Source organism: Felis catus, chromosome E1 (genome assembly GCF_018350175.1).
Source record: "Felis catus isolate Fca126 chromosome E1, F.catus_Fca126_mat1.0, whole genome shotgun sequence".
In the NCBI taxonomy this organism is placed as follows: domain Eukaryota; kingdom Metazoa; phylum Chordata; class Mammalia; order Carnivora; family Felidae; genus Felis; species Felis catus.
Window position 1 is genome coordinate 23250533 of NC_058381.1, and position 70240 is coordinate 23320772.

At 44.1% G+C, this 70240-nt stretch overlaps 3 protein-coding genes, 1 long non-coding RNA gene and 1 pseudogene across 5 annotated transcripts; 1 reads left to right on the plus strand and 4 right to left on the minus strand.

Annotated features, from left to right (window-relative positions):
* Nucleotides 1-1389: 1389 nt before the first annotated feature.
* Nucleotides 1390-4919, minus strand: CCL16 (C-C motif chemokine ligand 16). Of its 2 annotated transcripts, XM_045044719.1 has the most exons (4): nt 4756-4919; nt 2871-2970; nt 2344-2464; nt 1390-1690 (listed from the first exon to the last, which is right to left on the minus strand). In XM_045044719.1, the coding sequence occupies exons 2-4, from the start codon at nt 2914-2916 to the stop codon at nt 1558-1560; spliced, it is 300 nt and encodes a 99-aa protein (XP_044900654.1). In that variant the 5' UTR covers nt 2917-2970; nt 4756-4919; the 3' UTR covers nt 1390-1557. The 2 variants fall into 2 exon arrangements, with proteins under 2 accessions (XP_044900654.1, XP_006940160.1); XM_006940098.4 differs by lacking the exon at nt 2871-2970 and having other exon boundaries at nt 4756-4914.
* Nucleotides 4920-7065: 2146 nt separating this feature from the next.
* Nucleotides 7066-9757, minus strand: CCL14 (C-C motif chemokine ligand 14). The gene is made up of 3 exons (XM_003996596.6): nt 9560-9757; nt 7691-7805; nt 7066-7256 (listed from the first exon to the last, which is right to left on the minus strand). Exons 1-3 carry the CDS (start codon nt 9642-9644, stop codon nt 7169-7171), a joined length of 288 nt encoding a protein of 95 aa, XP_003996645.2. The 5' UTR covers nt 9645-9757; the 3' UTR covers nt 7066-7168.
* Nucleotides 7805-11415, plus strand: LOC123381951. The gene is made up of 2 exons (XR_006589605.1): nt 7805-8751; nt 9523-11415. It is a non-coding gene; the product is annotated as an uncharacterized LOC123381951 (long non-coding RNA).
* A 2203-nt stretch (nt 11416-13618) lies between these two features.
* Nucleotides 13619-14875, minus strand: LOC101086267 (annotated as a pseudogene).
* Nucleotides 14876-19718: 4843 nt separating this feature from the next.
* Nucleotides 19719-23821, minus strand: LOC101086516 (C-C motif chemokine 23). The gene is made up of 4 exons (XM_003996597.6): nt 23663-23821; nt 20998-21045; nt 20402-20513; nt 19719-19998 (listed from the first exon to the last, which is right to left on the minus strand). The coding sequence occupies exons 1-4, from the start codon at nt 23736-23738 to the stop codon at nt 19911-19913; spliced, it is 324 nt and encodes a 107-aa protein (XP_003996646.2). The 5' UTR covers nt 23739-23821; the 3' UTR covers nt 19719-19910.
* Between the last annotated feature and the right edge of the window lie 46419 nt (nt 23822-70240).

Genomic DNA, 70240 nt, shown 5'->3' on the forward strand with positions numbered 1-70240 from the left:
CTTGAAAAGATGAGGAATAGCCCTCTTTGAAAACAACTGAATGTACCTAAGAAAAGTATGTCCAGTTCTGAACTGTTAGGAGTTTCTGGCAAGCTTTGTATTATGTGCTGGGGTGGGAATTTGACTTTGTATATAGATTTTCAATTAGGCTTTTAGACTGACATCTCAACTCTGAACTGTGATGGATCAAAAAAAAAAAAAAACCAAGAAAAAAAGAAAAAGAAAAAAGAAGAGAGAGAGACAGAGACAGAGACAGAGAGACACACACAGAGAAACAACAAACAACATTTCCTTTCTGGCTTGCCAGGATCCTGGCCCTGGCCTGTACTTCCTGTTTTCAGCTCCATCCTGTCCTTTAGGCTTGTGAACTCTGGTTCCCTGGTTTTTGACCCTGGTGCTGGCTAAGGACTTTGAAACTTCCTGCTGCTTTGGGTGTACATGCTGAATTTGTTCTGGTTCCTGTGTCAATCCAAGCCCTGACATCTCTCCATGTCCACTTTGGCCTCTGCAAGCAAAGATCTGGGCCTGACTATGTTGTATTTGTTAGTGATTCTGTTGTCCCTGGTTTGTGAGCTACTAGAGGGAGAAATCTGATCATGTTCAGTTGTAATGCCTCAGCTCTGATAGCAAGGAGGGTGAAGAGAAATTTCCGGGTCAAGGAGCAGGAACCTCCAGGCCAGGAGGTTCTAAACCATGTACCACTTCCTCGCTGTGGAGGGACAAGGGCAGGAAGCCTGTGGGTCAGAGTCTTGGACCCTTACCTGTCTCTGAGGCCCTGGCTGGTGACTGATGGGCCATTGTATAAGTTAAAGTGCTTTTGGCACCAGTAATGGAAACCAAGATCCGCTAAGTCTAGCTAATGTCAAGAAAAGGGGGTATGGATCCTCAGATGTCCACAATGGATGAATGGATACACAAAATGTGGTACATACACACAATGAAACATTATTCAGCCTTAAAAAGGAATGAAGCCCTGATGGGGCTGCAGCATGAGTAAACTGGAGATACTGAGATCTATACTTCTCTTTTGTGTTGGGGATCTAACAAAACCTCTGCAACAGGGACAAAAATTATTAGCATGTGAATATTCCCACTCTGGTTGCTAAAAAAGAAACGTTTTAAGAGAAAAGAAGAAGAAAAAGAAATCTAGTAAAGGGATAAGCATGGACAGGAAAAGTCAGGAGTTCTATCAGGCATTTCATGAGTAAGGGGCCAGAGATGTGGCAGGTTGGAAGCTGGCCATAATTATTTAGGATGGCTGGTGTGCAGGTGGGAGGGGAGGCCCCAAAGGCAGAGCCAAGAGAAAGATGTGAAATACATATTTCTATGTATTGAGAATGTATTTATCCCCACCTCCCTTAACTTTGGCATTTCCTTTGGAGATTGAGAAAGTGTTTGAAATACTTTTAATTACTTTTTGCATCAGGGGCCAGCTTCTCTCAATACCACTGTCATCCAGACCACATGGCCACCTGCATTTTCACAGGGTTGCATTTTTCTTTCCGGAACCTGGACTCCCACCGAGGCTTCAGAGCTTCAGAGCTGGGGTTGGCCTTCCTATGTTCTAATACTTTTAACCTGGGCCAAGTTCCTGGGAGGCAGCAAAGGTAGATTGGGATCCTTGATGTACTCTTGGACCCATTTGTTGTTGGGGTTGGCGCAGACCTCTCGATTCTTTTTGGTGACAAAACTGTGGAGGCAGAGTTAGAATGTCAGCGAGCATGGAGTAGGGTGGGGGTCCAGTCCACACTCCCCCATTTTTAGCTCACTGGGGGCTCACCTCATACTCTTTACTGCATCCCTAGGCCTCCCCCATCTGAATTCCCTCAGTAGGCCTCCCTCTCTGGCTTCTAGACCTGGCTTCATTGTCCCTGTTTCAACCTGTTCCCTGCTCAACCAAGATACTTAGGCATGGGTACCATTATGGCTGTCATTTATCAGTCCACAAAACTATAAGTGGAAACATCAAGAATTAAACTCAGGCCTGGGGCTCATGCGTGGTTCAGTACGTTAAGCGTCCAACTTTGGCTCAGGTCATGACCTTGTGTGGTTCATGAGTTCGAGCCCCACATCAGGCTCACTACTGTCAGCGCAGAGCCCACTTCAGATCCTCTGTCTCCCTCTCTTTCTGTCCTCTCCCACTCTATCCCTCTTCCTCTCTCTCCCAAAAATAAGTAAGTATTAAAAAAATAAACAACCGAGGACTTCCCTGCGAGATTCAAAGCCCAAACCCTTAAGCACGACTCTCCTGCTTCTAGCATGGAGACTTCTTGGTTCTGTGCATCTCATTCTGGCCCCAGTTCCCCTTCCCCCTCCACAGAAATGTCTGCAGGGGATGCTTACATGATTGCTGGCAGGTAACAGTTGAGGGCCTTTCTGTATCCCACCACCAATTTCTTTGGCAATACTTTCTCATGATACTTCAGGCAGCAGGTGGGAGAATGGTTCACCGACTCAGGAATTTCTGAGAGAATCACATTGAAAGCTGAACCAGGTAGGCATAGAGGGAGCCCGTGGTTGCCTACCTTCATCTCCCACCCATTGCATTCCATGCTTCTGATGGCAAAACCATCTGTTAGCAGGGACTGATGATAGCTTTATGGGCAACAGAGGACATGAAAAAAGGAAGGGGGGGTGGTGGACATACATCTAGAACCTTCAGCTTCTGAACTGAGTTTCAGCAAATGCAAGTGACTTGGTTATTCATGTTTGCTGGTGAGCCAGGGCTTGATTTGGCCAACACATATTGAGCTCTAAGGGGGCAAAACCCTGAGGAAGACACCGTCATTACTCTGGAGCGTCTCACTGTCTAGTCAGAGTGAAAAGGGAAAGTGAAATGAATTGTGGAAAACAGAATGAGGGGTACCTACCCCAGCCTGGGTGGCTGAGGAAGAAGTCCCACAGCATGTAGTGCATGGCTTGCTTCTTGAAAGATGAGTGGGATTGAAGCAGATGAAAAGGTTGTGGGATCTGGAAAAGAGAAAGGCATGAAGGCATGGGGGAAGCCGAGTGTCTGGGGAATGCTGAGCCGCTACAGATGGCAGCAATGCAATGTGAGAAGAAAGAAGAGGAGACAGAATTGGAGAGGGAAGGGGAGACTAGCACACCTTCTGAGCTGTGGACTCTATCCTAGCAGCATTAGAGGGGCTGAAGTCAGAGAGGAGGGTGAGATGAGTAGTGAGCCAGAGAAGTTAGGGTGGGAAGAAAAGTGTTCTGTTTAGGCTTCGGGTCAGACATCTGGAATCGGTATCTTGACCAAATGATTTGAAGTATGGGCAAATTAAAAAAATCTCTCTAGGTCTCATCCATTAAATTAGGGTAAAAATATGCTTATATGTCCTAGGATCATCGTGAGGGTTAGTTGAGAAAATGCTGGTAAAACCCTTAATTCAGAACATAGTAAGGCTCAGTCAGTGCTTGTTACAATTAAGAGTAGATGGTAGTAATTGACCATTTTTCTTGCCTGGAAATGCCACTTCCCCCCCTCTCTTTGATGCTGTCAGAATGCTGGCCTTGGTTGGTTGTTAGTGCTGTGTTTCTCTTGAGCTCCCCTGACTACTCATCAGTTGGGACATCAAACAAGAGGGCAGGTAGAGACCTCTCCCAGCCCCCAAAACTGCAGACTGCAGATCCCTTTGCCACCTGACCCTTTCCTTCCAGCTGGTGGCCAAGATTGGAATATCTCAAGAGTACCATTTGGCTGATCCATGCTTTGGGCGGGCCATTTTCTGAAACCTTTTTGAAGACTGAAACCATCGTAGTGGTCTCTTTGACCTTCCCTAAGGGCAATGTTACCTCCTACCACCCACCAGATGCAGCTCTGCACATAGTGACGTCCATGACCCTGGTTCTCAAAGCAAAGATGACAAAGTCCAGGGGGCATCTTGAGAGCATGTGGGCAGAATATGTGGTGTGTGTGACCGTTGTTCCCCTGAGAGTTTATATGCCAGAGTCCGACCAGACCACATGCTAAAGGTAGCCTTAGGGAGAAAAAAAGGGGCTGGGGCACATGGAAGTTGGTATGTGGAAAGTCTGAGTGGCTTGGTCTCTTTCTTGTTGCCAGTTCCTCACACATGATGGTTGAGGCAGGGATAGAGAGTCGGAAAAACAAACCTTGTTCTCCATAGGTCCCAAGCATCCTGTGGCTCCCAAAACCTTTCATCCCCTTTCTCTTTTCTATAGCCTTTATTTAAACCCAGGCTAGGGAATGGGGACAGAGGCCATGAAATCCTGCACTGCACACCTGGGCATCCCATTGGGCCTTCCTTTGGCTGCCATGATAGTCCCAGAAATCTGTGCCAGACACTACAAGGAAGAGTATCTAGGTTCAGACTCCCCACCCCTGGGCTTGGCCCCAAACATCACTTCAGCCCCCTTCCCAGTACCTTTTGTCCTGCTCTCTCAGAGCACCTGTAGCTTTTCTTATCCAGCTATCTTCCTCTCCTCCTTTTGTTGCTCACGTTTATTCTCGTATCTCCTATTACTTCCTTGGCTCCTCCTAAATGATCGCTCACTATTCTCCATCTTTGGGATTCCTGACATGACCTTGACCCAGCTTCCTGGAACTGCCTGATGATCCCAGAAGGGATCTAGATACCGGCCCAGCTCTCCTTGCAAAGGAGAGAGTTTGAGGAGTGTGCCTGCAGGAGGGGAGAGGGCCCACGGCTGATGACGGAGACCTGACAGGACTCTTGATGTCACCTCACTGCCAGCTGCCCTTTCTCATTCCAGCCCTGCAGGGACAGGTGGACTCACTTGACTGGCCGTACAAAGCCGGAGTGGTGATGAGGATGAGGAGAAAGAGGGCAGCCACAGAGAACTTCATCCTCTCCGGGGGACCTTTAGCTTCAGGGGAGGCTGGTTGTCCACTCTGACTTCACAGCTGCTCTCTGTACTCTGACCACTTCAGAGTGGGTGGAGGAGAGAAGAGGTGCCTCCCTCTGTTTGCCAAAAGGAAGGGTGGGGCTTGGCGCAGAGTTGAATTAATAAGTTGTTTTTTAATGTTTATCTATTTTTGAGAGAGAGAGAGAGAGAGAGAGAGAGAGAGCAGGGGAGGAGTGGAGAGAGGAGGGGGCAGAGAATCCCAAAAAGGCTCTGCACTGATAGCCGTGAGCCCAATGGGGGGGGGGGGGGAGCTCAAATTCATGAATCATGAGATTATGATCTGAACAAAAGTCAGACCTTCAACCAATCTGAGCCACCCAGGTGCCCTGAATTAATAAGATTTAAATTCACCAGGAGAGGAGTAGAGGAAGGGAACATGTGGTTCACGTGTGCTGTGTGTCAGCCACCTTATATAGGCGCTGTTTGACTTAATTCTCACCATAGTGAAGCGGAGATTATTATTCCATTTTATAAATGAGGCCACTTGAAGCTTAGAGAGGTTAAATTCTCCCAGGTCACAGAGATGAGAGGCAGTTCTGCAAACCGGATCTGTGTGATTTCATCACATTACCTGCCACCATCTCTATTTTGGGGAAAGGGGGAGGAAAGCGGGTGGAACCACCCCAGTACCCTCAGGTGATCGGTCTTTGGGAGGGTGAAAATAAAGCAGGATTAGAGAGATCACAGACTGGAGCGAGGATAGGGTTTAGGCCTCTGAAAAGGATGCCTCCCATCCCCAGTCTAAGGACACATGGCTCAACTCACACCTTTTCCCGTCACAGATTGTGTTAGTAATACTGAGAAAAAACAATGTGCGATCCTTGAGTCCTCATTTATTGCTGAGGTCTTTGGCTTATTCGTTAATGTTCTTTTATCTCTTTGGACCTTGGACTCTGAACCACCTTTAGATCTAGTTGGCCAGCCCTCCTGCTTGCCCGCGATATGGGTTTATCCAACCGGCTACCGCGGCCAATCACGGCAAGCAGAGGGCGCTCCAACCCCACGCACGTGATAATCTCTTCGGTGTTTCTGAGCTTCTCGGCCAGGGGCCTTGACTAGGGCTGACCTGCCCCTCCGCGTCTTCTCTCTTCAGACTGCCTCAGGACCCCATTCCAGGGATTGAAGGTAGAATTCAGAGAAGACATGGAAGATATAGGGGATTTTGGCAGGCGCTTTAGAGGCATAGTGGGGTGCATTTCAGTAAATGAAAGTAGACTGAGGCAGGGGCATATGAAGATCCTTATGGGGCTTGCTGTTTTGCATGACTGCTCATGAATAGGGAAAAACTATATAATGCATTTCGTCCTGGTGGGTTCAAGGCAGTGGTGGTGACACTATGGCTTTTTAGGACGGTAGTATGTATGTATTTGGGTACCCCCTTGACCATTGTTTTTGGAGGTGAGGAGGTCTGAGGAAGCCTTGGTTGTACCTTTAGCATATAAGTATCTTCTTGGCCCTGGTGTGTGGAAGATGGTGGCCTGGGAAGGGTGGGCACTGTACCTACACTGGCCATGCTCTTACTCTGAGGAAGAGGATCTTCTCCTTGAACCCCGAAGATGGGTCTGAGAGCTTTTGGGGGCAGCTGGGTATTATTCATGGAGCATAGCATCCTCTTGATTCCTGTATCTTTCTATCCAGCCATCAGTCCATCCATTTCCTGAGTACCTGGTATGGGCCAGGCTTTCTGTTAGGCCTTGGTGGAGGACACAAAAATGGGCATAACAATATAGTACAACCTGATGTATGCAAGTGGAGGGGGAAGGGTTGGATAAAATCATTCTTATCCCAGATAGCTGGGAACAAGGGCCTTGGGAGCAGCACAGAACAAAGGACTTTGAAATTTGGCTGCTACGAAGACTTTATGAAGATTTACCTGCAAAATCAGGTGATAATTCTTAGCATTACACTTGTGTAGCTTATATAAATAAGATAATACACTCAGACTGTTTAGCAGACTGCTTGAAAGGTAGAAAGTGGTAAGGCAATGGTATCTGTTGTCATCATGATGATTATTATGTAAAGGTGGCCTTAGCTTCCCGCCACCCCCATCACAGGCCTGACCTGTTTTTTTGCATCTAGGGCTGACCACATTTCTGTAGAGCAAAGCCTGATGCCAAGAGTACCACCCAGCTGGGCTCCAAAGAGTAGATCTGGTAGAAATGAATGAGGACAGGGAGGGCATAAATTCTAGGTCTTTAATTCAAGGCAGGACAGCTCCCAGAAGGTGTTGGGCTGAGCATTGGGACTGAGAGGGGGGCCTTGGCCTCTTCTTCAGATGGCCAGCTCATTTCTCCTCCAGGTCCTTGATGTAGTCCTGGACCCAGACGTCACTGGGGTTGGCACATATGGAATGGCCCTTTTTGGTGATGAACCTATGGAGCGAAAGGGAGAAGGGTTACAGACTCAGGCATCAAGCAGTGAAGTGTGAGCCGGTCAGCCTCCCAGATTCCTCACCCATCTAGGTTGTTTCTCCTTTCTTTGTCAGAGGCAGCTCAAGACCAGTCTCCTCTCTGAGACATGCTCTCCAGCCCCTCGGGGACCCTGGACCCATCTCCATGCTTCTCCTGCCCCTGGAAGTGCCCTCCTGCCTTCCCTTCCCCTCCCCTGATGCCTCCCCATGCATGGGCTCAGCTTCCTCCTGGTTCCCCAGAGGCTCAGCCAGGCCAGAAAGCCCCCAGGTTTCCCCTCGGCTGCCTGTCGCTGCACCTGAGAAGTGCTCTGGGGAGTCCCCACTCCAGTTCCTCCCTATCCCCCAGGGCTTGCAGGCTTCCTGTCCCCTGGTATATGGTGTGTGGGTGCCACCTACACCACTCCGGGCCTGGAGCACTGGCTGCTGGTCTCATAATAACCCGTGATCCGATGACGCGCGATTGCCTGGGCAATGTAGTTGAAGCAGCACTCGGCCGGGTGGTAAGGTCCTCCTGAGGAGAGAGCAGGGAGGGAAGTAGACACTGGGTTCTTTGCTAAAGGCCAGAGCTGCTGGCTGCTTCTGCACTATAGAGGGTGGAAGAGGGAAAGGAGGAGGAGGTGGCCTCACAGAATTTGGAGGGAGGGTTGTGCAGACACTCGGTCCTCCGGCTCCTCTTTCCCTCCTCCTGCATCCACAATCACCCTCCTTCCTGTTCTTCAACCTCTCCTAGAAAGACTGGCTGATGACCTTCAACTCCAGATTGAAGATTAGCAAAGCCCAAATCTTCTCAGTGAGTACACACCATCCCTGTGGGGCAGGCTCGACAAGGTATTCCAAAGAGGAGAGATATTCAGAAGAAATGCCAATAGAGACAGGGACACACACCAGCTGGGAGTGCAGACCCAGCCCTTCCCAATCTGGGAGATTGGGAAAATGGGGTTTTGCCTGTGTCCCAATTAAACCCCTGTCCTGCAAAGAAGGAAGCCAACACCAAGGCCCAAGGACACCAAGGGAGTCAGGATACCCAGGACCCAACCTCTCTTGCCTTTGCTGGCCATATGCCCATGGTAACTTTGTTCCCCTCTCTGTTTCCTCCTCTGTCAATGAGCCTGTTGGACTGGATTGGTGGTTTTTACACTGAGTTTCTGGGGGTCTTGGGGCTTTGGGGACTATTTCAGAGGTACTGATGCATTTGGGAGTAGAGTTTTAGAGATAGTATCCCATTCAGCCCTTTTTTGCTGTGTCTGAGTAAGCTTTTGCTGGAAGAAAGGTTCCCTGGTCTAAAAAATGTTAGACATCACTGGATTAGGTGAACTTTTCAGTTACTTTCTGATTTCTAAAATTTCATGGCTCTTATAGCAGGTGCAAGAGAGTGACTGGAAATAATCCGTTCCTTCAAGCTTCAATTATGGAGGTAGCAGGAAGGTTGCTTCAGAACGAGGGCCCTGGAGAAACAAGTAGGCACTGCAGTCATGGAGTGGAGTGTTGGGGGTGTGCATGTTATGTGCTCAGCCTGGACAGAACCCTGCGTGTGTTGGCAGTGGCCTCTGAGGTTGCAGAGGGGCAGCTGGATGCTTGGGTGGGAAGGGAACAGCTGGGTCTTTTATCCAGTTCCATTCCAGGTAGCATCCTCTGTCTCCAAAGAATGGAATAAGGGATCCACTGGTTCCTGAGACCAGTCTCAACCTATTCCTCTGAGAGGAATCTTCTCAGAGAGGCAAGTCGAACTGTCCAGATTACCACTAACTTTAGACTGGCTTTATTTCAACAACCCCCTCTGTTTCCTCCCAGTTTCTGAGAAGAAGCTGAGGTAAAGATGAAGGGTGAGGCATGGTTTTGGTTGTGTGTAAAGGCAGCTAATCCTAAGAAATAAGCTGGAAAAAGGTGACTGAGGTGAGACCCCCACTGTTGTGGTCCTCAGCCCATACCTAAGCAAGGCCACACCTTTGGGTAGGGCTGACCCTGGAAGCCGGCAGCCCCAATCTCAGAGGGCAAGCAGACAAATGGCTCCTCTGTATCCCTGGGGATAATGTCCCCCAAATGAGGTGGGCTACTCTTACTTAATGGTAAAGAGAGATGAACTGAGGGAGTGGAGAGGCAGGTTCACTCCATGGCCTTGGCAGGAGGGGGGACTAGTCCCGGGAGGGTGAGGACAAAACCAATTTCAGAAGATCCCAGACCTCCTCCTTGTCTCTCCAGCAACTTTACTCCTGCTTCTTTCCTCACAGGGTCAAGGATGGAAGGAAGACAAGGTATTGCACTCACGTGAGGAGGATTTAGCCGTGGACACCAGGGCACCGGTGATGAGGAGGAGGAGGAAGAGGGAGATGGCAGCCATGGAGACTTTCATCCTCCTGGGTTGAGGGAGCTGCTGCAGGAGGAGAACTTGCCTGGGAGGGGCTTCTGAAGCTCCTGGGCTGAGGTGGTGGTGAGAAATGACCTTCAAGGCAAAGTATTTCTTAAAATAAGGGAACCAAGATTACAAAGGGAAGTAGGAAGCAGTGATGCCTCAGCAATTTCATATCCTGAACATTTGTTGAGGGTGGAGTGAGGGAAGCATGGAGAGCCAAGATTTCAGGGAGGAAATTGCCTTCTATTCCCAGTGGCAATACATTTAACTCCTTTGATATAAGCCCTTCCTTTGGTATAGGCTACAACACAGGGCCTGGGGGTACTGTTGCACCCTTAGTTCAAGATCTAAAGGCTGGGATGTGGCCTGTGACCATTTGGGGAGGTTCAGAATCTGTTTGTCTGGAGATCAGAGGTGATTTAGGGTACCAGGATGAGGTCAGGAGCTCCCCATGTCCAGTCTCACTCATCTGGACTAGGAACTCCTCACTTAAACATTTAACCAGAACCTCCAGCTCCCAGACTCATTGCTACCCTCTCACCATACCCTGGGGTGAGGAAACACTGTGATGCTCAGTAGATAATTTATTTAACAAACATTACATAACAGCTACACACACCAGCCACTGTCCCAAATGTTTTATGAATAATAGCCCATTTTATCTTAAATAAGCAATGGAGGAAACTGAGGCACAGAGAGCATAAGTAACTTGCCCAAGCTTTGACAGTTGATAAGTGGAATCTGGGTTCAGACCCAGGTAGTCTGGTTCCCAAGTCTGTGTTCTTAACCACTATGCTGTGGAGAAACCTGGGGACCCCAACTGAGCTGTCTCTGAAAGTGACCTGGCTTTTCTACAAAGCCTCTAGTCTTAGCTCTTTCTGATCTCGGGTGTATCCCTTTAGGACCTTCTCCTGGCTTCTGACTTTTGTCACAGAGAAGCTTGATGAGTACCTAGAAAATGCTGTGTTCAGGGATGGCCAGTAGGCTTCACTGATTAGCAGTGGGCTGGAGTTCTGTGTTGCATAGTATTCCAAGGCCATGTCCACACACCTCAGAAGAAGTGCTGTGACTAACACATGCAGCTCACGTGCTATGTATTTGTCATCCTTAGATTGGTCTAAACTGGCCATTTACTGAGGAGGAATTCAGGCTCAAGAAAGGGCCAGGGACTTGCTCATATTTATAGGATGAGCGGGGTGCAGAATAGATCCACCTCTGCAGACTCAGTCCAATGGCCTTTACCATGTTCAGCTTAGGGGCCATTTTGCTTACTGTTGCATTTAGAAGGCTGTTTACATCTCCTCTCCTCTCCTGGACTCATCAGGGCAGGGAACATCTGTTATTTATCTTTGCCCATTCATAAAGAGCCTAACACAATTTGTAAATACATGTTTTAGAAGAACCATGAATAAAGTACTTGAGCTGGTCTAAGTATGTGCATCTCACAGGAAATGGCTGAATTCTCATGCTGAGGTGCCAAGACAGCCATTTATTAGACATGTTCTGTATTTGTTATCATCAATAACAAAACTATTTAAACTCTTCAAATCAAACAATCTAAGGAAATAAGTTGTTTCTGGGGAGAATATGAGTTGGAAGGAAACAGTGTTTACTTTGTTTTCATGGTGACTTAGCCCACTTGCCAAGTTGTTGCTAGGAACCTTACAGGAAATCTCTTGATTTTTCAAGCAGTTATTAAGTTCCTACCTACATTAGTCTGTATATACTAATTGCTAATAAATAACCCCTAAATCTCAGGGGATTAATTAAATGAAGGTTTATTTCTTGCTCATGTCACAGTCCAATGTGTGTGAGCAGTGGAATGAGGGTGTGTGTGTTGGAGAAAGCTGTTTCTATTTATGCATGTATTCAGGGACTAAGGCTTCTTCTGTCTGTAATTTCCCCAAGTTTCAACAATAGGTCTCTAATTTTGCCACCATAGTGGAAAGCAGAAGAATTGGGAGGTTTTTATGTAACAGTTGTGGGAATGATATAAATTGCTTTCACTTATACTCCATGGCCAGAGTGAAGTCACCTGGCTCCAATTTAATGACAAAAGTATGGAAAAAATATATCATCTGTGTGTCCAGGAGGACAGTGGGGTGGGTTTCATGACTGCATCACTTCTTTGCCACAATATCAAATTCTAGGTACTGGGCTATACTTGCAGTGTGGGAATGAAGATGACCCTGACCTCAGAGGAGTCATAGCTTAAAGAGGGACTCAAAAAAGTAAATGAAAACTGAAATGCAGTGGGATGAATGTAACTTGGTAGCAACATAGAGGTCTTAAATGTTCTGTTGCCCACTGGTAAGTATGCAGTACCTGTTTAAAAAATATTGAAAATAGTTCCCAAAGCAAGACATATACATTGATTTAAAAAATCAAATAATCCAGAAAGGTGTGTGGAACATAAATTCTCTGAGTTCTTGCTTGTCTGAAGAAGTCATTATTCATCCCTCATACTTGATTGATATTTTTTGCTGGGTATAGAATTCTACACTGAGAGTATGAGAATTTTTTCTGGAGTGGAACTTTATTTGTGGTGACCTGATTTTTCCTCTCTCTAGATTTTTTTTTAGGTTAATAGTCTTTTTACTGGAAAAAAAAAAGACTAGCATTTATAATTTGGAATGGACGTAAATTGTAATTTCTTGAACAGCAGTGATGATGATTGTGCTGAAGTCTATAGCCACAGCCCACTTTGCTGGCTCCAAGTCATGGTTCAAAAGATTTCAAAAACAGAGTCCAAAGGTGCTTCCCTGGTAAAGGTTTCTTTTAAAAATTTGTGTGAATGGTGACAGCCTGACACCCATTTTGCTCTAGCACAATGTGATCAATACTAAAGCAACACATGCAGCATGTCACCAGGATGTGTTTCATCATCACCATGGGTCAGGGCCCATGGAAGTACAAGAGGGCCATCCTACTAAGTGGGGCTATGTCTAGACAGTTTATCCTTCACCCATATTTCTGCACAGCATCCTGAAGTGAACCAATTTTAAATGTTTGTTTTCAGTGAACCAGCTATGACAATTTATACTAACATATTGAACTAGAACCTATTTGAATAGATTTATAAGTTTTCCTTCCTTCCTTCCTTCCTTCCTTCCTTCCTTCCTTCCTTCCTTCCTCCCTCCCTCCCTCCCTCCCTCCCTCCCACTCTCCTTTCCCTTAACTTAGGCTTCCTGTTCAGCATGGAGCCCAATTCAGGGCTTGAACTCATGGCCCTAAGATCAGGACCTGAGCTGAGATCCAGAGTTGGATGCTTAATCGACTGAACCACCCAGACACCCTCATTTTTCATTTTTAACACAAATGCCTGACTCTGCTCAGTTGTCAAGCAGCATGTATGAAAAACTGGCCAACCCAATGTATTAATCATTAACAAATGGAACTGCAAGGGCTCCTCCAAGTACTTTCATAATGTTAAGGTAGTACAAGTATTTATATTGTAAAACTGATGGGTAGATTGATCTTCAAAGGACAGGACCACCAACCAATACATGCAGATTTTGTGTGTGTGGACAGAAGGTACCTTTGATATTCAGTTTTGCTGTATGGAAACAGAACAAATAAATTAATTTTTTTTTTGGCAAGAGGTAAGTAAAAGATTCATTTTCTTCTAGAGGGGGAAAAGAAGTTGAAAGTAGATCTTCATTTGCAGTCCTCATCTGTATAAATTATTTATTTATTTATATATTTTTAATGTTTATTCTTGAGAGAGAGTGCAAGTAGGGGAGGGGCAGAGAAGGGAACAGAGGATCAGATACTGGGTTCTGTGCTGAAAGCAGAGTCCAGTACAGAGCTTGAACCCACGAACTGTGAGATTGTGACCTGAGGCGAAGTTGGATGCTTAACCGACTGAGCCACCCAGGCACCCTTTTTATTTTTTTATTTTATAGAGAGGGTGCAAGTGGGGGAGAGAGGCAGAGGGAGAGAATCTTAAGCAGGCTCCATACTTAGCATGGAGCCCAACTCGGGGCTTAATCCCAAGACTCTGGGATCATGACCTGAGCCAAAAACAAAGTCAGATGCTCAACCAACTGAGCCGCCCAGGTGCCCTGTACAAAATCTTCATAGTTGTTTGTCCATCTCCATTAGTATCTGGCTCTCTGATCATTTCACTGAATTCTTCATCTGTTAGTGTTTCTCTTAAGTTTGTCATGACATGACATAGTTCTGCCACACTGCTGTAACTATTGGCATCCTTGTCAAAGACTCGGAATACCTCATGAATTTCTTCTTTACTGTATGTATCTTTCATTTCTAACCATCAGAGTAAAAAATCCTGGGAAGCCAAGGGTGCTGTTACCATCAGCATCCATCTCATTGATCATATCCTGCAATTTGGGTTCTGTTGGGCTCTGACCCAATGACCTCATGGTGGTTCTAAGTTCCTTTGTTGTGATGGTGCCATCACCGTCTTTGTCAAATAGGGAGAAAGCTTCCTTGAACTCAGCAATCTGTTCTTTGATCAGCTGATCAACCATGGTGAGAGCGGAGGGTGGAAGAGCAGAGGGAGCCAGGGTGGCTGCCCCAGTGCAGGGGCTCTGACAGCAGGGGACGCCCCACTGCTGCTGCTAAGGTGTGGTGTGCACTCAGTACTGAGTAAACCGGCTGTGCCTATGAGGCTGCCAGCACCACTGCCCCTCTCTCTAGGAGATTTTAGGATTTCTTATTTATCCTTTTTTAAAAAATTTTATTACTTTTTGGCACAAGAAGATGATCCAGGCTCATCTTATACTTTGCCCTAGCTCTGGGAACCTGCCATTTCTCCAATGAGCCCTGGATCCCATTAGTGAAGGATGGTTTTGAAAACCCAGGATCTGGGTGCTTACGGTGCTCATTGCTGTGGGAAGGGCATTACTTTTAGGTCTGAGCTCTTAGTGGACAAACTAGGAAATATATTGAAGTATGTATGTGTAAATGTGTGTATAAACTTGTATCTATTTCTATTATGTCAATTTCACACATTTGTAGCAATTTCTACGTCATTGGTCTAGGTAAATGAAAAGCCAAAAATTTATACCAATACATTCAATTCCAAGTCAACACATAGGGTTTATTTTAATCTTCCCTTTTTAAGTTTCTCTCCCTACTTTAGTAGTGAGAAATCTGGCTCCCATTAACCTCACTATGTTTACTTTGAACTGTCCCCTGTATGTAACAAATCTTCTGGCCATACTGGCTGTGTCTTTTGTCCTGGTCATATTGGCCTCAAGCATGTGGGTCATGCCCTCTGCCCCTGCCCTAGCTGAGTCCTCAGGTGAGCCCCCTAGTTCACACTAAGAGAATGAATACATGAAGAAAAAAAAAGAGAGAGAGAAAAAGGAATGAGCTGTATATTACTTCTAAAATTTACACTGTGGTTCTAAAAGTAAAATAGTAAAAATATAGATGTTTCCATTTGCTATTTTATGCCTTGATGATTTCTATGCAGCTTTATTAAGTTTTTTTCAACTTTTAAGCACATTTTTTCTAGCTGCTATGCACAACTCCTAAGGTTTTTACTTTAAAAAATTCAACATTGGCTGTCAGACTTTAAACTTTCCCCACTTGTATATTTCTTAAAAAAAATTTTTTTAGAGGCGCCTGGGTGGCTCAGGCGGTTAAGTGTCTGACTTCAGCTCAGGTTATGATCTCGCGGCTTGTGAGTTCCAGCCCTGCATCAGGCTCTGTGCTGACAGCTCAGAGCCTGGAGCCTGCTTCAGATTCTGTGTCTCCTCCTCTCTCTGCCCCTCCCATGATCATGCTCTGTCTCTGTCTCTCAGTAATAAATAAATGTTAAAAAAAATTAAAAAAAATTTAACGTTTATATTTTAGAGAGACAGAGCACCAGTGGCAGGTGGAGGGGCAGAGCAAGAGGGAGACACAGAACATGAAGCAGGCTCCAAGCTCTTAGCACAGAGCCTGATGTGGGGCTCGAACTCACAGACCGCAAGATCATGACCAGAGCCAAAGTTGGATGCTTAACTGACTGAGCCACCCAGGTGCCCCTACTTGTTTTATAATTAGACAGCTCTGATGAGTTTCATCATAAAAAAAAAAAAATCAAATATCGACACAAGAACTGGCCCATTTTGTTGTTTGTTCTTTTTTTTTTAAAGCTTATTTATTTATTTTGAGAGGGAGAGGCAGATAGGGAGAGAGAATTCCAAGCAGGCTCCAAGAAGTCAGCACAAAGCCTGATGCGGGGCTCGATCTCATGAAACCGTGAGATCATGACCTGAGTGGAAATCATCAGTTGGACGCTTAACTGACTGAGCCACCCAGGTGTCCCTGTTGTTAGGTCTTGAGAAGACCATAAAGATTTATTTTTTCAACTCTTTGAAATTATTTTTTGGTTACTAACAAAACATGTACTTTTTATAAAAGTTGCAAACAGTGCTCAAGTGACAAAGTCAGAAGTGAGAATTCTTCTTCAAATTCCCATTCCTCCCTGTAGCATCAGGATTACCTGGGAACTTGTTAGAAACACTGATTTGGGGGTGGGGCATTCCATCCTCCTGAATTAGAATTTCTGGGAATAGGATGAGGAAACTGTTTTAACAAGCCCTCCAGATTATTATTTTGCATGCTAAAGTTTCAGAAGGCCTGATGTGTAGTATAGCTTTGTAACTGGTGTGCTTATACAGTTGACCCTTGAACAACGTGAATTTGAACTGTGCAGATCTACTTACATGTGGGTTTTTTTCGGTACTGTACATATTATACATTAAATACGGTTCCGGTACTGCACATATTTTCTATTTCTTATGATTTTTTTAAACAACATTTTCTCTAGCTTACTTTATTATAAGAATACAGTATATGATACATATAACAAACAAAATATGTGTGAATCAACAGTTTATGTTCTCAGTCAGGCTTCAGGTCAGCAGTAGGCTATTGGTAGGAAAGTTTTGTCGAGTCAGAAGTTATACTTGGATGTTTGACTGCATGGAGGTCAGTGTCTTAAGACCTGCATTGTTCAAAGCGTCAGCCTTTGGGCTGCCTGTATGGGGCCTGAGGAGGTCTGAGCCCCAGGCTCGTTGCTCCCAATATCAACAGCCTCATCATTTTAATCCAGTGTTGCATAAAGCTCGGAGATTTAGTGATGATGAATTATATATATGATTCTTGCACACAGATGTCATTGTTTATTCTTATTTTCAATCTTCTCTATATACTGAAATATTTTTGAAGGGCAGGAATCTAGCTTGTTTTGTTCTCGTGGTTTTCCTGATGACTACCACAACGTCGAACGTGAAGTAGCCACTCAGTCATTGTTTGAGTGACAATAAACATCTGTTTCAGGAATCCAGAGAAAAGGAGATGGGTGCTCTGGCTGGGATAGTGAGGGAGGGTTTTATGGTGACATCTACACTGAACCTTGCAGGCTGCACTGAGTTTAGCTGGGAAGAGTTGAGAGAAGGGGCAGAGGTGCCACAAGAAAGCAAGGAAGCAAAAAAGGAACATGCTTTTTTTGAGGACTTGTGAAAATAGAGTATGCAAGTTTTATGTAATTGGCCTAGACATAGCATGCCATCGTCCCCTCCAAGATCCCAAAGGCCAGAATGACCAGATGCTCGGTTAGAAAGGAACATCTCAGTGTCTATCCCTCATTTCTGTTCAACTGCCATTGTCATGACCCAAAGCCTTGACTAGGAGACACTTGGTCCTCTGCCATCTGTACTGCTCTGTGGGTCTATGCTCTCCATTTCATTCTACTGAGCTAACGACTTGGCCAGCTAGAGAACCCGATGACATCACACACACACTCCTCCTGGGTGTAGCACAGTTTCAACCCAACAACTTTTTGAGATTTTTCAATGAGGATTCACTGAAGCCAAAAAGTTGCTGTTGTGATCATTCAGTCATTGATTCTAGGGCTCAGTGGGCTGGTGTTAACTCAAAGGTGCTGAATCCAAACAGAATACAGTGAAGTGAAGAGAGCAACAGGAGAGATCATAAATGAGTCAAAATATAAGCTGGAACCCTGAGCATCTGTGTTTGCCTCTTCCACCTCCCCAAGTCCCATGGAAATGGCAGAAGAAATATGAAAATGAAAATAAGTTTGTAGTAGCAGAGGAAATCAGAAAAGGTAACATCAGCTGACCGTAAGATGAGACATTTCTGTTCTATATAAAGGACATGTGTCAGCTTGATGGCAAAATAAGGAGGCTGGAAAACTTGTTTCATCATACAGGTGAAGGAGATCATTGACAGAACATCTTCTCAGTGGCACCCGAGGTAACACAAAGGGCAGAGTCAGTGGATGTTGGGAAAAGAAACTACGACTTTGCCAGTCCCCATTTCAGGACAGATGGGTGTGGGATTTGCCCCAGGATAAAGCTACAAGTACAGTTCTCTAAGTAAAGAAGGATATCTGCTTTGGGAGTCTTCCGGAGAGGACGATGGGCCCAAGAGAGAACTGGGCAGTACCCAGGACAACCTCTGGTCAAAGACAAGAAAGAAGTCCCACTGCCCCACCCCCTAGAAACAAAGCTCTCTGACAACCTCAGTGAAAGCCTGACCAGTCCCACTTCCTCCTCACCCACCCAAGCCAAGGCCCCCCATCATTGGAATCTGCATTAACAACCAGGGAACTAGGGATTTCCACTTAGGTTGAGAAAAGAGAAAGGCATCCCTGAAGGTGTGAAATTTACCAAGGCACAGGTCCACCAACTAACCTGCCTACCTTTCTTCCTGCAGCTCCTAAAATGGTACCTTGAAGTGAGGTCCTTCCTAGGACCACCTGCATAAGAATCACCTGGAATGCTTGGTTAAATTGGGTACATCTATGCCCTACCTCTTATTCTCCAGTCATCTTCTGTCCACCCCTACTCCCAAATGATGGAGTAAAAGAAACTTTTCTACACTGAAGTCAAACCTTTAAAATGAGCTATTTTAGCAGAGAGGATAAGGAAAGACATAGTGTGAATGTGTATTTGATTGCTTTAGAGTGATAATAACTCCCAGCTTTAATCATTATCTCAGGGGCACCTGGGTGGCTCAGTCAGTTAAGCATCTGACTCTTGGTTTCAGCTCAGGTCATGATCTCATAGTTCATCAGTACGAGTCCCGCATCGGGCTCTGCAGCAACAGTGTGGAGGCTGCTTGGAATTCTCTGTCTTCCTCTCTCTCTGCCCTTCACATGCTTGCTCTCTCTCTCTCTCTCAGAAAAATAAATAAACTTAAAAAAATCATTGTCTCAGGTTTCTTCTTCTAATAGTGTTTATTATTACAAAGGATATTTGGTTATCGATTCGTTTTTTTTCCCTGTAGCTTTTTATGGCAAATCACCCAAAAAGTAAGCATAGGTTTTAAACTTTTTTGGAATCAAAAACTGTTTTGTTGTTGTTTAGAATTCAGTGTTTTCTTCTGAATTTTGAGACAGTTGACCTAGATTTACTAATTACAAATATAAACATATATGCTTTAATGGATATGAATGTAAAATTGATATTCACTCCAACTTTGAATGTTTGTCTTAATGTCCTTTACCTTTAAAGAGGAAATCTTTTAGGAAGTTATATCTACTGAGAGAAAACATCCAAAATGTAGAAATAAGGCAGGAAAAGGATGACTGCAGACAGCTCCTCCAATGTCACTTGGAACATTGTCCAAAAGGCCCACCCCAGGGTTCCTAAATCTGCAGGGTGAATGTTCTCTTGAGTGATGTTCTACTTACTATTGACGGGGCCCCAGACTTTGTGAAATTACATTAACATGCAAATATTTAGCACAGATGTAAATGATTTTTGTCTAGTAGATAAGATAATCCCCCAAATCACAGTTGTATTGTCTTACAGGATATTACCCTGTTTTTCCCTGACTTAACATTTTAGAATGCCATCCCCAGTTAATGATATAAGTCTCTGTTCCACAGATGACCTTTGGCTCCATTTTATGGTTCCCTCATTAAATAGGTTAAGTACATTTTGGACACATATTCAATCTATGTTTGAATGAGTTTGAATGTTTTTAGCTTTTAAAAAATTCTCTTATGTTTCATTTCAAAAAAGAACGCAGAATCCAGTTTTCAGCAATTCCTATAGTTTGTTTTTCCTCTTAAAGTTCAAGGAAAGCTACATTGGATACTCTTTATTAATGCATTGCTTTTTATAACCAGAGCAGAAAGAACAGTAATGGTTGCTTTTTAAAAAAATAGGCCAAGAAAATCCCAGGAGGTAGTTGGGACAGGAGAAGTGGAAATAGGGGTGGCTGGCACCTAGTATCCCTTCTCCTCAAGCAAGCTTCCTTTTTCTCAGGTCTGTATCATTAGTTCGACTTCAGGGACCTCACGCAATTCTGAACTCCCAAATCAAAGGGGTTGGCACAGACACGCTGCCCCTTCTTGGTGAGGAAGCTGGGGAGCAAGGTGGAGAAAAATTACAAACTAAGGGGGGTTCAGCAAATAGGGATGGGGAGCCCCATCCTCCCTGGCCCTGGGATCCCTCACTCAGCCCAGCCTGTCCTTTTCTTTCTCTGCTGCAGGGGCTCAGGGCACTTCCTCTCTGAGACCCTGCGTCAGAGACTGAGGTGCCTTAGTGACTCATGGGAGTCTCCTTGGGCAGCCTTTCTTCTGTTCTCTCCTTCTGTCTCCAGCCTCCCTCTTCAGGAACATCTCATACCTGATGCCCTGCAGGATCCTAATTAGGACACGTGCCTATCATGACCTGGCAGGATCCATAGGGTGGGTGGGACTTTTCTAGATACCTGTCCATCAGGCCCTCCCCTCCCAAGACATGGCTGGTGAGCTTGGTGCTTACATGACACCTGGCTGGGAGCACCCGCTGCTTGTTTCATAGTAATCTTCCATGAGTCCACATCGGATTTTCCGTGGAGTGTAGCGGGTGCAGCAGTCAGAGGGACGGTGAAAGCCTGCAGCAAGGGGAAAGGGTCATTTAGGGACTGGGTCTCTTTTTGAGGAAGACTAGATCCTTTTCCCCTTTCCTCCAAAGTCCTGAGGAGGGTGAGAAGGCACAGGACTTCAAAGGGAACCTTCTCTTCCTCGGCCAGCACTTGCTTCCCTCTCCTCGGGGCTGAGCTATGTGTCTGGGGGCACCCAGGCAGGGCCACAGCAGGGCCATGATCATTTCTGAAAGAAGAGGAAACTTCTGATGCCTGCAGGAGGCATTAGAGAGCACATGCTGTCCCAGGGGATCCAACTCAGGAGACAGCTGGGCGGAATAGAGGTCACCCCTAAAATTCTATCCCGATCTTCCTTGGGATGTTCGCCACCTTCAGGATCTTTCCCCCCTTTCCCCCAACCCCCACCTCATAAATGAGGTGTTTTGAAGCCACCGGGCAGACCTGTGCAGCTGCTGCTTTTAAACATAAGCTATAATATAACATATACTTTTACCTTGCAGATGTATCGAGGTTTCATGCGGACGTATTGCCACCATGGGTTCTATTTGGGAGAAACAAGGGAAGAGAAGTCACAGAGGCAGCATTGCCTCAGTATCTCCACCAGTCTCATTCCTCAGCCCCATCCCCTGGTAGGGAGGTGATGATGCTGGACCACTGGACACTGTCTGGGTTCTAGGTCTGCCTCAGGGCCCATTGTCTCTCTTAGGGCCCTGAGATGTTTCAGGAAACTCTTGAAATTGTTTGGGATGTGAAATCATCCTGTTGACTTTGAAATACAAAAAGCAAACCGAGGGGCGCCTGGGTGGCTCAGTCGGTTAAGCGGCCGACTTCGGCTCAGGTCATGATCTCGCGGTCTGTGAGTTCGAGCCCCGCGTTGGGCTCTGTGCTGACAGCTCAGAGCCTGGAGCCTGCTTCAGATTCTGTGTCTCCCTCTCTCTGACCCTCCCCCGTTCATGCTCTGTCTCTCTCTGTCTCAAAAATAAATAAACGTTAAAAAAAATTTCAAAAAGCAAACCGTAAATCCCAAATGAATAAATCAGTTGAATTAGCTACATAATGTGATACAGCCCACAATATTTTCTGTACATTTCCAGAATCCACAGGGCTCAGGAAACAGAAACATTTTTTATTAACTGATTTGGTGGCACAGTGCCACCCAGGGTGAAGAGAAGCTATTTATAATCTTTATTTATCCATTAGCATAAATATTTGTATGTGTTTGCTGCAAAAGTACTACTATGTTTGAAGTACACTTCCCCAGCTCTGCCAGGGATGTTAAGTAATGTCCAGGTATATGTTGCCTTTTAAAAAATGATACTTATTGCATTGCAAATGTGAAATATACATAATAAACATTTATAATTTTAAGCATTTTTAAAAGTGCACAGTTCAGTGGCATTAAGCATATTCACATATTGTGCAACCATGACCGCAATCCATCCACAGAATGGTTTTCATCTTGCAAAACTGAAACTCCTTACTATGAAGCAATAACTCCCATTTTTCCTCCCCCTGAGCCCCAGGCCACTACCATTCTTTCTGTTCCTGAATTTGACTACTTTGAGTACCTCGTATGAGTGGAGTCATACAATATTTGTCCTTTTGTGACTGGTATATCTCACTTAACATAATGTCTTCAATGTTCATCCATTTTTTAGCCTTTATAAGGCTGAATAATGTTTCGTTGTATGTATATACCCCATTAAAAAAATCTCTTCATTTGTTGACAGACACTTGGGCTGCTCTTACCTTTTGACTGTAATGAATAATGCTGTTATTAGCATGGGTTTACACATATCTCTTCATGTACCTGCTTCCAGTTCTTTTGGGTATAATTTCAGAGTGGGATTGCTACATCATATTCTATTACTACTTAATTTATTTTTATTTTAAAAGTTTATTTTGAGTAGAGAGCATGTGAGCAGGGAGGTGGAGAGAGAGAGAGAGAGAGAGAGAGAGAGAGAGAGAGAGAAAGAGAGAGAGGGGGAGAGAAAGAGAGAGGGAGAGAAAGACCGAGAAAGAGAGAGAGAGACAGACAGACAATCCCAAGCAAGTTTCATGCTGTCAGTGCAGAGCCCGACTGGGGGCTCAATCTCATGAAACGTGAGATCATGACCTGAGCCAAAACCAACAATTGGATAGCCAACCAACTGAGCCACCCAGGTGCCCCTATATTACCTTCTTAAAAATGGAATAATTCTGCATTCCAAAACACATCCAGCGCCAAAGTTTTTGATTAGGGATTGTGGACCTGCATTTTGCTAACTAGTCAAACCCAACCACACTTTTAGCTTATTTCTTATATAGTTACATATGAATTCTATTTAAGGAGGCATGCACTGAGGCATGCATGAATTCTATTTAAGGAGGTATACTTGATATGTTTGCTATGAGGTGTGTGGTGCTTGCAAAATAAAATCTTCAGTGGCCTTGTCTTTCCATAGCAGCCTCCTAACTAGCTCAGACCCTCATTCTACCACTTAATAGTTGTGTAATCTTGAGCAAGTTGTCTAAATGCCTTATGCCTCAGTTTTCTCAACTGTAAAATCAGAATGATGATAATAATATATGTAAAACTATACAAGTTGTCGATAGTCTACCCCACAGGGTTGTTAGGGGGATCTAATGTATTAAGTCCATAAGACACTTAGAACAGTGCCTGCTTGCATATAGGAAGCACTAGATAGTTATTTGTTAAATACATAGAATGGTTAGGTGACTTGGGTGAGTCACTTTCCTGGCTTGTCCCATTTCCTCTTCAAAATGATAGTTTTACATTAGATGGTATGTAATCCTTCTAACATTGTAGAATTCTATGCTTCTTTCTACAAATTTACAATTTTACTACACTTCTTTTGATTTAGCACTTAACCACCCTAGTTCAGCTAAGAGAAGGTATCAAATAATTCTGGTCATGAAAAGGGAGAGGATTATTTCCCTTAGGGGGACCAGTCATTTGTACAGTTTTTCCCAGAGACCAAAGGCTGCAGAGGGAGGTCCACACCCTACTGCTGCTGCTTTTAAACAAGTGGCAAATTCACATCTGCGTCTGGGACAGGGAGCAGTCACAGGAGGACAAAGGTGTCCTTTTGTGTCTCCTCTCCAGATTGCAAGTTACTATGGAGCCTATCACCAGTGAGAAGGCTCACTGAACTCACCATGAAGGGCCTGGACCTGGGCTCCAAAGGCAGTAGCAACAATGAGGAAGGGGAGGGCAGCTGCGAAGACCTTCATTTTCCCAGTGGAAGGTGAAGCTGCTCTGGGGACTCCTGGCACTGTGCTCTCTGATTCCCTGGGATCCCAGTTCTGCTCTTGTATTTATAAGAGAGGAGGATCAGGAAGTCACAGGGCAGAGGGTCAGAATTCTATTCTTTGGTTATACAATAGGCAACATGCTATTTCTGAAAAACGGAACAAGGCTGAGAATGCAATAGGAAGTAGAGGGCAAAGGTGCCTTCATGCTTTCCCAACTGCCCAGTGGATACAGGCACAGAGAGTGACTATTTCATGAAGGACTCTTCCTCCAGGAAATTCATTTCATCCTTGATGTTGCAGTGTTTTCCTCAGGAGTTAAGTACCTTCAAGTGCACAAATAGTTGGTAAACTGGTCATGAGATTCCTTATGCAGACTCCTGATCCTTGACCCTTCTCTTTGTTTCATGCCCCATATCCAAGCCATTCATAAACACAGTTGATTCTACTTTCAAAAACATATCCAGAATCTCATTATTCCTCAGCACCTCCTCTCTCTCCACCTGGTCCAGGCTACCCTTGTCTCTCACAGAGATTCTTGCAAAAGCTTCCAACTTGTCTCTTTAATGACTTTGTGCCCTTCAGGTCATTCTCAGCAATGCAGCTGTAGTGACCCTGTTAAAATATCAATCAACTCTGGTATCCTGTTCAAAACCCTCCAATGGCTTTAAAAAAAAAAGTGTTTATTTACTTTTGAGAGAGAGAGAGAGAGAGAGAGAGAGAGAGAGAGAGGCAGAGAGAGGGTGAGACAGAATCCTATGCAGGCTTCTCACTGTCAGCACAGAGCCCAATGTGGGGCTCAAACCCAAGAACTGTGAGATCATGAACTGAGCCCAGACCAAGAGTTAGACACTTAACTGACTGAGTCATCCCGGTGCCTCCTGTTTTTTAAAAAAGTGTTTATACTTTATTTATTTAGTTTCTAATGTTATTTTTGAGAGAGAGAGCCTCCAATGGCTTTTTAATCCCACTCAGTGTAAACCCCAATCCTTTTAATAATCTGCGAGCTCCTGTGTGATATGTAGTTTGTAGTCGTGACCCAGTGTGAGAAGTGAGATGATTCATTTTCAGAAATACTAAATAAGAGCTGTGCTGTCTTGTTAAAATAGGTTTATAACCTATTGGAAATATGTACGAACCCTACCCCCCGCCCCCAACAATGGAGTCCCACACCCTTAGACACTTCACTTCCTGGTTCTTCTTCCCCTCTCCATTTCACAGGCTTATTTTCGTGGGCTTTGCAATGAGCATGTGCCAAAGAACTGAAGTCTCTGTGTCACCTCAAGGAATGTGCATTTGTTCCAATCAGACTACTTTTTGCCTTACATGGGCATAGGCAACTTTGGGTAAGGATGTAGCCTCTGTATACTCAGCCAATGAGGAACCAGGGGAGGGACTTGCTTCTGTATACTCAGCCAATGAGGAACCAGGAGAGGGACTTGCATGCTAGGAGATAAATTGCCTGCTGTAACCACCCCTGGTGTGCCTATCCATCAGAAACCGGCTCTTGCAAGAACGTTGATTAAAGCCTTGCTTCACTGTGCTCTGAGTCTCTGTGTCCCTCCTTTGATTGGGTCAGTGGGCTTATTTCTCACACCCAGGCAGCCCCGGGTTGGCACACAAGCATTGGCTCTTTTGGATGATGAAACTGAGAGGTGAGAGGCAGAGGATTAGGAATGAAACCTCCCTTCAGCTATCCTCCTCATGGAATCCTGTAAACTTCTAGATTAGGGCCAGTCTCCTTTCTGAGGGATTGTCCTCTATTCCCCAGGACCCCAGACAGTGTCTTCCTCAGTGATTTGTGTGCCCCTCAGCTGACTCCCCTCTTCATCTTCTCCCTCCCAGACTCAGGCCCTCTCTACCCACTGGGATAGGCACCCACACCCATCTCCCTGTGGGTCCAGCCCAGGCCAGAAGGCCACAGCCTCTCCCTGTGTCTGTATACTTGGCAGGTGTTCAGAAGTCTACGCCTCCCCCTGGAAAGTACCCACTCAAGCCTTGCTGGCTTCTTATCACCACGGAAGGTTAACCGCTTCGAGGCAGAAAGGACAGGTCTTAAAAGAACGTGTCACAGACCATGTGGGATTTTCTGAGAGACAGAAGAGAGACCATAGGTGCAATCTTTGCTTCTGCCCAGAGAAGTGTGGTGTGAGGCTGGGCCATGTCCACTAGGAGATCTGGACCTTCTTCTCTGTTTGTGACAGCATGGGGATGGAGGAAAGAGGAGGCAGCAGCATACCATGGAGAGGGGATGGCCTGGCCCCCTTCTGGATGCCTATTCCTCCTTCTATTTTTAAGTTTATCTTTTTCTTTTTTGTTAAGTTTGTTTATTTTTGAGAGAGAGAGAGAGAGAGAGAGAGAGAGAGAGAGAGAGAGAACCAGAAGGGGAGGTGCAGAGCGGGTGGTGGAAAGATCTGAACTGGGCTCTGTGCTGACAGCAGAGAGCCCCATGTGGGGCTCGAGCTCATGAGAACTGTGAGATCATGATCCGAGCCAAAGTCGGATGCTCAACTGACTGAGCCACCCAGGAGCCCCTAACTTAATCTTTTTCTAATACCTCTCTTCCTTCTGTACTAACCCCTCCTGTCCACCCCTTCCCTCAGACCCTCCCAAAGGCTGGACTATGCCTCTGTGGGCGCCCAGGGCAGGCCACAACAGGGCAGACCTGTCCTCCATGCACAAGGAAGCAGTCACTATCATTTCCCAATCCTTCCAGGCCTCAGAAAGATGCTGGGTTGGGAAGGGGAGGTTTGTCTGTATCCACCCAGCACAGCAGAGCATTCACTGTGAAGCAGGAAGACCAGGTTTGTCTTTGTTTCTGCTTCTGAAAGCTGTGTGGCCCTAGAGTGGACACTTACCCTTGGTGGGCCTCTGTCCTTGAAACTGTGAATCACACCAGACGGGGCATTGCATTGGGTATCAGGTGTTGGTCCATGTCTATTGACATAACTAATTGCTAAAATTCCCAACCTTTGCACAATACAGGCAGATGTTACCAGTATTACCCTGTTACAGACAAAGGGCCTGATGAGCCTTTGGAAGTGTAAACGGCTCATGGAAGGTCACAAGCTGGTCAGTGACAGAGCATCCAGAATGGAAGCTCCCTGAAAGCATGTTTGGAAAACGGGTGGCACAGAAGAGGCTCTGAACGAAATCATTGACCAGGTGTATAAACAAATGAATGATTGCTTGATCAATGAATAAGCCAGGAACCTAAATCTGTCTGACTCTAAAGCCTATAATTGTCCTCTTATGTCTTATCTATACAGTAGTAGTTATTTTAACAATAGTTGCCATTTATTAATTCCTTACTATGGGCAGGGATATAACTAGGGTGTGGTGAGTGGAGCGCTGGTTTTGGGCACAAAAGAGGGCACCAAGAAAACTTGATAAATCAAGATAAGTAATATTAAAAAATTTTAATGTTTGTTTATTTTTGAGAGAGAGACAGCGTGCGAGCGGGGAAGGGGCAGAGAGAGAGAGAAAGAGGGAGACACAGAATCTGAAGCAGGCTCCAGGCTCCTAGCTGTCAGCACGGAGCCCAACGCAGGGCTTGAACCCACGAACTGTGAGATCCTGATGTAAGCCAAACCCAAGAGTCGAATGTGTAACTGACTGTGCCACCCCAGTGCCCCAAGATAAATAATATTTTAATAAGATATTTTAAAAATGAATTTGCCAAAGAATCCACAGCGAATACAAAATCAGTTTTGAATAAAGACAGGATTATTAACATTGCTGTGCTACAGCACACTGGAACCTGAGGCAAAAGAAAAATTAGTGGGAGCTTCCTGTTAGAATATTCACCCACCCTTCCATCCATTAACAGACTGAGAGACCCAGGCTCAGTATTAACTAAGTGCCCACTGTGTGTTCAGCCTTCTGCTTGGCACCAAGAATACCACGGAGGGCCAAAAGATCATGTCCCTGTTCTCCTGGAGACCTATGTTAAATAAATAATCACACAAATAGACATATACTTACACATTGTAATAAGCAACACTTTGAAAGGAATATATTGCTTCTCTAAGAAGAGAACTATTGAACTTAGAGCTAAAAAATGAGCAACGTTATTTAGGTTGAAAAGCAAGGAAAAGAGAAATACAAGTAAGGGAAATAGCTTATGCAAAGGTCCTGAGGTGCAAAGTCCTAGCATATGTCACGGACTGAGTATGGCTGGGGAAAGGAGTACCTGATGGGGCTGGAGAGGCAGACTGGTGTTAGATTGCACAGGGCAAATAGGCCATGTTGTGGATATGAGGTTTATTCTGAGGCCAGTGGGAAGATTTTGGTGTGTTCTAGGCAGAGAAAGCATGATGGGTTTTACACTTCGGTGAGCTCACTCTGATAGTCTGTGAAGAATGGGTTCAGGGTGAACAAACCAGTGACAAGGCCATTGCTGTCACAGTCCTCCAGTGGGAAATGATCAGGGCTGGGCTCAGTTGCATCCATGGGAATAGACAGGACAGGGTCTCTTAATGATGGGGGATACTGGGTGGGACCCCTACCTCATTGCCAAAATCAGATGGGGGTTGGAGACCAGATAGATACTTCTTATGCGATGAGGAGGTCTGGAGGAGGAGTGGTTCCCCACTCCTGGAGAGGCAAGATCCATGTCTCTGTTCCCTCGGAGCTCATCACGCAGATACCCAATGGGAACAGCCACTCTCAGCTGCGGCTTTGTACTCCACAAATCTAAGTGCCTTTTCTCCCTCTTGTGACTCTGCTGTCCTCTGTCCCGGGTGGGCCAGGTGGCAATGGGCTGTCTGTAGGATTACAAGTCTCAGGTTTCTATTAGCATCCCTGACTGCCTTCCTGCCTTCCCAAGCCCTATTAGGGAATAGGGCCTGAAACATCATTAGGGAATTTGGCCCTGAAACATCAGACCTTTACCTGTGCCCAAGAGCTTACTGCCCCATTCTCCCCTGCCCTCCCTTCCATCCTTGCTGGAAAGCTTGGGTGGCCCCAAATCCCAGAAGCCACTAGCTGTTCCACACCTCATGTCTGATTCCTGAGTTTTGGTTTTGGCCTTTCAAAACCTGTTAAAGCCTTGGTTAGTCATTCACACTTTAGTATGAAAAGAGACCCTGAGAGCTGATTTTAGGATGGCACCTGAGGAGAATACAATTGAGGACACTGAGCAACTAAGGACTGGAGGGCAGTGGGAATCCCCTAAAGAGGCCTAATGAGGGAAGCTGAGGGACACAGAGACAGATTCTACTGGTTTCCTGATTTTCCCCTTTACCAGATTGGCAACTTCCCTCCTCTTTCCAAAAGACATGTGGAAAAATATGGTAAATATCACTCATATGGGCACAATACCACCTTGACACAGATCACAAAGAAGGTTCATTGTAACTTTTTAACCTTTGAACTCACATTGAAAGTATCAAAGTTGGGAGGGGGTGGAAAGGGGTAGAAGAAGGTTTCAAGAGGCTGTGTGGTAATGCAGTAAATTCTACTTCTCACAGGGCAGGCTGGAAGTGTTTTTTTCTCTACACCTAATGTTAGAAAGAGGGGCTTCAACCAGGTGACTCAGCAGTTTGGGGGATGCAGTGAACAGCTGTCTGACTCGGGTCTAGAAAATCTGGAGGAAGAGAGATGGTCTGGCCAGCTGCTTGGAGGGTGGTACAGAGGGAGAGCTGTTGCATTGGATGGTTTGCTCAGGGCAAGGAGTGTGGGTTTCCCATGGGCCAGGCAGGCATAAGCCTTGAGCCAGAGGAGGGGCCAGTGCAGGTCATCTGAGGTCCTGTCCAAGGGGACCACCTGGAAGGAAGAACAGCCGTCTGCAGAGAGAAGGAGTTAACACTGTCTTTCTCAGGGCTGACAGGTACCAGCCATAAGTGGGTGGGTGGTGGGTATTGTAAGAGAAAGGGTCAGCTTCAAATTCCTGCCAAGTCCAGAGCATCACAGCTAGATGTCCGGGACAGACCAATCAAGTAGGAACTTTCTAGTTCCCCTCACTTCATTTCTATTGAGTTAAAATTTACTCTTTTAAATCCAGTGGTTTTTATTCACAGGGTCGTGAAACCATCACCACTATCTAGTTCCTGGACATTTTCAACATTTATTTTATTTTTGGGACAGAGAGAGACAGAGCATGAACGGGGGAGGGGCAGAGAGAGACGGAGACACAGAATCGGAAACAGGCTCCAGGCTCTGAGCCATCAGCCCAGAGCCTGACGCGGGGCTCGAACTCACGGACCGCGAGATCGTGACCTGGCTGAAGTCGGACGCTTAACCGACTGCGCCACCCAGGCGCCCCGTTCCTGGACATTTTAATTGCCACTCTTGGGAATAAAAACTTGTTCTCTACCGACTTAGGTCTGGTGATCAGGAGTCTGTGACCTAATTGACAAAAGACAGATTATCAGGGGGAAAAGTTTATTGCACCCATGGGAGTGCTGTATCTAGAGAGAAGCTCCCCCACACAGCTAGGGGTAAATGTTTATATACCAGCTGAAGGGGGAGGGGAAGGTTAGCGTTTCTAGGGATGGAAGGTTCTGATGAGGCTCATTTACACAGGTTTTAAAAAATTTTTATTAAAAATTTTTTTTAAGTTTACTTATTCTTGAGAGAGAGCAAGCAGGAGAGGGGCAGAGAGAGAGAGAGAGAGAGAGAGAGAGAGAGAGAGAATCCCAAGCAGGCTTTGAGCTGTCAGTGCAGAGCCCATTGTCAGGCTTGAACTCATAAACTGTGAGATCATGACCTGAGCCAAAACCAAGAGTCAGATGCATAATGGACTGAGCCACCCAGTGCCCCTCCACAGTTTTTTTTTTTTTTAATGACCTTGGAGGTGGGGTTGGTGGCAGCTGACTCTGATAAAGGCCCGCTTTAGTCAGTAAGGAACATTCAGATAAGATTCTTCCCGCGTCTGTTGTAGCTCAGATGTTTTCACTTTGAAATAGTCTTTATACCATTTCTGGTGGATCACTGGTCCCTTCGCGCCCCCCCCCCCCCCCAAGTAAACCCTAGGCCCATTAGCACTCACCTGCATTTTCCCCTCCCCACAGCTCCTGGCAACCACTAATCTAACTTTCTGTCTCCAGAGATTTGCCTGTTCTGGGCATCTGATATAAAAGGGGCCATACAAGGCCTCACCTTTTCTATCTTCCAGCAGGGGAAGCACAAGGGCTGGGTGGGGAAAGCCCTCCGGCCCCGACTACAGGCTTTCTGCCTGCAAGGTGCTCACTGAGGTGAGACTGACGTGGAACTTTCTTTACATGGGATTGTAAATTTTATTCATTTATTTATATTGACACTGTGTTTTGTGACTTAAGAGACTGCAGAATGGTTGGTCTTATTTGAGAGCAACTAGGAAAATCATGGGGACTGCCGTGAGTTTTATCCAGGAGCTGAGGACAGACTAGCCCTTGGAATTCAAGACTGAGCAAGAGACTGCTGTGTAGTTGCTCCCCAAAGTTGTCCCCATTCAAGGTATCCGTGACACATGCACAGGGGCTCTGATCTATGTATATCATGGGACATTTGTCTCTTCCTGGGAGAGAGACTGATGCCAAATGCTTCCCAGTGGTTCGCAGGTACCTCCTCATGGGCTGCTCCTGGGAAGCCCCTTCAAGGTCCCTGAGACCCTTCTTTGGGCTCACGTGGGCCTCAGCACCACCTAAACACCCTTAAGCAGACCTGTCCGCTTCTCACCAACATGTCCTTACCGCCCCTCCCTTCCCCCTATATTTGCCACAGCACTTCCTGTCTTTGGATCCCTGGAGGCTCAAAGAGGAACAAGAGTCCCAGACTCACCAGCCCCATCCCTGCCTGGGGAATTGGTGTTTCCTGACTTTTCGATAATTGTGTCCTTCCAGTTACATAAACCTCAAGATATGTGGTCAGATTATTGCTTTTGCTTTACTGCAAAGCTGTAGAGCAAAAGCCAAACCCCAGGATCTAGAGAGGAGTGATGAGTTTGAATCTTAGACTCTGGGCCTTTCCCCTTGACAACGAGGCAAGATTCACAGGGGGAGGAGGACTCTTATAGAATAGACTCCCCTGCCTCCCGAGTTAGAAAGAGTATGGTGACTCTCTGGACACACAGAGGACAATACTGCACAGTCCCTGCACCTGGTTTAACTTTAGTTGGGGTTGGAATTTACAAAATGTCCTTGAATGCCATATTGGCAGTGAGGGACAGGTGACAAGGGAATAGCATCCCTCCAGAATGTCGATTCCAAAGCTCAAAACTAACATTACTAACTTGTTTTGCTACAAGTGTCGTTGAACCTCTCTGAATGAGCTTCCACAACCTGTAAAAAGGAGCTTGATGATTTCTCTCCAATTTGGTAGTTTTGTTGGAATAAATGTGTAGGCCTAGGATGGGGTCGCTCCTGCCTGCTGTGCCACCTCTGCAAACCAACTAGCCTGTTCCTGGAAATGCTGTGCTAATGCAGAACGCCCACCAAGCCTGTCCCACGCCTAGCCAACTGTGGTAAGATAACTACTTCCCCATGCACCAAGCCTCTCCCTGTACTCCCCCCAGAGCCTCTCTCCCTGAACGTTGTCAGGAGAACAGCCGAAGAAGGAGCCTTTCCATTGCCTTATTCACAGGAGGCTCCACTCTGCTCACGGTGCTTCTTAGCCCTGTCTCAGCCCTCTCGAGCCTCACACAAGGAGCCGAGAAGCTGCCGGATGTGAAAGAACAATTCTGTGGCTCCAACCACTGATTTTGGAGACCATAACACAGTTTAAGTTATAGTAGTGATGAGAGAAATAATTTTTTCAGGACACAAAGAATCTTCTTTACTTCAACTTTTTATTTTATTTATTTATTTATTTTTAAAGTTTATTTTGAGAGAGACAGAGACAGCACGAGTAGGGGAAAGGAGAGAGAGAGAGAGAGAGAGGAGAGAGAGGGAGAGAATCCCTGATGGGGGCTCAAACCCACGAACTGTGAGATCATGACCTGAGCCAAAATGAAACCAAGAGCTGAATGCTCAACTGACTGAATCATCCAGGCACCCCTATTTTATTTTTTAAGTGTTTATTTATTTATTTTGAGAGAGAGAGAGAGAGAGAGAGAGCAAGGGAGGGGCAGAGGGAGAGGGAGAGAGAATCTCAAGCAGGCTCTGAGCTGTCAGCACAGAGCCCAACGTGGGGCTCTATGTTACCAGCCATGAGATCATGACCTGAGCCAAAATCAAGAGTTGGACACTTAACCAACTGAGCCACCCAGGCGCCCCTTAACTTTTTATTTTAAAATGAATTTAGACTTACACAGAAATGGCAAAAACAGTACAGAGAGTTCCTGTGCAACCTTCCCCCAGCTCCACCCAGTGGCATCTTACCAAACTTTAGTACAACCACCAGAACTAGGAGATTGGCGGTAGAATGGTATTATTAACTAAAGAGATCTTATGAACATGTCAGCACTTCTTACATGCACTTGTGGTTTTTTCTTGGTGTGTACTTCTATGAATTTTGTCACATGCATAAATTCATACAAGCACCATCACAATTGGGGTATAACCCCATCATGCCCTCGCCTGTCCTTAACCCCTGTGATCTGTTCTCCCACCACTGGGATTTGTCCTCTCGAGATAAATAAATGGAATCATATGATATGTAACCTCTGATACTGGCTTTTCCCCTCCACTTAGCCTAAAATTGTTGAGTTCCATCCAAGTTATTGGGAATATCAATAGTTAGCTTCTTGTTTTGGCTGAGTAGTATCCCATGGTGTAGATGTGATGCAGTCCTAGCATTCATCCATTGAAGGACATTTGGGTTTTTTCCAGTTTGGGGATATTACAAGTAAAAGCTGCTATGAATATTTGTGAATGGTTTCCTTTGTTTTTAAGACTAATTGTAGCTACACCAAAAGACTTTTCTCTTCCTATATGAATAAATTAGCCTAAAGTTTCCCATTGAAAAGAGTGCCAAAAAATCAGAAAAATAAACCTTCCCTCCTCTGCTAATAGTATTTAATATATTAGGTATAATATATGTATATTTTATATATATAATAATGGCTATATAAAGCCCAAAATCTTCAAGAAATTTTATAAGCTTTTGCTTTTCTGTTATGAATCAGACATTAAATTCTCATGAAGCAAAATTTAAGGTAAACCTGAAACTGAAAACCTATTTTTTTCTCTCAAGATTGTGATTCATAGTTTATGTTGACAACAAGGTGCTGGGGTAGCATTCGTCACTGATTGATTGACTGGTGAATTGATTGGTTGATTGATTAAATTTACAAACAGTTATTGTGTACCTATTAAAGCCCTATTAAAGACAGAATACAGAGGTGAGCAAAAAAGAAACATGTTCTCATGGTAGTAGATAGTAACGAAACAACTACCCAAATAAATCTCTAATTACAAATGTGGTAAGTGATCTGAAGGAAATCCCAGGATACTCTTTAAGAGAACAACTGGAAATCCTAAACTGATCCAGTTTAGGCATCGGTTTGGGCATCAGGGGAGGTGTCTACCTAGGAATTGCCATTTAAGCTAACATCTGCAGAGTGAGAATAAGCTAGGGACCAAGGTTCCTCCAAGAGGAATCTTGAGAAAATTTGTGAAAGATTTTGAAATGAACTACCCCCTCCCCCGAAAAGATTACTAGATATCCTCTCTGGGGTACTCTTTTGAGTTATCTGATTCTATATGGAATCATCCCTTTCATTGTCTTTGAATTATTTTTTGACCCTTTATGTTAGAGAAAACTAACAGCGATGCAAAAAAAATGATTACCTACAGAAATGTAAATGAATTTTTTGGGTGGAATTTAATTGACTATTGCCCTGTGGATATTAGCCAAATTTGCATCTCTTTGTACATTTATTTCAGCTTTTCTGATAACTAACAAATGTGTGTGTTTGAATTCTCCATCGCATTAATTTCTGTGTATGGTGTAAGGAAGAGCCCAACTTTATTCTTTCACATACGGGTGAAAGAATAAACCCAGTTATACCAGCACGTTTTGCTGAAAAGACTAATCTTTCTCCATTGAATTGTTTTGGCACCAGGGTCAAAAATCAGTTGACAATAAATATAAGGGTTTATTTCTCGACTTTCAATTCCATTTTATTCATCTGTGTTTTTGTCCTCATCCCAGGACCATACTGTCTTGGTTACTGTAGCTTTGTTGTAAATTTTGAGATCAAGAATTGTGAGTGCTCCAGCTTTTTTTTTTTTTTTTCAAGATTTGTTTTCCTGGTATTCTTGGTCTCTTGTATTTCCATATGAATTTTATGATCAGCTTGTCAATCTCTTCAAAAAAGCTAGCTGGGATTTTGATAGAAATTACATTGATCTGTAGATCATTTGAGGAAGTATTATTATCTTAACAATAGTAAGTGTCCTAGTCCATGAACATGAGACATTTTTCCATTTATTTGGCTCTTTAATTTCTTTCAATGATATTTTGTAGTTTTCAATGTACAGTGTTGCATTTCTTTTGTTGAATTTATTCTTAAGTATTTTATTCTTTTCAAAACTATTATAAATGTAATTATTTTCTTAATTTCCTTTTTGGTTGTTCATTGCTAGTTTACAGAAATACAATTGATTTTTGCATATTGATCTTGTAGCCTGCAACTTGGCTGAATTCATCTATTAGTTCTAGTAATTTTGTGTGTGTGTGTGTGGAATTCTTTGCACTTTGTGTGTGAAAGGTCCTTTTTGAATCCTCTGAACTGGAATAGTTGTAATGTTTTACTCTTACCTTTATTAATTAATGAATGTCTAAGTTTATTTGGACTGCTAAAATGAAATACCACAGACTGGGTAGCTTATGCACAATTGAAATTTATTGTTTGCAGTTCTGGAGCCTGGAAGTCTGGGGTCAATGTGCCATCATGATTGGATGAGGTTCTTCTTCTGGGTTGCAGACTTCTTCTATCCTCACGTGGTGGAAAGAGCTGGGGATAATTAAAAACTTTACATTTCTATTGTGTAAGGTAGGCAACCAAAGTGTTTCAAGCAGGGGAGTGATATGTTCTATTATGGTCTATAAAAAGATCACTCTGCAGAGAAAGGACCAGAAAGGATACAGTCAAGAGGTGATGCCATATGTCAGGTGAGAGGTGGTGCAGAAAAAACAAATGGGTGAATTTGATATATGCGTTTTGGAAAAACAGACAACTTGGGGATTGATTACATGTTGATGAGGGATAGAGAAGTTGACTCCCAGGTCCCATCACAAATGTCAGGGTGGATGGAGATGCCTTTGATAGAAATATGTAGGGAGCCATAGCACCTGAGCTACAAAAAGTATTATCATGGTATTGAGGTTTTCACCTTCTTCCTATTACCAAAGAAAGACACAAAACTTGCCCTCCACCTCATATCTCCTCTAAGAACCTTTTCTTTGCTCAGCTAAACACACTTCCCTGCACAGAGGAGAAGTGATAAACTTATTTTTGTGTTCTAGGGGGGAGATATACATCTCATTCGATTCACAAAGCAAACCTGGAGATGTTATTATTGTAGGTATGGAATCTGAAGGTCAACAAGGACAAGTAGCTTGTTGGGGTCACATGGAGTCCATGGCCAAGTTCACATATGAAATCAAAATGTCTGACTCCAATGCTCACACTGGGAATGTTCTGGCTAAAATCATTAGCTTTGTAACCTTGGGCAAATCTGTTTACCTTTCTTAGTCTTGTTTTTCACACCTGTAAAATGTGCCAAATAACCCCTATCTTACAAGATGTCTTGATGAGTAAAGCAGTATTTGTAAAGGATTAATATAAAATTCCTCTGTGTTTGGATTTCCAAAAAGCAAGAATAGACTATTGGCAAAGCTGCCTCTTTCTTTGCCTTTTGTCATTGACATTTCCATTGCTCATGCTTGTTTTCCCTTTCCTGTCTCGCTACAAGTGTGTGCCCACTCTCCTTGCCCCAGGGGCACTCGTTCTGATGTATTCAATGTGTACTTTTGTTGAGATGTGTATTCTTGAACACTAAATAATGCTTTGTGGGATTTTAATGTACATGGATGATGAAGTGTGATAATCTCAATCTGTCCTCTTTTAAACAACTCAGCAGTGGCTGGATAGAAATCCAGTGCGTTGAATTTCACTGCTTCCCACTTTCCATTGGATGCATACCCTTTCTGTTCTGCATTGTTTCCAATTTCTTTTTTTTTTAATTTTTTTAATGTTTGTTATTTATTTTTGAGGGAGAGAGAGACAGATAGACACGGCATGATCAGGGGAGGAGCAGATAGAGGGAGACACAGAATCCGAAGCAGACTCCAGACTCACAGAGCCCGACGTGGGACTCGAACTCATGAACCGTGAGATCATGACCTGAGCCGAAGTCAGACGCTTAACCAACTGAGCCACCCAGGTGTCCCTCCAATTTCTTTTTTTTTTAAGTTTATTTGTTTATTTTGAGTAAGAGAGAGAGAGCAGGGGAGGGGCAGAGAGAGAGAGGGAGAAAGAGAGAGAGAGAATCCCAAGCAGGCTTCCTGACACAGGACTCAATCTCATGACCTAGCTGAAATCCAACGCTTAACCGACTGAACCACCTAGGGTACCCCTGTTTAGTACAATTCCTAGGGATAAACTCTGGCCTGTGCCTGAGATGACCTTAATGCTATCCTCAGCTTTACCAAATCTTAGGTTTCTTTCTGCCTGTAATCCCCTAGCCTCTCCTTCTTAGAGCATTTACTTTAGAAAACTTGAAACTGTAAAATCATTCTCTGCCTCTTTGAAATATATAAAAATCTTCTCCCAGGATCTTGTCAGTTTTACTATCCTGGTAGGACCAAGTCTCAAGGACTTAGAAACCATTGCTTTGAAAGGTAATCATCAAGGAAGACAGCACCCCTGTAATCCCAGTCTCTGTGGGACTGTGGGAGCCTAACTTCAATAGATGTCAATTAGCAAACACTGACTAATCACAGAGAAGCACCTTTACAAATTCAGGAACAACTCCATGCGCTGGGTGCATCCCACAGATCCATTTCCTGCTAAGGTCCTTCACTACTTTTCTTAGCTCACCCCAGTGCTTCAGAATCCTCCTGCCCTTTGTTTCAGTTGGGCTTGAGTTCATTCTCTCTCCCCTATTGTAACAGTCTTGAATAAAGTCTTTTTTTTAAAATTTTTAATGTTTATTTTTTTTGAGAGAGAGAGTGAGAGAGCGAGAGAGCATGAGTGGGGGAGGGGAAGAGAGAGAGACACACACAGAATCTGAAGCAGGCTCCAGGCTCTGAGCTCTCAGCACAGAGCCCGACGTGGGGCTCAAACTCATGAAGTGAGCTGAAGTCAGACGCTCAAGTTTTTTTTTAGTTTTTTTAAATGTTTATTTATTTTTTTCTGAGAGAGAGAGAGAGAGAATAAAGTCTTGATTGCTTGTTTAACTTTGTCTAGGGCAAGTCTTTACTTTGACACTGCAAGTCCCAGTGGTGGGAAAAGGTAGGACAAAGGCATCTGCCCATAGCTGCTCACTGACCCATCTCCAGGACTCCCACCCTCCTCTGGCTCCTGCTGTCCCCACCTGCCGCCCAGAGCCCGGTGCCTCCACCCCTGGTTCCTCCTGTGTGTGTCCAGGGTTCTGGCCTCCTCTGCTATGTTTGATCTGTTCATGGCACTCTGTTCATTTTCCATCTTCAAGAAATTTGATGAAAACCCTAGACTATTCATCTTTCTTCTTGCCATACTCTTTGATTTCTTCAAAATTATTTCAGTGGGGTTTGGATAGGAGAAATTCTAAATTGAGGAGTTCTTGTCTGCCACTTTGAGCTGAAACGTGCTATTGATTTCCAAACTGGCTCCAAGTGTTCTTTCCCTTTGTAAAGAGATCTTTGAACCCAAATTCCTGCCAAGCTAACAAGAGCCTATCAAAAATATCAGAAAAAGCAAACAATTACCCATCACTACTGGTAATGAAATAAACTAACAGCAAAAGAAAATAATGGAAAATTTGGTTTGCACTGCTTTTCTCAAAAAAAAAAATGTTGATGTATGAACTTCCATAAAGCAAAAAGGAGTCCAAAATCCTCAGTGAAATCCCAATTCCTCATCTGATGGTGAGATACTAGAGCCACCTGCAGGTCATTTACCCATGTACTCATTTCTTCCTTCCTTATTGTTGAGTAAGGGGGTGGAAAGACACATTGTGCAGCAATACATCATGCAGGCACAAAGCTAGGTTATGGAGGAAAAACTTATAGCGCCCCCCCAACCCCTTTGTCCCATGGAGAAGCATTATTGGACCAGTCACACCACTGGATGCACCATGGAGAGTGTTCCTGGAAAGATATTCTACTCCTGAGTTTCTTCACCAATTTATAAGGAAGTTAGGAGGGGGCAGGGAGAACCAGCTGTTTATACATAATCGGAGCTGTCTGGACTGGTCTTGCTGGGGAGAAAAACATCTGGAGCTTAGATGCTAGTTGTCTAAGGACACTTGCATACCAACATAGGTATCATCTTATCCTAGAAAGTAAATATTTTAAGCTTTGTGGGCCATGCAAAGTCTCTGTCACATCTGTCCAGCTCTGTACTTATACAACAAAAGCAGCCACAGGCAATATGTAAATAGATGGGCATGGCTGTGTTCCAATAAAACTGTATTTGCAAAAATAGGCAGCAGGCTGATGGCCCCTGACTCATTACCTAGTATCTTGGTACAATCCAGCTCATTTTTTAGAGTAAAAGTGGGGGTGGAGACATGCTGCCTAGGCCATCATCAAAGGGTTTGCCACTCCTAGTCCACCCATCCAGTCCTCCTTTGCCTCATGGGACTGATGGTCTTGTGAAGGAGAAAAACATTAAAGAAATTATCATGTATAATAAATATGTAATTAAAAAGTATGATAAAAGCTATGAAGGATTAGTTGTGGGATTTTATGAAACAGTGTGACTGGAGACCAAACTTACAGTAGGGGCTAATGAAGTCTACCCTAAGGAAGAATCATTTAACCAGTCCTAAATGATGGGTGAGGGCTGGCCAACTAAGGGTGGGTGGAATGGAAGAGGGAATAACATATACAAAAGCTGTGGGGCAACACTGAGGATAGTGCATTTGAGGTAACAAAAGAAAGTCAAGTGTGGCTGGAACACCAAGACAAGGTAGAAAGTGGTGCAGGATAAGCCTCAGGAGACAGGCAGGGCCCCATTGTGGGGATATCTGGCAGGATATGTCATAAGGGTTTTGGATTTTATTCCAGTTATAATGGGAAGCTCTTAGAGGATTTTCAGGTGGTTGCAGTGGAGAATTGAGGGGATGGGGGAAGAATGGAAGTGGAGAGCTCAAGTGGAGTATATTGTGGTCATCAGGGCAAGAGATAAAGATGACTTCTGTTGGTGTGACTTTATGTCTGCAGGTGAAGTTTGTGTAGGAATCTATTTGCAGTTACTTTGATTTTTTAAATGAATATCATTTCAGTGGAACAAAAAATTAAAAAATTGGTTTCTCATAAGCCTTTTGCTTTACTCATCCTACTTATGAAGTTAGAATTTAAGAGGTCCTTGATTAATGCTTAATCAAATGGTATAGACTGCCCTCAAACAATCAGTCCCATTTACCAACTTTGTTGATTAATTTTTTTGTGAACAATTTAAGCTACTTTTATTAATTTAATATATTGAGAGTGCTGCTATGAACATTGGGGTACAAGTGGCCCTATGCATCAGTACTCCTGTATCCCTTGGATAAATTCCTAGCAGTGCTATTGCTGGGTCATAGGGTAGGTCTATTTTTAATTTTCTGAGGAACCTCCACACTGCTTTCCAGAGCGGCTGCACCAATTTGCATTCCCACCAACAGTGCAAGAGGGTTCCCGTTTCTCCACATCCTCTCCAGCATCTATAGTCGAGAAACTTAACAGGAACCCATGGAGGAGGGGAAGGAAAAAAAAACCCAGAGGTTAGAGTGGGAGAGAGCCAAAGCATAAGAGACTTAAAAACTGAGAACAAACTGAGGGTTGATGGGGGGTGGGAGGGAGGAGAGGGTGGGTGATGGGTATTGAGGAGGGCACCTTTTGGGATGAGCACTGGGTGTTGTATGGAAACCAATTTGTCAATAAATTTCATATATAAAAAAAATAAAAAAAATTTAATATATTGAATTAAAAAATTTTTAATGTTTACTTATTTTTGAGAGTGAGAGAGGAGCAGAGAGAGAGAGGGAGACACAGAATTAGAAGCAGGGTCCAGGCTCTGAGTTGTCAGCACAGAGCCCGACGCGGGGCTTGAAGTCACGAACTGTGAGATTATGACCTGAGCCAAAGTCAGACGCTTAACCGACTGAGCCACCCAGGCACCCCAATTTAATATGTCGAATTTTTAAAAGTACTCAACATGCCTGATCTAACACTCAGAATCTTCCAAAACACTTCACTCCTGTAAGTAACACATTAAAATTAGAAATGAAGAAAAATCAAGTTGTGTTAAACATTTCAGTATTCTCCACTAACTCAACCAAATTATTTCACCTCCCACCTCAAAATCATAAGTACAAAGTAAATGATTTAATTACACATTTTATATTGGAATCACAAGGATAATCTGTAATGGACCCCAATATACCGCATTAAAGATATATACACTTTAACTTCCAAATAATATGGATGATTGAATGATTATAAATGTATTTCTAATCTTTGCAATATTGAGTATTAATATTGTGCTTGACTTTCATATTTCTACCTATGTTTAATGATAACTATTCTGTGGCTTATCCACTAGGGTAAGATTACTGGGCCAGTTATTTATGGTCTTCACCAGATCACTGACCCAGCAGTGGGGGTTGCTTCTGGCCAAAAAGGACTTGAGATCTGGGCTTGCACACTTCACGGGTGACTCCACCCCATCATGACTGGGCACATGGAGCTCTATTTTCATAGTCAAGATGACAACAGGAGACTTGGAGTTCACTTCCTTTAAAATGGGTTAGTGGCTTCTAGGGTTTTTAAAAAATTTTTGTTTATTTATTTTAACACTTATTCATTTTCAAGAGACAGAGCATGAGCAGGGGAGGGGCAGAGAGAGAGGGAGACACAGAATCTGAAGCAGACTTCGGGCTCTGAGCTGTGAGCACAGAGCCCGATGCAGGGCTTGAACTCATTAACTGTGAGATCATGACCTGAGCCGAAGTTAGATGCTCAACCAATTGAGCCACCCAGGCGCCCCATTCTAGGTTCTAATTATACCCTCAAATGATTCTTCTGTGTTATGATGTAGACAGAAGCCAGTGCTTTTACTGACAATGTAGCAAATATTCCTCATAGCTAGGCTAGGTTTTGTCATTTCTTTAGTTCTTTAGGACATTTACTACTGTCCTCTTTGGCACTAAAGATGCTTTAAATTTTTTTTGTTTATTTTTTTGAGAGAAAGAGAGTGAGAGCATGTGAGTGGGGCAGAGAGAGAAGGAGAGAGAGAATCCCAAGCAGGCTCCACGCTGTCAGCACAGAGCCCAAGCAGGGCTCAATCTCACAAACCATGAGAACATGACCTGAGCCAAAACCAAGAGTTGGATGCTCAACTGACTGAATGCCTGGCCATCAGTCCTTTAGATAGTCGATCTGTAATTCTTTTCTCTGATCTGTGTGGATGGAATTTTGTATCCCCTGCTAAGGCAGTGTCTGGCTTTCTTCAGCAATTTCTTTCTGTATAATTGAATTCTGAATTTTTGTGATCTTTCTGACTGGCCATCACTCTCAGATGCCTGATTGGATTCTGTATACCTGTCAAACCCTCATCTGCTTCTGAGGTACATCATGAGGTCATGCCAATGAGGGCTTGGATTGGGGTGGTGATGAGGGAGCCAAAGTAGATGGATTTGAGAAGGATTTTGCAGAGCAAAGAGATTTGTTCGCAGATTGGAATGGGGGGTGGTGGTGATGAGGGTGAGGGGTTTTAAGGCTGACTTTCTCTTTCCAGCTTTAGTAACTTGGAGAATGGAGATTCTATTTCCTGAAGAGGGAGACATGAAAAAGGAGCACATTGCATGGCAGTTGTAGTTCCACATTTACGGGACACTCTCTATCCATCTCAGCTCCCTGCAGAGCCAAGCATCCCAGATAACTAAAGAGCCACACCTGAATGGCAGCAAGAGTGAACTGCCCTTGTGCTCTATTTTCTGGAACCTCTTCTGTGAAGGTCATTAGCTGTTATCCCCCAGCTGGGAAGAAGTGCTCTTCAAGAGGGAGTTGTTCCAAAAATTCTCATGGCAGCCCTCCCCTCTTTAGGCTTGTTTCTGAGCTTGAGTGACCCCATCCATCTATCCATCCATCCATCCATCCATCCATCCATTTGTTCAACAGTGCTTACTCTGTACCAAGTCCTTTCTAGTCACTGAGAATAGAACAAAATCTCTGCCCTCCTGAAGCTCACATTCCAATTATAAGAAGACAGATAAACATAAATAAGTAAATATATAGTAAAATTCAAGTTGGTAAGTGCCATGGAGGTAAAGACAAAAAGTGGGGAAGGAGGATTGAGGAATTGTGTGTGTGTGTGTGTGAGAGAGAGAGAGAGAGAGAGAGAGAGAGAGAGAAAGAGAGAGAGATGCTATATAATATTGGATGTTCAAAGAAGGGTTTCCTGATAAGGTGGCATTTGAACATGACCTGAAGGAAGCTGACCAGATGTGGAGCATGAGCATTCTAGCAGTGGGAACAGGCACAAAACCCTGGGGCCTGGATCCTGCCTGTTATGTTTGGTAGGACCACAAGGCAGGCATTGAAGTGGAGTGGAGGAAGCTAGGGAGAAAGTAAGAGATGAGGTCAGGTAGTGTGGGGGCTAGTGGGCAAATCATGCAGGATCTTGTAGACCTTGTAAGGACTTTGATTTTGACTCTGAGATAGAAAACCATTGTGGCGGGCTGGAGTTTGAGCAGAAGAACAGAGTGACCTGACATGCTTGTGACAAGTTTCATTGGATGTTCTGTTGAGATTACAAGCATGGAGACTCTTCGGAGGCAAAGAGTCTTTGTTGGTGAAAGATGGTGAGTGGTGGAATAGCAGTGGAGGTGGCAGTGAGTGCTCAGGTTTTGGATGTATGAACTACAAGATACGTGAGGTGGGAAAGAAAAAGCAGAATCACAGATTACTACAGGATTTTGTTCAGAGCCATTGGAAGGATGGAGCTTCCATTTACTATGATGGAAAGACAAAGGAGGAGCAGATCTGGGGACATTCTGGAGTTCAGTTTGGACCAGACAATTTTGAGAAGATATTAGACAGCTAAGTGGAGATATCTGGGCTGGAGAAGTATAATTTTGGAACTTGGCAGCATATAGGGGAATATGGAAGCTATGAGTCTGGCTGAGATCACCTAAAGAGAGAAGACCAAGGAGGGTTAGGAGGACTATACTCTAAATGGACTTTATAGTAAAACAGGAGTAATGAGCTTGACACCACAGGGAAGTGGGCATGGTTAAATGATGTGTATGTAGAGCACTTGGCACAATTCTTGGCACGTAAGCTCCTTCCTTCCCTCCTATAGGCAGACAGGTTCACTTCACTGGGGGCCAGATGGCTGTGGTTACTTGGAGGACTATGAGTCCCAGGTCTTTGTGTTTCCACTGCTCCATCTACAGCCTATTTGACTGGTGTGGTCCTCCTGCAACAGAGCGTCACTGTCCTTTTACCCATGCACTCTTTCGCATCCTTCCCAGAGACCCCAAGCCCTCCCCACCTCCTCACTGATTCTTGTCCCTTTGGCTTTGGGATTTGAGCTCCCTCAAAGCTTTGATCACATTTTAGTGTGAGTAGAGGTGCAGAGAACTGGTTTCCAGATGGGAATTGAGTGAGAGGAAGCCCAGGTGCATTAGGGCTCTAAGGGTTGGAATTTGGAAGAGCGAGAAGCAGTAAAGTGAGGAAATGGGCCTTGACAAGAGAATGTGAGGACACCTAAGATAGACTGTTAATTTCCTGCCTGACAGTATAGGGGCCCCCCACATCCTATACCACTAAACTCACGGATGTACAGAGATCTCTGACCTATGGTGTCAAACAGTAGTATCCTTCTTCCATAGGAGCTTAGGATTGAGGCAGAAAGCCATGGTATGTCTTCTCCAAGACCTGAGTTTGGGGGGGCATGACCTGGACTACAGCAGCATCCCTGAGCCCCTTCTCTGATCTGTGTCCAGTGTAGTGTGGCCAGGCTGGCATTAGCCTTGGCATCCCCAAGAGCAGAGCTGAGTACCTCCCACCTACCTCCCTTTTCCTCCTTGTACCACACAGAGCTCTGCCACACCAGGCAGCAGGGGTAAGGGCCAATAGAGCAAATGAAGAGATTGCAGGACCTCAGGGTTTGGGGTGAGTGGCTTTGGGTGTGGAGGAGAACGGGTTGCTATTTAAACTAGGTCTGCAGGGGTGGTGAGAGAAGTAAATACTTAAATGGCAGAGGTGTGGGGAAGAGCTCTGAAGGAAAGGTGAGCTGCAGCCCCCGGCATGGATGGTGGGAATGACGAGGTGTGTTAGGTGTGCACCTCAACTATTTACACAAAAACAAACCGTTTGTATTTTCATGCTCTTCCTGTTATGTAAAGCCCTGAACTAAAGTTCCCTTGTTTTTCGTGCTTCTGATTCTAACTCTGTCCCCATCATCCTGCTGTTTAAATTAGTCTTGGGGGCACCTGGGTGACTCAGTCAGTTAAGCAGCCAACTTCAGCTCAGGTCTTGATCTCTCAGTTAACGTGTTCAAGCCCCATGCCCGGCTCTGTGTTGACAGCTTAGAGCCTGGAGCCTGCTGCAGATTCTGTGTCTATCTGTCTCTCTCTCTCCCTACCCCTCCCCTGCTTGCGCTCTGTCTTTCTCTCTCTTTCAAAAAATAAACATTAAACTAAAAAAAAAAAAAATTAGTCCCAAAGAATCTAGAACAGCACCTGATACATAGTAAATGCCATAGAAGTGTCTGTAAAATAAAAGAAATAACCGGCTGTCTGCGAGAGAACCAGTTCGAACCACCAGGCTTCTTTTCTGTTGCACACTTTTATTTCAACAGCTGGCTGCCTGCAAGGGAAGACAGATGCTCTCTGGGGGCCACGGTGTCATCAGGTCCCAGAGGGTGGTGTCAAAGAGAAGCTTCAGGAAACAGGGGGATTCATCAGAGAATGGGAGCACAGAACAGCAAGAAAGAGCTTCAGTTTGGGCCAGGACAACTCCCAGGGACCATCTGGCTGGGAGAGTCTGGAGGGAAGAAGGGGGCTCTGTGCATCCTCTCAAGCTCTCTAGGCCATGTTGGCCCCCTTGCTGTTGTCTAGGTTGCTGATGTACTCCTGCACCCAGGCATCGCTGGGGTTGGCGCAGATCTGTCGCCCCCTTCGGGTATGGAAACTGTGGAATAAGATGGAGAAAGAAGAGAAACTGAGTCAGCAGGCCGAGAGGAGCCCATTCTCCTCCCAGCATGAGCTTCCCCACCCCTTTCTCTGCTGGATGCCGCCTCTCGCAGAGAGAGAGAGAGAGAGAGAGAGAGAGACACTCCCCCCCCCTGCTCTCTGTGCTCCCCAGGGAGTCAGTGAAGACCCCTCCCGTAGCCCCGCTTTCCTTCTTTCCTCTTCTTTCTCAACCCCTCTCTAGGCCCCGGAACTAGCTCCCACCACCCCCCTGGGATGACCACCTCAGGCTGGAAAGTTCTCAGGCTGCTGTTCAGCAGCTGCTTCTGGTGCTTCCCACCACTTCCTAGAGAGTCCTGCCCGTCTGCTTCCCTCTCCCAGGCCCTGCTGGTTCTCACATCTGCACCCCCTTCCACCCTCGGGGTGGCAGAACTTACATGATCCCTGGGCTGGAGCACTGTTTATGGGTTCTAGAATAATCTGCCACAAACCGGATAGGGATTTTCCGCAAGGTGTATTTGAAACAGCACGCAATGGGCTTTAATTGAACTGGTTCTGCAAGGTAGAGAGAGGGCCATGTGATGCTGGAAGCTTCTCCACAAGGCAGCTTAGATCTGTATCTCTATTGCCCAGAGCATCAGAGGAAGAGACCAGACTAGAGCACCTGGTAGAGGGGCGGGAGTGGGGGACTAGAGTATGTCCTCTCCTTGGCCTCTCTTCCTCTTCCCCCCTGTTAAATTATCCTTCTGTAGGGCCACCTGGCTTGCTTGGTTGGTAGGGCGTGTGACCCTTGATCTCAGCGTCGCGAATTTGAGTCCTATGTTGGACATAGATACTACTTAAAAACAAATTTATCTTCCTCGAAAACCTCTCTTCCCTCCCTACTTCCTTCCCTACTTCCTGTCCCTCCTGACCTCTTCTCTCAGACTCTCTCCTAGGGATGGGATGACTCTGGTCAAAGCATTTCCAATTTCTTTCTTTCTTTTTTAAAAATGTTTATTTTTGAGAGAGGTGGGAGGGGGAGAGAGAGAGAGCACGCAGTGGAGGAGGGGAAGAGAGAGGGAGACAGAGGATCTGAAGCCAGCTCTGTGCTGACAGCAGACAGCCTGATCTGGGGCTCCAACTCACAAACGGTAGGATCTTGACCTGAGCCAAAGTCGGACACTTAACGGCCACCCAGGCTGTGCAAAGTGTTTCCATTTTCTGACAGTCTTCAGGATTTGGGAATAAGAAATCAGAATTCCTGGGAATTCTTAAATCGTAAATTAGTCAATTTTTTTAAAATTGAGATTTAATTGATAATAAAACATTGTATTCATTTTAGATGCACTGTATATTTTCCATAACACTTCATTTTCATGTTTTTAAATAATACATGACCATATACTAAACAATGAATCACTTTTCCGTGATCAGGTTGTACTGAAAATTTCAGAGCTTTTCTCTAAAAAAAAAAAAAAAAAGAAAAAAAAATTAAATGTAAAGTAATAAATGGTGTCTCTAAATGTTATGATAAGATTATACATTCAATAACATGTCAAATGTCCTCTAGCAGATATAATCGATAATTGAAAATATGAAAAAAGAATATTAACACAAAATAAATGTCACGAAAAATTATTTAAAAATTGAAAAAAAACACTACTGCTTTTTAATATTTAAGGTATTTAAAAGGGGGTGGGCACCTGGGTGGCTCAGTTGTTTAAGCATCTGACTTTGGCTCAGGCCATGAACTCACTTTCATGAGTTCGAGTGCCACACTGGGCTCTGTGCTGACAGCTCAGAGCATGGAGACTGCTTTGGATTCTGTGTCTCCTTCTCTCTTTGTCCCTCCCTCCCCCCTCTCAGAAATAAACATTAAAAATTTTTTTTTAATATTTAAAAGTTATCATTCAAAGATGAAATTTTAAAAAACAGAAATCATTAATTGTCCTATTTGTAGTCTTTATCTTTGTTTTGTAACAAATATTGCAAACGTAGAAACATTTTTTTCCATTTTGTATTGCTGTTGGCCAAATTGTTCAAAGTATGTCCAAATGCATCTTCAAGCTGGGTGTTCGTGTCTATAATTTTTCATACAAGTTTGTTTCCTTTTTAAACAATGGGCATTTCTTGTCTGTACTGACTGTTTTTTCCAAAGTGATATTGCTTTAGATAATTTAGAGTTTGCATACGAATTAGCAAACATTTCTGGTTTCATGTCCCAGGATTCCACAACGTTTACATATTTTTTCTTTGTATTTCTCCTGCCAAAGCATTTGTAAAGAACTAGAGTCTACAGCAATTGTCTGCCAAACGCCGGATAATGTCAACATTATTGTTCAAATAACAATATATTCACATCCTATAGCAAGAATCACAGTTGAAATTTGCCCATTGAAGGGCTTATTTTGCTTTCAAATTTTTTTTTTGAAACAGCAGTTATATGATTTGCCCTAAGTATATTTGGTATGCAAACTCATTAGCATTCACATAGCAGCAGACAGGGCCATGGATGCATACTTGTGACGTGGCTATGGCTTCAGCCTGTTGGGTCCTGACTGCTTCTACCCCACAGGCTCCTGTCCGGGTTTCCCAAAATGCTGATCTTAATTTTGAATTCTGTGTGTCACATTTCCCATTCTTGCTCTAGATGTCAGTAGATTCCGTTAAATCAGTTAACACTTCTATGTTGATTGTTAAGCTTTAATTCATGCAGGAGAATTATAATACTTTCCCCCATTTTCCCAATTTCTCAACTGAGTTTTCTTGAGGCTTGGGATTTGGAAAAACATAACTTCCTAAGAAATACTGGGAAGGAGTTGCCATATGAAATTGCTAGTGGATGCCCAGGGTGGGGCACAACAGGGCAGGACTGGTCCCCTCCCTCCAAGAGGGTCCTCCTTCATGGGCCTCGGAGAATGATAGAAGGGAGAGGTTTGCAATGTTATGACGAGCAGAGCCTTGGCTACAAAGCAGGAAAGCTACACTTGTCCTTGTTTCTGTTCCTGAAAGCTGTGTGACTCCAAACAGGACTCACCCTTTCTGAACGTGTATCCTTAAAATAGCAAATATCGATGGGGCAAGCACTTTGTATTGATATATAGTGGTGATTGTTACAATAAAGGCCTTATTACCCTTGCATAACAGATCAAGAATCTGAGGCTCAGGAGGCCTGAATGAGGCAGAGAAGGTCACAGAAGGTCACAGACTGACCAGTGCAGAGCTTCCAGACTGAGACTCCCTGGGAGCAGAGATGGTGTGTGCCTCTGTCCATCACCATAGCAATGAGAACTGGATTTAGGGGAAAGCATTAAGGAGCTCTATAGCTAGCTGAAGTCAAAATTCCTGGAAAACTGGCCACCATGCCTTGGACTAGTAGGGAAGCCAAAACAGAGTCCTAGGACTAAGTGTATTTCCTTCTCCGATTCTGGTTGAAATTCAGCTCTGGAGAGCAGTTTCCTGGGAAATGTTCCCCCCAGGGCCCTTCTGTGGCCAGCCCTCTGCAGGGAGGCAACCATTCCAGTTTAGGGTGGAAAGAACAGTGAACTGGGGGATAGGACACCTGGGGTCTAGCCCTGCCTTTAAAAAAATTTTTTTTTAACATTTATTTTTGAGAGACAGAGAGAAACAGAGCATGAATGGGGGACGCAGACTCCGAAGCAGGCTCCAGGCTCTGAGCTGTCAGCACAGAGCCCGACATGGGGCTCAAACTCACAGACCATGAGAGCATGACCTGAGCCAAAGTCGACATTTAACCAACTGAGCCACCCAGCTGCCCCTAACCCTGCCTTTTTCAGTCACCTGCTGACTTAGAGTATCCCATATTTATTAAGAGCTTACTCCATGCCAGGGGTAGCTCTATGCTGTGAACAGAACTAGACAAATCTTAAAGGGAGAGGGGGAAGGCTGATATGGGGCTCAAATGCCCCCACAGGCCAGGCTGACAGCAGGTCGATATGACTCCGGCAATGGGGACTCCCAAGACCTGGGAGCTCATCCCCTGTCCAAAGGGACGGCACCCACCATCTCAGTTTCAGTGTAAGGTTAGCTTGTGGAAACTTGGGCTCATGTCTGGTAGGTCTTTCATATTTGCAAAAGAAATGGGAAATACAGATTTTTAAGTGCTTCCAATTTTTAAATGTTGGCAACTGATCAACATGTTGTAAAACCCCATCTATGCTATGAAGACAGATTGATTCTTTCCAGCTTCCTCTCTCCCAGCCTATGCTGATGCGTGGACTCCCTACAGGAGGGGGCAAAGCAGGTAGCTTGGAACGTGGTGGATCAGCTTCTCTCTGCTGGGTACCCAAGGGTCAGGGAGGCAGAATTCAGAGGCAGGTTTTCCTCTCCCCAGAGGAAGCAGAAGTGCCCAACCAGGAATGGGGAGATACCCTTGGTAAAGATGCTGTCTGTTTTTCAGGGACCCGTAGGCAGCCTATTCTGGACCATCTCTGTCTTCTCCCCACAGCTCCCTGCCCTCCAACCACTGTGCTGTCTTTGTTAGAGGAATGAGGGTAACAGGTATCAGCCTCAGAGTGGAGGGTGGCGACAATGAGGAGGAGAAAAGCCAGCATAGCCAGGCTGCCCCTCATCCTTCCGGTGGCTCACCAGCTGCAGAAGCAAGATGGGGCCAAAGACTCCTGGGTTCTCTCTTTGAAATTTGGGCTCCGACTGTCCTTTATAAAAGGTTGCTGGTCAGGAAGTCACGAGATAGAAAAATCTGAGATTGCATGTAAGTTTTGTTTCTTTGGAATTATGACATGTGATGACATATCTAAATATGAGAACTGAGTTAACTTATTCAAAGAGAAGTAGAGGCAGACAATGACCTCAGGTTTCACATTTGGCTTGCATCTTGTGGGTGGGGGTAGGGGAAGACCAGAGACGAGGGCTTTGGGGTAGAAACTATCCTTCTTTCCTGCTCCTCCCCAGGGAGCCTGGTGAAGCCTGCTCTTCAGGTCCTTAATTAAATACTGGTGTGTTGGGGGATGTCCGTGGGAGGAAGTCAGACAAAGAAAGTAGTAGGAGATGGACTTACAAGTGAGGAAGAGAAGAAAGCAGAGTGAGGTCATAGAGAGAGCCAGGGTCTGAGTGGTGGTTGTTTGGTAAGCCTGGCTAGGAGCTTATTCAGAGGAGGTGTCATTACAGCTGAGACCTGCTTGTTGAGAAGGAGACTCACTTGCACAGATCAGGAGCCCACATGTCTTGGGGAAAGGGAAAAGCAAGGACAAAGCCCCAAGGTGGGATAGGTTTGTGCATCGCGGGGGGGCAGGTGGAAGAGCAGGTGACAAAGAGTGAGGGAGTAAGGGTGAGTGATTGGAGATGAGGTCCATTGTCCAGGTCCTTTTGGTCCTGTCTCTCCACAGTTTACATCTCATTTCACTACTGTCCCATCCACATAGGCACTGCAGGCAGTGACAGAGCAAGCCAGCATGGCTCATATTCCCAACAGCCTTCAGTCGCTATATCCTGGAGAGCAGGTGGGTGGGTTCAACAGGAATATGTAAAGACTTCAGTCTCCCTCCTTTAGGTGGATGCAGAGGAGTTCAGCTGCCTGCTTTCTCCCGACATATGAAGAGTATTAGTGGGGGTCTGATCTCCCCATTTCTTGTAAGTTAAGAGAGGTGGAGGTACCTAGAGGGATGCCTCTGGTGGCTGTCTCTCCTCCCTATGGGCTACTGTGTGTGCACAGGAGAGGGCAGGTGGCAGACAGTGGCCTTTGCCCCCTTGGTTAGCAGAACATCAGATGGGAGGGATGGGGGGGGGACACACATGGACAGGAGGGTGGAAGAAGCTGATTTGTACCATTGTTTGGGTCACCATTCTGAGTTACTGGTGACACTGACTCATGTGCCTTCTATGCTCTGGTAAGCAATGTGCACCCTTCTCTTGGACCTTCAGTCCTGCTTGACTGACTCTGATTTCCCTATTCAAAGGAGAAGAGCTGGACTGGGGAGGGGCACTTGGGGAGGATTAAGTCTCCAAGGTTTTACTTTTTTTGGTAAAGTTGTTTTTGTTTTACATGCTGGAGCACACAGCACTGGTGTGGCCCACGATACACTGTACCTTAGTTTCCTGAATTACTGTTTCCCCAGCTGGTCCTGGGGCACTTTCGTTGAATGCCAAAAATCAGAGCCTCTGTCCACAGCTCTTTTCAGCCCACTCTTCCTCAGATGTTCATTGATTGCTACTGGAGAAGGCAGTGGGGTTCATTTAGCTGGACTTGGCCCAGCTGAACCCATGCTGACTTGCTGTGAGCACTTCCTTTTTAAAGTGCCAACAAAGGGTTTCTTCCCAAGAACTGCATAGGTGTAGAATCTTGCCCAGAACAAAAGTGGCTGACCACTCTCAAGTCCATCCATCTTTCCACCTCCGTTTTGGGAAAGTTGCTTGCCATTTGCTTGTCACCAATGTTTTACAAGCTCTCTGCCTCCCAAGGATCCACAAAGGTGATCAGTCTCTGTCCTCTTTTAGCTACTTCATGCAAGCCAAGGAATGAAATGTCATACAATCTACCCAGCCGTCTTGGGCTTTTGATTTATTCTCATCTATGTGAATTATACCCTTTCTAGGGAGGGGCAAATAAAAACTAGAGACTAAGAGTTCTGTTTTGTATCTTACACCTGTTCAGCTAACACTCTTTGTTCAAAATTAATTCATTCATTGACTCATTCATGTATTCTGAAAATAATTATTGAATGCATACTATGAGTTGAGCATTGTCTAGGAATCAGAAAATTTTTTAATTAATTTTTTTGAAGTTTATTTATTTATTCTGAGAGACAGAGTGAGCGGGGGAGGGGCAGAGAGAGAGAGGGAGAGAGAGAATCCCAAGGAAGCTCCACACTGTCAGTGCAGAGCTTGACATGGGGATCAATCTCATGAACCATGAGATCATGACCTGAGCTGAAATCAAGAGTCAGATGCCTAACAGACTGAGCCACCCAGGCACCCCTAGATTTATGGGGTCTTCTGTATAGGGTCTTCTGCAAATGGAAGCAAGCAATGGGCTTTTGACACTTTTCTCTTAAAACAAAGGCTTTCATCATGATTCATTGTTAAAAATGCCACAATATGGAGAAATTTAGAAAATAGTTAAGCAAAACTAAGTAAGCAGAAATCCCCTGTGATCCCACAGTCACATTTTTAGATGTCTCTTTGTCTTTTCCTCTACATGCTGTCTCCCTAGCTGACATCACATCAAATAAACCAATTTCATGGCCCGTGCTTTGACACATTGTGAACCATTTCATTTCATTATAAAATTGTATGTGTAAACTAATTTCTAACAAAAATGGTGTGTGCTTTTTATAGAATTTTGAAGAAAAGAAAAGAAAAAAATACCCTCAGTTGTAACACTATGAACATTTTAATGTGTAGCTTTCTGGTCATTTTCCTATACATCATCATACACATTACATACATATACAATGAAAAATGGGGTCATGCTTAAAATGTTATTTCCTGTAACCTGGTTTTTATAATTTTATAATTTTTTTACTTAATATTGGGTAGCACAAAATATAGCTTGAGAATAAAGAGACACAATACAACATCACTGCACCTGGCATCCCGTGGGCCCCTCTGCATTTCTATGCCCTTCGAAGGAAGATCACTTCCTTTGAGTGATCTCTCTCCCAAACATTGTTTATACTGCATTCTGGCTTTTCTTACGGTTTCACTATGCATATTTGAATCTTAAACAATGTATTTTTAGTTTTGTCTGTTTTTGAACTTCATATAAGTAGAATCATTATATGCATTCACACACAGCTTTTTCTCTCTCTCTACCTTACGCTCCTGAGATTCACCCATGCTACTATATGTAGCTATCATACATTTACTTTCACTCCTGGGAATAATTCAGTGTATGGGGATACACAGTGTGTTTTTCATTTGCTTCCTTTTATGTTTGCCAATGTCACCATGGCCGCCATGTTTCCTGGCATAAGTGTGTGAGAGTACATATGGGAGTTATGGGGGAGTGGGGGCTCTGGGTCTTCGGCTATGCACACCCTTACTGTACCCAATGGCAATAGTACTTTTCTTTTCTTTTTAATTTTTTTTAATGTTTATCTTTGAGAGAGAGATAAAGTGTGAGCAGGGGAGGTACAGAGACAGAGGGAGACACAGAATCCAAAGCAGGCTCCAGGCTCTGAGCTGTCAGCACAGAAACTGTGCTAGAAACTATGAACTGCGAGATCATGACCTGAGCCGAAGTCAGACACTCAACCAACTGAGCCACCCAGGTGCCCTGGCAACAGTACTTTTCAACATGATAGGACTGGTCCACACTGGTAGCAGCAGTGTGTACCTGTCAGTCACTCCATAGCCTCCCCAATATGGGTACTTTCACATCTAATGAAATTTGGAGGGAAGGACACAGGAGGATGGAAGGAAGGAAGGAAGGAAGGAAGGCAGGCAAACTTCATTCTTTCTAAACTCAGAACCTAGAACTGGGTACTCTGAGCCAATACATATTGCTGGTCTGATGAATTTCTTACATTGTCTACCTAGACTCTGCTCATTACAGCCACTGAAATCCTCTGTGTGACTGAAGGAGGAAAGGTGAGGGGCAGTAAGACAGAGCCAGGTGACCTCCCAAAACATTTAGTAAGTAACAAGATTGGAAATTGAAAAGGAATTATAACCATAATGTAGCACGCATAAATTTAAAACAAACATAATCAGAGCGCCAGACCATGTCTGGAAGCAGCTTCTGATGTTTCCTGGCTCAGGTCCCTGTGCCCAAATCTGTTCACATATGTAGTGCTTTCCTTGCTGGGTCCAGACTCCTTGGGGATTGAATTCCAGTAGCTGATGGGTTTCTGGACCCACACATTGCTGAGGTTGGCACAGACCTTTCCAGTCTCTTAGATGGAGGAAGCAATGGTGAGAGGGAGAAGTATATAAAAAAGGAACAATTCCACAACAGAACGTCTGAGAGATTGCATCTCTCTCTGCTCCATGTCTCTTTCTGTTCTGGAGATCTCAGAGCCAGTCTCTTTCAGAGCTAGGCATATTCCCCCAGCCCTCGAGGTCCCTAGACCTTTCTTAATTGTTCACAGAAGCTGACTTCCCTCCTCTCAGCTCTTCCTTGATTCCCCGTGGGCCCTGGGCCAATCAGAAACACCTCAGGGATCCCTCCCTGTGTCCTGCACTCCTGGCAGGGCCCACCTGTCTGTGTCTCTGTCCATTCTATGTCCTGCAAGGACATTCTATGTCTCCCTGGGATGGGCAGGAGGACTGGCCCAAACATGGCCCCAGGCTGGGAGCATGAGCTGCTGGTCTCTAACAGGACATATGTGAGGGGCCCAGTGAAAAATGTACAGAAGCAGCAAGCGCTTATCAGTAATGTTTCCAAATGACCAATTTTTTACTTTGCTGACTTTTTTCTTTGGTCTGTTTTCTGTTCATTGTTTACCACCAATCTTATTATTTTCTTCCTTCTACTTACTTTGGGTTTAATCTGCTCAAATTTTCCTAGCTTCTTAAGGTGGAAGCATTATTAATTTATTTCACACCCTTCTTTGTTGTACAAGGAAACATTTAAAGCTATAAATTCTCTTCTTGGTTCTGCTTTAGCTTCACAATGCCAATTTTTAATATGTTTTCATTACCATTTAGTTCAAAATGTTTTCTTGTTTCCCTTGTGATTTCATCTTTGGTGCATAAACAATTTAGAACTGCATTCTCTATTTCCAAATATTTGGCATTTTCTATATATCTTGTTATTGATTTTTTTAAAAGTAGGCTCCATGCCCAATGTGGAGCCCAACATAGGGCTTGAATTCATGACCCCAAGATCAAGACCTGAGCTGAGATCAACATTCAGATGCTTAACCGACTGACCCACCCAGGTAACCTGATTGTTATTGATTGCTAGTTAAATTCCAGTATGCTCAGAGAATATACTCCCACTTCTGTTAGCAAACTTCAGGCTTTTTTCAAAGTAAAGTGCCATATTTGTTGTATTTGTGTTAACTATTTAAAATGTGTAAAACTATGCTAACATTTTTGTTACATTCTTATTTCTTTTTTGTGTGTCACTGATGAAGTGTTTCAGTGTTGTGCCCCAACTCTGTTTTCCCTAAGCCCTGTGGTTTTTATTGCATGATTTTGCAGAGTGCAGTGGTTTTTAAGAATGTACATGCCATGTTCTTGCAGAACTGACTGTATCACAATTTGTTTATCCACCCACCACCCTATGGACATTTGAGTTCTATTTTTTTGTTTATTTATTTACTTATTTATTTGAGAGAGACAGAGACAGTGCAAGTGTGAAAGGAGCAGAGAGAGAGAGGGAGAGAGACAGAATCCCTAGCAAGCTCTGCACTGCCAGCACAGAGCCTGACCGAGGGCTTGAACCCACGAAACCATGAGATCATGACCTGAGCCAAGGTCAGATGCTTAACTGACTGAGTCACCCAGCACCCCAAGTTCTGTTTTGAATAAAGTTTGGGGATAGGCTCCATACCCAACATGGGGCTTAAACTCAGGACCCTAAGATCAAGAGTTGCATGCTCCACCAACTGAGCCAGTCAGGCACCCCTGTTTGGGGATATTTGAAATAAACTGTCATAATGACTTGTGTACAAGTCTTTCGACATGGAGATGAAAATTGTGGGAAATCAGAGGGAGCAAATGTAAAGGTCTTGATGTGGATAGAGCCTTGACCATATCTTCAGGTAGGAGAACTTGGTCAGGAGCTCACTCTTCATTTGTACTCCAAGTCCCTAGTTACTTTTGTATTCAGTGCCACCAAGACTTGCTCTGGATGGACATTTATTTTCAATTCTAATAGAGTCGCTAGGAAGGATAATGGGGAAAAGGAAAACGTTAACTTTTTTTAGAAGCAAAATTATAGAATTCAATACACATAGGTATGTAATATGTCTGTTATTTTCTTTGTATGAAGAATATGAATCCTTATGTAAATTGTGTATATCTTTTCTGAAATTGAAGAAATAGTTGTAGATTCCCTGTATACAAAATAGAGTCCTGTTGTAATCTTATGAGTAATTATTCTCCTTTATTTTCCAGCATTAGGCAGTGTCACTGCCATGTGTTGCCTTGGAATTTTCTGTGTCATTTAACTGGGTGTTGACTGGGATTCATCCTGTTACAAAGTTGTTGTTTCATTCAAAAAAGACCATGCTGTATACACCCCTCCTGTGGTCATATCCCCTGATGATGGCAGGAATACCCCTATTCCTCTCCCCATCCTTCTAGCCTATTGAAGCAGGATATCGGAGAGAGGGGACAGAAGAGAATCATTGCCCAGGGCAGTGACTATTATACTTGCACTGCTCCCCTAAATGCGGATGAGAGAACTCCTAGGGGAATATTTGTAGATTAGAGGTGCCATCTAGGAAAGAGGAGTCTTCTCGCTATTCAGTTAGAGTCTACATAGAAAATGTATTTGTTGCTGTGCCCTGAGTGTATCTGAGTAAGGGAAGAGAGACAGGTAGATGGCAAGCAGGGAAGACTGCCTGCACTCTGACTTTTGGCTTGAGAAGCATTAGCAAAGTGAAGATGCAGTATCAGGTAAAGGGACTGGAATCATCTTGTTTTTGCACACCCAAGAGGATGATGTCCTGGTTAGCTGGAATCAGAGGGGACGTTAGGTTAAGTTTGTTCCAGGTGCAACAACACCTTGGGAGATAGGGGTCTGATGGTTAAGAACACGGGACGTGAACATTCCATCACGGGTAACTAATAGCCATGGAGAAGTTAACCTAACCTCCCTGAACTTCTGTTTCCTCATCTATGATTTGGCTCAAGAACAGAATAAGCATCACATTGGTATTGTGAGGACAAAATGAGTCAGTGCATGAAAGTTCTTAATTCATATTAAATTCAATAGAAGTAAGCTACTATTCTTAAGAAAGCTTGGTTTCTTTAAAAATGCAAAGATGCACGTGAAAGAATGTCTTGCCCTTTTGTTCATGTCAAGCGCTGATTTTACTTTAGAGAATATAATTTATGGCTTAATTTATAACATGTTTCAGCTCTGGCTTTTTCTGGTTGATATCGCCATTGTAAGGTGAGGTGTCATTACAGTGGCATGTTTTATTATTTTTTCAGTCTTTTATCACTTCTCCAATTTGCTTAAACTTCCCCTTTCATCCCTCCCAATCAGTATTATTGCTGTTCAAGAAAACAAGCAGCACAATGGCTAGAAGTCCAAGGCTTACTTTTAAACAAACAAAAGCCTGTTTGTTATTCACAAGGTTATACCATAGTGCAAAGACCAAATACTTATTGAGAAATGAGTATTTAAAAACTCTTGTTTGTTGATGGATTTGCTCAAATATCTAGAGGGAAGATTTAGTAAAACCATTCAACATCACCTTGCATCACCATGCACTATGTGACTTCTCAGAGAAAACATTCAATAGAAAACATAATTCAAAATAAAAATAAAGATGAAATAATTTAAATAAACAAAAATTTAAGTAGGGAAGGCTCCAGAGTTTGGTTAGTGGGACATGGGGTTTAGACCCATGAAAGAGGGGTTCCAAGTGCCATTCTTCTGGCTTAGGTCCCTGCTTCTCAATCTACTGATTGATTTGGCTCTTTCTTTCTAGACCCCTCAGATTCAGGACTAGGTTCATGATGGGCCCAGGCATCACTGGGGTTGGGACAGGCCAGCTGGTCTCTTTTAGTTTGGAAGTTAAATGGACGGAGGAGTCAGAAAGATTAAGGAGGATATATATATAGCCAGCAGGGAAATTTCTGAGCCCACAGTGGCCCTTCCATCCCTCTTTCTGACTTGACATCTCAGGGTCTGTCACTTTCTCAGCAATCAGCTCTTATACTTCAAGGCATCCAATTTCCTTGAATATCTCATGAGGATCTCCTCCTACACTTTCTCTCCTACTATTAGTTCCTTTCCCCTCTTCTCCTGCACTTGGTCAGCTTCTCCTGGTTCCATGTTGGCCCTGGACTGGCTCAGAAAACACCTGAGGGTCTCTTCTGTACTTGTGGTGGGCCAGAGATCTAGATACTCCTACAGTGGTGCCCAGTCTACCTCCTTCTACCAATGCATCTACCTCTTCTCTCCAGGGCTTCCCCAGTTTGTCACCAGGAGTGAGCAAGAGGAATGCCCTTACGTGTCACTGGGCTTAGAGCACTGGCTGTCGGTCTCATGAGAGTCAGCTACAAACTTTTGAGAGCACCTCAGCTCAACACCAACTGTTGGACAAGGCATAGCAAGAGACTCAAATTATTTATTTATTTATTTATTTATTTGCTTGTTTTTATTTCAAATCTATTTTTTTATTTTTAATTTATTTTTGAGAGAGAGAGACCATGAGCAGGAGAGGGACAGAGAGAGAGGGGGACAGAGGAACTGAAGTGGACTCTGTGCTGGCAGCAGAGAGCCCAAGGTGGGGCTTGAACTCACAAATGGTGAGATCATGAACTGAGCCAAAGGTGGATGCTTAACTGACTGAGCCCCCCCACCCCATGCCTCTATTTATTGATTTTTGAGAGAGAGAGAGAGAGAGAGAGAGAGAGAGAAAGGGAGTGGGGCAGGAGCAGAGAAAAGGAGAGAGAGAATTCCAAGTAGGTTCCTCACTGTCAGTGCAGAGCCTGATGCCTCCATCAAAACTACAAACCATAAGATCATGACCTGAGCTGAAATCAAGAGTCAGACGCTTAACCACCTGAGCCAACCAGGCGTCTCAAGACTAAGTCATTTGAAAGCCAAAGAAAATCAACTTCTTATCCCTGACCCTAACCCCCCAAAAGGTCAGAAGGAACTAGGAGCACCTGTGTGGCTCAGTTGGTTAAACATCCGACTTCAGCTCAGGCCATGATCTCACAGTTGGGGAGTTCAAGCCCCCCTGTCAGGCTCTGTGCTGACAGCTCAGATCCTGCTTTAGATTCTCTGTTCCCTGTCTCTCTGCTCCCCCCCCGCCCCTCTCTCAAAAAGAAATAAATAAACATTGAAAAAAGAAGGAACTAGAAATATCTAGCATTTCTTAAAGTTGGGGAACTCAAATGGGGCATGTGCTTTTTTCCTAGAAATTTCCCTGTCTCTATCTCTCTGTTTTGGTTTTTATTCTTAAGGGAACTTAAAATGTCTTATCTGTCTTTCTGCCTTCTTTAGAATGGAAATTCATCTAGCCCGGGATGTCACAATAAAACAGAGATCAACCTGGGATATCTCTTATGTCACCAAAACAAGTGGGCTTTTGAGAAGAGCTGACATGACTCTAAACTTACTTACACCAATGGGAAATAAATAGACCTGGAGTGTGCCTCTTGCCAACAGTTATTCAGTGAATTTGGCTTCAATTATTTTATATATAAAGTGGAACTTACCTCCTCTCCTCTCTCTCTCTCTTTCTCTCAACTACTTGGTAGAATATGATATCCTGGACCTTTTTGGAAGAGAGAACAGGGGTGTTCAAAACCCCATGTTGAATTCTCTACTATCACTTGAGTGATCTTTGTCATCAGGACATTTTTGATGTAGTCTTACCTGCGACCAGAGAGGGTAACATCTGAAAAAGGCAGAATGGATAATAGACTGACATGGTATTGAGAAGTTCTGGGAGCAAAGGGTCATGGTGAGTCTCAAATGCCTCCATGATGCTGGGCAGGCAGGAGATTCTGAGATCAAGCATTGGCACAGATAAGACAAGATTTGGGTACTTGCAGCTGGCCCCAGTTTCAAGCCATTACCACTTCTCTTTATAGAAAGCCCCATGGCATCAGAAGATGGAAACTGGGGGGAATGGGAGGGGCAGATTTTAATGATAGTGTTGATGTCATGCTGTGAGTTGCACAAACCAGAGGTTGTCAACACCCTTTGGTTAATGCACGGGTTCAGAGTATCTGCGAAAATAGTTCAACTTCTCCATCAGTTGGTGCACTTCTCAGAAAATTGTTTGCTACTTCATCAAGAACGTTCTGAAGAAATTGTTTCTCTAGTTGGTGGGTGGCCAAGAGCTGATCTCACCACAGGTCTCCTTGCAAAAATAGATATATCTGTAAACTGTGGGCTGGTTGTTACTCTCTCATAGAGCAGAAGGTACTGATGCTATTTTACAACTCTGGCCACACAGATGTGATATAAATTATGATGTCACAGACTAATAATAAATAACCCTCACCTCTGGGCTGGAAGGTCCATTTTGAGGATGGCTTCATCCATCACCTGTCTGGCACCTGGGCTGGGCTTGTTGAAAGATAGGGTCAGCATGGACCATCAACAGAAGCTGTCTGCATGTGGCCCTTCCTGGATGGCAATCTGTCGGCTCAAAGATGACTGTTTCTGGTGAACAAGGTGGAAGGTGCATGACCCTCTATAACCTAACCACAGAAGAAGTCACATATTGCATCTCCTCTGCTGTAATGGAAGCAGTCACAAGCCTGTCCAGACTCAATGAGAGGGGACCTAGATCCCACCTCTCATGAGAAGAATGTCAGAGAAATTGTGGCCATGTTTTAAAGCCACTACGATATCAGAGCACATTGGTGGCTCAGTGGGTTGAGTGACTCCTGATTTTGGCTCAGGTCATGATCTCATGGTTTGTGAGTTTGAGCCCCACATGAGGCTCTGCACTGACAATGCGGAGTCTGTTTGGGATTCTCTCTCTCCCTCTCTCTCTGCCTCACCCCTGCTCACGTTCTCTCTCTCCCTGTACCTTTTTTTTTAAGTTTATTTATTTTGAGAGAGAAAGACAGAGAGAGCACCCAAGCAGGGGAGGGCAGAGAGAGAGGGTGAGAGAGACAGAATCCCAAGCAGGCTCTGGACTGTCAGCACAGAGCCCCATGTGGGACTCAAACCCATGAGCTGTGAGATCATGACCTCAGCCTAAACGAAGAGTCCAACGCTTAACCAACTGAGTCACCCAGGTGCCCCTCTCTAATAAACAAATACACATTTAAAAAATTTAAAACCACTATGATATCATTTTATCTGTAAATATTTGTATTAGCTCCTTATTGTTGCTGTAACAAATTACCACACACTTGGTAATTTAAAACAATTTAAAACAACTCAAATTTATTCTTGTACCGTTCTGGAGGTCAGAAGTCTGAAATGGGTCTCACTGAGTTAAAACTAAGGTATTTGCAGGGCTGCATTCCTTTTGGGGGGCTCTCAGGGAGTATCTATTTTCTTACTTTTTTTGGCTTCTAGAAGTTGCCCACATTCTTTGGATGTAACTGGCAATGACTCAGGTCTTTTTCACATTGTGTCACTCTGACACTGACACTCCTGCCTCCCTTATAAGGATCCCTGTGATTACATTGGGTCCATTCAGATAATCCAGGATAGTCTCCCCATCTCAGAGTCAGTGGATAGCATTCTTGATTCCTGCAGGCTGTGTAACATAAATTCAGTTTCCGGGGATTAAGACATGGACATCTTTGTGGGGGTGGGGGGAAGGTGACATTATCTTACCTACCTCCCTATTTCAGTCTATATATTTAAAAATAAGGATCAAGGTACCTGGCTGGCTCAGTCAGAGGAGCTTGCAATTCTTAATCTTAGGGTCATGAGTTCGAGACTGACATGGAGTGTAGATATTACTTAAATAAATAAAATTAGAAACATAAAAATAACGATGAAAAAAACCACAGTCACAATACCATTGCTTATTTACCATCCATATATCCTTTTCATTGAAATACTCATTCATGCTTTTCCCCATTTTCTAATTGTATTGTTTGTTTGTTTACTGTTGAGTTTTGAGAGTTCTTTATATATTCCAAATACAAGTCCTTTGCCAGATCTGTGGTTTGTGGATATTTTCTCTCACTCCATACCTTGTCTTTCACCTTGTTGACAGGACCCTTGGAAGAGCTACTCTAAAATTTTTATGAAGTCTAATTTATCAAATTTTCCTTTTATGGGTCATACTTTTGGTGTCAAACCTAAAAACTCCTTGCCTAGTCTTAGGTCCTGAAGATTTTCTCCTACATTTTTTTTCTAAAAGCTTTATAGTTTTATGTTTTACATCTATTTTGAGTTAATTTTTGTGTAAGTTGTTAAGCTGAAGTCAAGATTTTTTTTTTTTTTTTTTTTTTTGGTCTATGGATGTTCAGTTGCTCCAGCACCATTTGTTAAGAGGCTATTCATCCTCCATTATTTTTTCCATAAATATTTGACAGAACTTGCTTATGCAGCCAGCTAGGTATGAGGTTTTTTCCCCAAAAGAACTTAATTACTGATTTAATTCCTTAATAGAAAAAATACTATTCATATTTTCCATATCTTCTTGTTATATAGCCTTCTTGTATCAGTCAATTATATTTCTGAAAAGGGAGAAAAGGGACTACATTTCAAAGCAACAGCAAAATTTAGCAAGCATGTGCTAGCCTGAGCTGGGGAAGTGACTTGGGTTTGGATTTTCAGGGTGCTTGATCAAAGAAGCTGGAACACCAGACTGGATAAGGAGGAGCTTATTGACTTGAGAGTACTCCTTGGATACAGGTTATAACTACCTGGCAAGGATCCCAGGGATCAATAAAAATTTGCTGCCAGGAAAGCTCTGGAAGCCTGGAGAAAGCAATGGATCATGCTGACTGAAGTTAAAATACCTGACTTGCCATGACAGATGGAGGAGAAAGGTTCATAGAGGTGAGCATGCTGGAATGGATATATTGTGTGAGGCTGGGAGACCCACCAGATTGTGTTCCATGGTAAATCCCAGAGACCACACTATCCACCGAAACCATCAGGATTCACTGTTAAGAGGGCACTAGCAACTCTAAAAAGCTCTGTGGTATCTCTCCTCTGCAGGCTAGGGCTGATGGGAGGAGTGGCTGCATTAAACTTGGCCCATTGATAGCAACTGGGATGATGTCTTCCCTCTTTGAATCTTCGAAAGTACATCTTTGATCAGTTTTGTAAAAATTTTAGCCATTATTAGTCTTCTCTCTCTCATTTCATTTTGGGATTCCAATTTACCAGATGACAGATACCTTCCTCTAGCCTCTATGTCTTCATATTCTCTCTTTTGTATTTTCTATTCTCCTGTTTCTCCTTGCTTCATTTTGATAGGTTTTAACTTTATTAACATCTCTTCTGTTGTATTTAATCTGCTCTGAATTTTTATTTCAGTTATTGCATTTTTCAGTTCTGGAATTTGCTTTTGACTTTTGCAAATCTGCAGTCATAGTCATTACAGTTTTTAGTGCCTTGCCAAAAAGTTCAAGCTTTGTTTGTCAAGCTTTTTGTTCACTAACATCTGGAATCGTGTTTTTAAAACTTTCAGAGTTTCAGATTTTGAGACCACCCAGGCACCCAGGTGTCCAAAGAAGGCCCTCTGTCTGTTTAGAGGCTGGTTCACTTTTTTTTTTAAGTGTTTATTTTTGAGAGAAAGAGAGAGCACGTGAACAGGGGAAGTGCAGAGAGAGAGGGGGACAGAAGATCCCAAACATGCTCCCCATTGACAGCAGAGAGCCCCACGCAGGGCTTGGACCCACCAACTATGAGATCATGACCTGAGCTAAAGTCAGATGCTTAGCTGACTGAGCCACCCAGGCCCCCCAAGGGCTGGTTACTCTTACTTCTAAGACATCAGCCCAAGCAGAGAATGGTTTCCTAAGGTCTCTTCACTGGGGCAGCCCTGGACTCTTCATTTTCCTCGAAAAAGAAAATGTAAAAGTGTAAAAGGTTCAGATTACCTCCCCTGCAACCTCTCCTCAATTGCAAACATCTTTAGTCTGGAGGAGATCTCTAATGCCAGGCTCACATCTATGGATTTCCGTCTTTTCTGGGATCTTAGACCAACAATTCCTTACTTCTTGCTTGCCTAGCTTAGGCTCACTCTTATTAGGGAACTGTGCATTCCTGATAACTCTGTTTCAGGTAGAACAAGGGCACATTAAGAGAGGGTTAATTAAGGGCTAATTAAGAATGTGGTACTTGCTCTGGTCTGCAGGCTTGATTCCAATGTTACTAGCTGTGTGACCTCAGGTGACTTTCTTAAACGTACCGAGACTGTTTCCTCATATGTCAAAGGGAGATAATCAGTATATACAACACAATGATATTTTGAAGACTAGACAATGCATGTAAATTCCTTGGTACAGGATGTGATGTGGCTCATAGTGAGTCCTCGAAAACTGTTAGTTTTTATTCTTAAGAAAGCAGAACTTAAGAAAATGCATAAATACACATGATTGAATGCCTTGATTTGTTGTTCATACAAGTGGCGGTTTCCCTGGTGCATATAAATCTGCATTTGTTTTGAATACTTTGCTTATTCTTCAGCCTATGAGGAATGTGTCACCAGCCTAAAGACTGGTATCATTAGAATGAGACTTATCCTTTTTCTCTTGTCTTCCCTTCCTGCTCAGATGTCCCTAAATATTCCCTCTCATTCTTTCCAACCAATGAAACTGCTTTGTCAGGAAAACCAAACCAAAGCAAAGAATAGTCAAAAGTCCAAGATTCACCTAAGAAAGCAAAAATAATCTTTATTATTCTGACATGTGTAACAGAGTACAGGGCTCATTAAAAACTCAATATGCATCTATTGATGGATTTGGTCCAGTGTCTACTCAGAGACAGAACAGTTTTTCACTATCACACTGAATATGGCAACCACTGTATGACTGACTGGGAAGAGACTTGGGGATAAGAGGGTGTCATATGATTGCTCAAAGAAAAACACCAAATAATAAAACAATTTACAATATTTAAATAGCTTAACTAAATAAAAGTTTTCAGAATGCAGTTAGGAGAAGGGAGAGGGAATTTCTGGAGTTGTGGCAGCAGCTCTCTGGTTCAGGTCCCTGCTGCTCAATCTACCCACACTTCTAACGGGTTTCTTCTGGACCATTTGGATTCTCCTCCAGGCCCCTGATGTATTCCTGGACCTAGGCACTGCTGGGGTTGACACAGAAATACTGTGTCAATTTGTTTGGCAACAAATCTATGGAGAAGGCAGAAGTATTATATAGAGAATGAGTAAGGACATTCTTGACCACCTGTGGGCACTTCATCTTCATCCCTGTGGGCAGCTTAGGGCTGGTCCACCTTATCAAGCATCATGCCCCAAACCTCAAGGATTCCTGGTTCTCCCCTGAGTGATTTATGGAGATAACTCAGGCCACTTCCTTTCTGCTGTTTCTTTCTTCTCTCCTCTCTCTTTCTGGGCATGACCTCCTTGGCTCCCTGCAGACCCAATCCCATGTCAGGAAACAGCTCAATGGCCTCTCTGTGTGTCCTGCATGCACAAAAGGCCCCCATAAGACTAGGCCTTCTTAGGACAACTCCTTATCTACCAGCTGGAGCACCCCCTGCTCTGACTCCTGTGAACACTCCCAACCCCCATATCTTGTGTCTCCCCAGGGCTAGGCGGGAGGACTGATACTTCCACGACACCATGTTTGGGGCACGGGTCACTGGTCTTAAAATAGGCAACCACAGGGGCGCCTGGGAGGCGCAGTCGGTTAAGCGTCTGACTTCAGCCAGGTCACGATCTCGTGGTCCGTGAGTTCGAGCCCCGCGTCGGGCTCTGGGCTGATGGCTCGGAGCCTGGAGCCTGTTTCCGATTCTGTGTCTCCCTCTCTCTCTGCCCCTCCCCCGTTCATGCTCTGTCTCTCTCTGTCCCAAAAATAAATAAACATTGAAAAAAAATTAAAAAAAAAAATAAAATAGGCAACCACAGTGTTGTGGGGGATCTTCAGGGACATACAGACAAAGCAGCAGGGGGATGTGGTGTAAACCTTATCTGTGAGGGAACAAGAATAGCAAAAGTTGCTGTGGAGCCCAGGCAAGTCTGAGAGGGTCTGGAAGAGGTGAAGAGAGATAGCATAGCTCAGAGTTGAGGCATGGGAGGAAAGGAAACTGGAAATAATTTGGCTTTTTAATTAATTTGTTTGTTTCTCATTAAATTCCCTAGTCTTGTCTCTGGATTTGTCTGTTTTGGTCTCTATCTTACTCTGCAGGGAACCAGCCTATAGAGCGTCTACTCCCTTCTCCTAACTTTCTTTAGGGTAAAAAAAATTTTTTTTAATCCATTAAATCATATGGAAACTGAGTGAAAGTTGGAACAATTTTTATAACTCTTGGGAATTGCTGAGGTGATTCTAAAATTTACCGGCACCAATAAGATCTCAATAGACCTAGATTCTACCTTATGTTAATAATCCAATAAACTAGACCTCAGTGATCTCATCTGAGAAATAGGATAACCTTTCCTAACTTCCATTCTGCAGCCTTGATCAACGGACTCCTTTTGAACCCTTCTGAGGAAAACAACCACATCATTTTGAAAGCCCACTTGAGGCTCTCAAATGTCACATGATGGTTCTCAGGCCATAGCACTAGGAAGGTGTGGATCGACTTCTGGCCAACATATGGGGAGCAACTGTTGAAGGCAAGTGGACAACAGACTCACTTTGTGCATAAGAGCAGGGGGCCATGGTGCAGAGGAGGACAAAGATGGCAGGCACGAGCCCCCTCATGGTGTTGGACAGGCAGAGCATTGTGGGCAGAGCTGAGATGGGGCTTGGGAACTCACTACTGCCAGACTCCTTCTGGGATCTGACCTATGTCTATTCCTTTTTATAGTCAGCCTTGGGCCATGGGAACACAGAAATTGGAAGTGGTGCCTAAGCAAGACATTTCAAGTACAGTGTTGTCATGTGAGTTCTACAACCCAAGGTTTCCTATAGTTATAAGAGAGGTTTAAGGTGCAAACAAGAGTGGTTCAATTACTAATTTAATTGGGGTGCTCAAGAGGAAGTTGTTTATCCAGATGGGGGACTAGCTTCCTTCCATAAAGCAGAGTGTTTTTTTAAATGTTTATTTATTTTTGAGAAACAGAGAGAGAGCATGGGGGTGGGCAGAGAGACAGAGAGAGAGAGACACGGAATCTGAAGTAAGCTCCAGGCTCCGAGCTGTCAACACAGATCCCCATGTGGGACTCTAACCCATGAGCCTTGAGATCATGACCTGGGCCGATGTTGGGTGCCCAACTGACTGAGCCACCCAGGCGCCCCATAAAGCAGAGTGTTCTGATGGACTTCCACAGTGATTCTCCATGTAAATGTGACAGGTGTAATAATGTCATTCAGTGTCAAGCAGTATAAACCAAGCTTAACTACACCCTAAGGAAAGAACATAATTGGAAATCCTGGAGGTACAAGAATAGTAAAAGTAAGGATTAGCTTTTCAGTAATTGGTCTATTTATCAAATACTCCTCATAGACCTGCAATGAAGTCCGGATTTTATACTGGATGAAGGTCAGCAGTCTTACAAATGTCCATACTCTTTCAACCAGAAGCGACTTCTCAGACTCTATCCTAAAGAAATGAACTCATCAATGGGAAAAATTTTAGGGACAATATTATTTGGTGCAGCTTACCTATAATCAAATAATTAACACCAAACTATATATTCCACGGTGTTGGAATAATGAAGTTAATCCACTGATGGACTGTTAGCCAGCCACGTAAACAAATAGAATGACAAAAATACTTGGTGTTTACTATTAAATATTAAAAAGATAGATGCAAAATGTTAAATGTAAATTTGTTTTAAAAGTCCTAGGAAGAGGAGTGCCTGGGTGGCTCAGTTGATTAAGCATCCAACTTTGGCTTGGGTCATGATCTCATGGTTTGTGAATTCAAGCCCCCATGGGGCTCTCTGCTGTTAGAGCAGAGCCCGCTTTGGATCCTGTCCTCTGTCTCCCTCTCTCTCTACCCCTCCCCCACCACTACTCTCTCTCTCTCTCTCTCTCTCTCTCTCTCTCTCTTTCTCTCTCAAAAATAAATAAACATTTTTTAAAAATCCTGGGAAGAAAAAAAAATCAGAAAGAAATAAAACCCTCTGTCCATGCCTGTCTGTTCCGCAGCCCATGTCCATGGAATGTCTCTCCTCTACATGACCTGCTTCTCTCTGGGAAAGAGGAATGATTTTGACATTATATAAGGAGACGAACACTAGCTGTTGGTGTCACCATAATTGTCAACAAATCTGGGACAGATCTGGAGAGAAAGAAGAAAAACTGCAGGACCAGTGTGATGTCTACCCTCAGCGTGAGGGAGCAGCAATCAAGAGTCTGAGAAAAGTGAGTCAACTTCTTCCACCCTCTGAGGGGCCCAGCGGGAAGTTGATGGAGAGATGTCACTGCTCAGAGCTGCTGAGTGGGACACAAAAGGAACCAAGGAAGCAAGGCATTTCTTGTTTGCCTTGAATTTTTGTTTTGAATCTCTGTCTTATTCTCAGTCTCTAGCTCCCTCTTGAGGGAGTATAGCTATTGGAACCATGAGCCCTTTCTCCACCTCTTTTAGGGAAACTTCATCTGGTCTACAGAAATATTTCCCAGAAGACCTCATCCTCTTCTTCTTTTTTTTTTTTTATGTTTATTTATTTTTGAGAGAGATAGAGAGACAAAGAGCAAGCTGCAAGTGGGGGAGGGGCAGAGAGATAGGGAGACACAGAATTTGAAGCAGGCTGCAGGCTCTGAGCTGTCAGCACCGTGAGATCATGACCTGAGCTGAAGTCTGGTGCTTAACCGACTTCATCCAGGTGCCCCCAGACCTCATCTTCTGTAAGTCAGCAAAGGGTGGAGTTTCTTGGGAGAACTGAGGGAAATCTGCCACTAGACCTGGCATCTGCATCTTGTTAGAGACTGAGCTAAGCCTCAATTTTCCTAGCTACAAATGGGTTCTAACCTTCCTCTGCCTCTTGGATCCAGATACAGGATAGATAAAACCCCTTGGGAAACACCCTAGAACATTTTGAAACCTTTTGTGATGTTCTTTGCTTTCATTTAGGGACTCCAGCTATAGGACTTAAGTGATATGGTTTAGACATCTGTCCAGACCACTGGGACACAACCCTAATAGCAAAAAGGGTAAGGGTTGAGAGTCTTGTGGTGCAGATAAGACTGTGAGCTGAGGAGATGGTCAATAAGGGCAGCTGTGGAGACTTTAAAGATGCTGGGCACAGAGGAGTGTGGGCAAAGCCAAGACAAGACTGGGCACTTGCTGCTGTCTATATCCTTCTGGGGTCCAAGCCATGTCCTTGTCCCTTCATAGGCAACTCTGGAGCATGGGAAGCCAGGGGTTGGGGATGGACAGAGAAGTTGTTGTATGGTGTCATGTTATGAGTCACATATGACATATGTCACTATGAATCACATATGCTAGGGCACCTGGTGTCACATGAAGGCTCAGGGTACACAAGAATAGCTCAGTCACTTGCCTGTTAAACTGACTGTGTGGAAAGGTTTAGGACAGTGACAAGAGGTGAGATGTCGTGTGTTAGAGCT

What these genes read in the sequence shown, in the direction of transcription:
- CCL16 (XM_006940098.4), bottom strand. Translation starts at nt 4,825, where the DNA reads ATGAAGTTCTCTGTGGCTGCCCTCTTTCTCCTCATCCTCATCACCACT. An exon ending in GGCTTTGTACGGCCAGTCAA is followed by an intron (nt 2,465 to 4,755) that starts GTGAGTCCACCT and finishes TGATTCTCTCAG; the next exon opens with AAATTCCTGAGTCGGTGAAC. An exon ending in TGTTACCTGCCAGCAATCAT is followed by an intron (nt 1,691 to 2,343) that starts GTAAGCATCCCC and finishes CTGCCTCCACAG; the next exon opens with TTTTGTCACCAAAAAGAATC.
- CCL14 (XM_003996596.6), bottom strand. Translation starts at nt 9,644, where the DNA reads ATGAAAGTCTCCATGGCTGCCATCTCCCTCTTCCTCCTCCTCCTCATC. An exon ending in CACGGCTAAATCCTCCTCAC is followed by an intron (nt 7,806 to 9,559) that starts GTGAGTGCAATA and finishes CTCTCTCCTCAG; the next exon opens with GAGGACCTTACCACCCGGCC. An exon ending in TGCTCCAGGCCCGGAGTGGT is followed by an intron (nt 7,257 to 7,690) that starts GTAGGTGGCACC and finishes TTCGCTCCATAG; the next exon opens with GTTCATCACCAAAAAGGGCC.
- LOC101086516 (XM_003996597.6), bottom strand. Translation starts at nt 23,738, where the DNA reads ATGAAGGTCTTCGCAGCTGCCCTCCCCTTCCTCATTGTTGCTACTGCC. An exon ending in CCAGGTCCAGGCCCTTCATG is followed by an intron (nt 21,046 to 23,662) that starts GTGAGTTCAGTG and finishes TCTCCCAAATAG; the next exon opens with AACCCATGGTGGCAATACGT. An exon ending in TGCTCCCAGCCAGGTGTCAT is followed by an intron (nt 19,999 to 20,401) that starts GTAAGCACCAAG and finishes CTTGCTCCCCAG; the next exon opens with CTTCCTCACCAAGAAGGGGC.